The 72,089-nt window shown below is 31.9% G+C and overlaps 3 protein-coding genes across 4 annotated transcripts; 1 reads left to right on the forward strand and 2 right to left on the reverse strand.

Annotated features, from left to right (window-relative positions):
* The first annotated feature begins 10,694 nt into the window (after positions 1 to 10,694).
* On the forward strand, positions 10,695 to 21,309 carry LOC143055858 (uncharacterized). Of its 2 annotated transcripts, XM_076228910.1 has the most exons (8): positions 10,695 to 11,333; positions 12,453 to 12,716; positions 14,405 to 15,196; positions 15,736 to 15,922; positions 16,216 to 16,464; positions 16,874 to 17,045; positions 17,691 to 17,839; positions 19,726 to 21,309. In XM_076228910.1, the coding sequence occupies exons 1-8, from the start codon at positions 10,959 to 10,961 to the stop codon at positions 19,908 to 19,910; spliced, it is 2,373 nt and encodes a 790-aa protein (XP_076085025.1). In that variant the 5' UTR covers positions 10,695 to 10,958; the 3' UTR covers positions 19,911 to 21,309. The 2 variants fall into 2 exon arrangements, with proteins under 2 accessions (XP_076085025.1, XP_076085026.1); XM_076228911.1 differs by lacking the exon at positions 17,691 to 17,839.
* On the reverse strand, positions 20,729 to 24,023 carry LOC143055859 (P2X purinoceptor 7-like). Its single transcript, XM_076228912.1, has 3 exons — positions 23,716 to 24,023; positions 21,956 to 22,177; positions 20,729 to 20,898 (listed from the first exon to the last, which is right to left on the reverse strand). Exons 1-3 carry the CDS (start codon positions 23,940 to 23,942, stop codon positions 20,745 to 20,747), a joined length of 603 nt encoding a protein of 200 aa, XP_076085027.1. The 5' UTR covers positions 23,943 to 24,023; the 3' UTR covers positions 20,729 to 20,744.
* Positions 24,024 to 47,414: 23,391 nt separating this feature from the next.
* LOC143057367 (cyclic GMP-AMP synthase-like receptor 2) lies at positions 47,415 to 48,677 on the reverse strand. Its single transcript, XM_076230672.1, has one exon. It carries the CDS (start codon positions 48,675 to 48,677, stop codon positions 47,433 to 47,435), a length of 1,245 nt encoding a protein of 414 aa, XP_076086787.1. The 3' UTR covers positions 47,415 to 47,432.
* Positions 48,678 to 72,089: the final 23,412 nt, after the last annotated feature.

A 72,089-nucleotide genomic window follows, 5' to 3' on the forward strand; every position in this document is an offset into this window, starting at 1 on the left:
TTACGTCCATTATCACTGTACTATTATGCATATTTTAGGGGCCAGCTGAAGGACACCTACGGGTGCGGGAATTCTCGCTACATTGAAGACCCATTGGTTGCCTTCGGCTGTTGTTTGCTCTATGGTCGGGTGGTTGTCGCTTTGACATATTCACCATTTCCTTTCTCAATTTTATGATCTATCTGATAACAATAATCAACATAAAGTTAAGATAGATGGGATAAAACTTGATAATACTGATCTATCTGATAACAATAATCAAAATAAAGTTAAGATAGATGAGATAAACTTGATAATACTGATCTATCTGATACCAATAATCAAAATAAAGTTAAGATAGATGGGATAAAACTTGAGAATACTGATCTATCTGATAACAATAATCAACATAAAGTTAAGATAGATGGATAAAAACTTGATAATACTGATCTATCTGATAACAATTATAACAATAAAGTTAAGATATATGGGATAAAACTTGATAATTCTGATCTATCTGATAACAATAATCAAAATAAAGTTAAGATAGATGGCATAAAACTTGATAATACTGCTCTATCTGATAACAATAATCAAAATAAAGTTAAGATAGATGAGATAAACTTGATAATACTAATCTATCTGCTAACAATAATCAAAATAAAGTTAAGATAGATGGGATAAAACTTGATAATACTGATCTATCTGATACCAATAATCAAAATAAAGTTAAGATAGATGGCATAAAACTTGATAATACTGATCTATCTGATAACAATAATCAACATAAAGTTAAGATAGATGGGATAAAACTTGATAATACTGATCTATCTGATAACAATAATCAAAATAAAGTTAAGATAGACGGGATAAAACTTGATAATACTGATCTATCTGATAACAATAATCAACATAAAGTTAAGATAAATGAGATAAACTTGATAATACTGATCTATCTGATAACAATAATCAAAATAAAGTTAAGATAGATGAGATAAACTTGATAATACTGATCTATCTGATAACAATAATCAAAATAATATTAAGATAGATGGGATAAAACTTGAGAATACTGATCTATCTGATAACAATAATCAACATAAAGTTAAGATAGATGGGATAAAACTTGATAATACTGATCTATCTGATAACAATAATCAAAATAAAGTTAAGATAGATGAGATAAACTTGATAATACTGATCTATCTGATACCAATAATCAAAATAAAGTTAAGATAGATGGGATAAAACTTGAGAATACTGATCTATCTGATAACAATAATCAACATAAAGTTAAGATAGATGGATAAAAACTTGATAATACTGATCTATCTGATAACAATAATAACAATAAAGTTAAGATATATATGGGATAAAACTTGATAATACTGATCTATCTGATAACAATAATCAAAAATAAAGTTAAGATAGATGGCATAAAACTTGATAATACTGCTCTATCTGATAACAATAATCAAAATAAAGTTAAGATAGATGAGATAAACTTGATAATACTAATCTATCTGATAACAATAATCAAAATAAAGTTAAGATAGATGGGATAAAACTTGATAATACTGATCTATCTGATAACAATAATCAAAATAAAGTTAGGATAGATGAGATAAAACTTGATAATACTGATCTATCTGATAACAATAATTAAAATAAAGTTAAGATAGATGGGATAAAACTTGATAATACTGATCTATCTGATAACAAATTCTTTAACATTAGTCCTTCCTTTCATCCTTCAGATATTGTATTAATGTTTCCTTCAACACTTGAAATCCTGAATTTATCTTGTATCAACGTAGTAGGGAATCCTGAATATATCTTGTATCAACGTAGTAGGAAATCCTGAATATATCTTGTATCAACGTAGTAGGTAATCCTGTATATATCTTGTATCAACGTAGTAGGTAATCCTGAATATATCTTGTATCAACGTAGTAGGAAACCCAATCAACAGCTTACATCGAAATGCACCAAGGACTTGTAAATACTTGATTTAGCATACTCCTCATTGTTTGACTGTAAGTACACAATAAATGATCTTCAGAACGTGGTAATACTTAATATTTCACATTTCAAATGTGGAATTCTAAATAGCAACCTTCTTCGAATTCAATCTGCCGTCAATTTGGCAAAGTTCTTCACTAAGAATTGGTCTATACGATGATCACCACAGTAAATTCCTCCATGGACTCAAACGTTTACAGTATATTGACTTTTCAAGAAATGAATTTACGGACCGATTCAGAATTTCTACATTAAAAAGTCAATTAGACAGTTTATAAACTTTAATATTTGAAGAAAATTTATTCACAAATATTCCACTTCGTCTAGACGACTTTAATCGACATTGTTTCCTTAACATCAGAAACAACAAGATAGACTATTTGACAACAAGAAAATTGACGCCTTTGAAGTGCTATTTAGAAAATCAAATAGGACAGTGACAGTCTTATTAGTGGGAAATCCTCTTGTTTGTGATTATGCTTCATTATATATTGTAGAAATGCAAAAACGCCAAAAGATAATCTTAGTGATTTCAAAAGAGCGTGTGAACATTTATTGGGAATACTGTGAAGAAACTGTTGGAATTGAACACATCCTGGGATTACAAACAAGAATAATTTCAATAAACCTTTAAAACATAACCAAAACAGAAATACCGGAATGAGTTCTTCAAATGATGTTTCTGGACGCCAACGATCACATTTGCAAAACAGACACATTAAATGAGAAAATCATTTTCTGGAAATGTTTAGATCAAGCAGTGAAGCGTTAATGAAGGACAGTGTCATTATGTTTTTTTTTCAATTGATGCTATTCAACAATTTCATTTATGTTCATTGCATAATTGCACTGCAAGGCTAAACCATATGCAGTTATAGTAAAACTTGAAAAACCTGCACGGTCGAACTGTGAATATGATTACCACTATATTTATCAGAGGAATACACGGAACTGATAATATTCGATTCAGACTAGATATACTCGCAGGTATGTGCAACAATTTTACCATAGCAAAACATGTATTTTCACAAAGATGTCTAAAATGTGTAAAATTTCCTTATCGGTAAAGCGCTTGTATACAATTTAACCAGAAAATATTCATGAAATGGCATTGACAGTCAAAAAGGTGAATTTTGATATTAATAAGATGACATCACCCTGATCTCACATTACTTTCTGTTTAAAGATGTCGAGATTATATTAACCAGTTCAATAAAATTATCATTATTTTGAAAACCTTGAGTAAACTTACTATTGCTGCAATCTCCATTTGTTTTCTCAGAGAGATACTTCGGACGCAACCTATTTAAAATTTTACTTTCATTAATCAATCCTTTAATTAACAAAAAGTTACTGATTATATTTTGGAAAAATGTATCAGATAATTTTGTGAAACAGAAATGCTTGATTGGGTTTCATCATGTATATCTATAATATAGTCATTTTATATTATATAATGTTTGCAAAAGTAAGAATTCTTCTAAATAGTAAGGATGTTTTTATCCAAGGCAGAAAATCCTAGCCGTAAAAGGAACAACTTTTTTGAACTTTTGGTCCTCAATGCTCTTCAACGTATCAAATTTTAAATCTGGGGTATGTTGTTAGCTATTATTAGCGTGTTTCTTTTTCCTATATGTTCTCTAATTTATTTGTATTGTAGTCCTTCCATGTAATGCTATATCTAACATTGCCATAAACGCGGGAGGATTGGCAAGCCACAAAACCAGGTTCAACCCACCATTTTAAAACGTTCTGTCCCAAGTCAGGAAAATGGCCATCGTTATATTATATTTCGTTTCTGTGTGTGTTACATTTTATTGTTGTATTTTTGTTGTGTCGTAGGTGTCCTCTTATATTTGATGTTTTTCCCCAGTTTGAGTTAGAAAAGTTTGTAATTTTTCTCAATCGATTTATGAATTTTGAATAGCGGTAAACAGTACTTGCAACCTTAGGCGTTACTGTTTGACGTGAACTGGACTGATCGGTGAATGATCGGTGACGGATGTTTGACTGATTGATGAATGATCGGTGATCGATGACCCATACAATCCGTCAGATACGTCAAATAAGCTATGTGAGAGTTACCGTGACAACGGTCATCGATCAGTCCTTTTTTAATTTTATGCACGGATCGGACGGATACCTGTATGTTTAAAATTCGTATGTGAAACGAACTCTGGAATAGTAACATGTGACAAACGCGGACCACGACGAAGACTCCTTAGTCGATCTCTAAATGGAAGTCGTCAAACGAGGCAGTCAATTATACAAACTGTATAATTATAATATTTATTATTATGTTTGCATCTTTTTCCTTCTTATTAAATATAACGTTCAATTGGACAGCATGGCACCGATTTACACAACAGTAATACACCGGCAAAAAAACTTCAAACCTCTGCTTAAACAGATGAACAGTTTGCATTGATTGTGATAGTCTTCTTTCTAACCTTTGTTGTTGTACCTTTCTTTCTACAACTCGGACTATAACGTGGCTTTCATTTTGTATTTCTTGCCAGTAACTATAATATTATTACAATGCATAACATTAAAGCATGGTTTAAAACAATGTAGTTAAAATTCGCACAGAAATTTCAGCTTCATTCATGTACAAAGATTGCAAAGTTTTATTACATGTTTTATCATGGAAGTAATATTTATTTCATTCTACTTCCTAGGTTTTCTGCATAATACACACATGCATTTAAGACCTAGAAACATGTATATTATATTTGAGTTGCAATTACATATAATGTACAGTACCAAATGCAAGGGTTTGGTGGAATCGAAAAGATTTGAAAAATAGAGAATCATATTGGCATTTGCAGAATAATTGTCAATATTAAGAATAGGAAAAGATATATGCTATATCTCGTTATAGAAAAATAAAGAGTAGAGAATAACAGGCTCAAAAAAATTGGATCATGATGATCTTTTATGTGTAGGAATTAAACAGAAAATGGACTTTCTTATAAATTGAATTGTTATAAATTAGTTAAGTTCTGAATTAAATTTTCTTGTGGGGGGCAAGGGGCTCTTTAAAGCCCCCCCCCCCATACAATTTTATTATTTTATTGTAGAAGGGGGTATGGTATCCTATAATAACTTGCATTGCATCCACTTATTTGAACTCAAAGTTTTAATAGTAAATTCAGACAATTAATGCATTTAAATTGTAATGTGCCTATCTGTTAAGGATCAAGCTGCCTCTAATCTAGTGGTTGTTGTTGGCTGTCATATTTGCTTCTGGAAATTATTTTGTTGTAAACTAGGATTTTAGATTTATTATTTGAATTGTTTCACTATACATGTCAGGGCCTTTAACATGTTTAATAGATGACTTTAAATGTTGTATATAGTATGGGATTTTCCTATTGTTGAAGACTGTATAGTTGCCCAGCTTATATCTGCTTCATTTCAACTATGGTGGAAAGTTGTTTCATTGGTAATCATGTCACATATCCTTATTCTTATATTGATATTGCAATTAAAAAAAAATATCATTGAAGGTGTGGAAGGGGGTTGGAACACCCCCTTTTTACAATGGCTGGATCCGCCCCTGAAAGATTAGACAAAATAGACCCTAAAAATAAAGAAGAGAAAAAAAATGAGGTGCTTGAATATGAATAATAGAGATTCTTTTTGGACAAAAGTATATAGAATAGATAAAAATAACCTTTTTATATTAAAGAATAGAGAATCAAAGAACACCCATCCAAACTCTCATAATTTGATGACATTTAAAATCTGCAGTAATCCTGGTTATTTCAACAAAAACCACAAAGATGAAATTGACTATTTGTTCATAACTGGCAAGAAAAAGTAACAACATCATTTGTTTTGTAATTTAGAATTTAATCTTAAATTGTAACACTAAGTATATACATTGTAACGATTGATATCAATAATGAGATACAAAAAAAATCTGATCTTGATTTTATGCATCTACAATATATATCAGAAAAAGAAAGACAAAAAAATCTTTCTAAATCAAGTATTAATAAGCTACAGTAAATTTGAGTATTTGAAATGTAAAGTTGTTACCTCACGTTGAATTATTTAATGATTAAGTTTTAATACATATATACATGTATATTGAGTAGGCTGAATTTAAATATAGCTATTATAATGTCTAACAGAATAGTTTACCTTTAACACTCATGCTACTGAAATGAAACTTTAAAAATGAACTTGTTTCCAAAAGACAATATTTGAATATGTATTAAAATAAAACTATATAAAACCATAATTAATTAGAGCTGCCTGTATGTTTATTATAAAAAGTATACATATATGATGAAAATGTCCCCCTTATGTACATAATGATGTACCTACACTATTTATTTACAAAGTATAGATTTATGCATAAAAGAGTAAATAGGTGTCTCCAAAAATTGCAGCCTCCCTTTCTACTTCTCCAGTTTATAAGCAAAGGGTGTATACTGGGGGGGAGGGGGGCTTCAAAAATGGACAATTTGATGTTTGTCTCTGAAATATTTAAATCAATGCAGTATGAATTTATTGGAAAAAAGGACAAACATAATTTCATGTCTCTGACATCACTAACTGTGCTAAAAATACATAAAGGAAATAAATACTTTTGTCTTTCACTTTTAAAACATATAAAATAATACTTTTGATGGGTTTTGCAAACTTTGTTAGGGCATGTTCATACACGTTTTAGAATAAAACACATGAGGTTCTAAGGGTGTTTTTTTCAATTGTCGATTCTTTAAATGTTTATTTATATATATATATAAATATATGTATAAATATATGCCGTTTTTCTCTCTTCTTTATATTTTAACACCCCATTATTCTCTATTCATTTTATTTAAGCTCCTCATTATTTTCTATTCTTCATTCTTTAGCACCCCATTATTCTTTATAATTTTAGATATTTTTCCCCCGTTAACACTGTATATAATTTTGGCCATTATTATCTATTTTGTTAACCCATATAGACCATCATAAACTATTTGCAACTGATTTTTCCCTCATACTATTTTCAACAACTCAAAACAGAAAAGTCACACTTCATTTTTCACACTAAGAAAGATGTTAGAACATGCAGATATGAATTCACAGATCTGTTATCAGAGTATAGAATAATGGACATAAAATTAAAAAAAAAGAGATAACATAACAACAGATAAATATATAGGATTCCCTACTACTTTAATACAAGATATATTCAGGATTTCCTACTTCGTTGATACAAGATATATTCAGGATTCCCTACTACGTTGATACAAGATATATTCAGGATTCCAATATTCAATAATATCACAATGATTCGGTAACACATAAGAACTGATACATATCATGCATATAATCCAAAGAAACAATAAAAACTGACAGAAAATCATTTCGAAAAAAACGTCTATAAAACTTCTGAATATTAATGTTAGATTATAAAAATGTAATGATTTTTTCAAAAGTTTAAAGTTGTATTTAAACACAAAAATAACGAGCCATTCAAAACATTACAAAACAAATAGGTACCTATGAAAAACCCATATAACGCAAGTTTCTCATTGATGGCGTAAACAATAAAACAATTGTTGTACAAAAAATTAATATACTTGAAAGAAACATGGTAAAGAGATAACAACTACAATTTCTCGAGATACTTGTTCTATTTACATTTCACAAAGTTTGAGATTACGAAAAATAAACACGTAATACTTCCTGTCGATACGAGACTTGATAAAATAACGACAAATTACTTCTTTTTAACCTTTACTACACCTACATTTCAGAACGATTACAACATGTGAGAAAGAAATAGAATAGAAAAATACTGTTGATCGCATATGCATATTTTGATTGCCAATGAGACATGTTTCTACACTGTCTGTTGATTTTAACTTCGGATGTCTCAATGGTAATAACTTTAATTTTGTTTAATTCGCCAATTTGATGTTCATCTTTTCAGCAACAATGCAATCTAAAAGAGGGAAGAAAGATACCAAAGGTACAGTCAAACTCATAAATCTAAAACAAACTGACAACGCCATGGCTAAAAATGATAAAGAAAAACAGAAAAACAATAGTACACATGACACAACATAGAAAACTAAAGAATAAACAACACGCACCCCACCAAAAACTAGGGGTGATCTCAGGAGCTCCGGAAGGGTAAGCAGATCCTGCTCCACATGTGGCATACGTCGTGTTTCTTATGTGATTACAAATCTGGTAAATAGTCTAATTTGATAGGTCACATTCATGAAAGGGAAGGGGATTGTAGTTACGACGTAAGGAACGTATCCGATATCATTTGTGAAACGATTATTCCATAACGGTCAACCAACTCGTGATGGCGTCCGTAAAATTTTACGAAGGAATGATTTCAACTTCACCATTTGGAACTCTTGGTTTAATAGCTTCCTTGTGAGCAGTAACCCTCTATCAAGAAAATCATGATAGGCAATACAAGCACGGGATTATCGTATCAATTGGGAGATATATACCCCGTATGCAGGTGCTGCTGGAATGTTGCTACTTAGAAATGGAAAGTTCACAATTGGAAAGCTGAAATCATCTCTTTTGTCGTAAAGTTTTGTTTTCAACCGACCCTCATTGTCAATTTTTAGATGTAAGTCAAGATATGAAGCCGACTTAACTGTATTTGTAGTATCCTTTATCTCCAATTCGATGGGATAGATGCGTTCCCCCTAGTCACCAAATTTTGAATTGTTTAGTGAAAGAACGTCAACTTTATAGCGGAAAGTAGAGTTTAAGGATATTGCTAGCTTCTTATCTTTCTTCCTAAGAAGTTCCTGCATGAAATCAGCCTCATAATAATAAAGAAACAAGTCGGCAAGTAGAGGGGCACAGTTTGTTGCCAATGTGATGCCGACAGTCTGTTGAAAAACACGTCCTCCGAACGTTACAAATATGTTGTCAATCAAGAAATCAAGCATCTTGATAATATCGGTTTCAGAGAATTTTTTGTTTGAATCAGAGTGATTCTTTACAAAGTATGATTTATCCCTCCCTAAGACAAGATACTTGTATTTACGTCGGCCATCTTTTTTTATGAAGCAAAGTAATACCAACTCTTTCAATTTGTATTTTAGTTCGGAATGTGGAATACTTGTGTAAAGAGTAGAAAAGTCAAATGTTTTAATACTGTTACAAGATGAAAGAGATTTAGATTGTATGTACTCTAAAAGATCTTTGGAATTTTTAAGTATCCACATCTGATTCACGCCACCTCTAGAATAGGCAGTTTCACAATAACTTTGAAGCCCGTCTTTGATTGCTGATAAAATAGATGTTAATAATTTAAAAAGAGGTTTCGTGGAGCACTTGGAAGGCCCAGCAATGTACCGTTGTTTGTAAGGACACTTATGTAGTTTAGGTATCAAATACAGTGTTGAAAGATCCAGTTCTTCATCTTTGGTTGACATACCAAAGGAACAAAGAACAGAACTATGATTATCCTGGATTTCCTCTAAATTTCTACTATTTTTCGTTAAATGTCCAGTTTATTTAGCCGTCGCTGGACAGAATCCGGTAACAGGGTGTCGTATTTGACCAGAGAGAGGTGAATTGCCTCGCCCTATTTGTTGTACCGCCAAAGCAAACTCGATGAAAATTAGTGCGCACAAATACACTAGAGTACAATAATTTTATATCAAACAGATACCAAGATTTTGAAAGGCCCTTGGTGTCTATTCTGATTCAGATTCAAATCGTATGTTGTTGATATTTTTCTTTTCTTGCTAAACAATATAACACGATGCAACATATACAACAGACATTCAGAGTCACGGCATGGTCTCATTTTGGTTAAAGACCACAATCCCTACCCCCCCCACCCCCAAAAAAAAAATGAAAGAAAATGAGTTTACTATCTTTGATCTAATACAAAGGAAAAAATTGAGCGAAGCATACTGTCAAATAATAATTTTTAAACTTAAAATTATAGTGTGACAAAAACTTACCAACTGCAATGTTCATGAATTGTTTAAGGCGCATGCAGCAGGCGTATCTATGATGAGTTGATTGATAATTATAAAATCGATCCGCTCTCACTGATAATTTCGAATTGTCAGTTTCGTGAAATATCATGAAAGAAATCATAATTTTGACAAACGGTTGGCTACTTTTCAACACCTTGAACTACCATTATATTTGTTATCACTGAGTCGATTTCACTCCTGGTTAACGTTTCGTCCTAGATGGTATCACTAGCCCAGTGGTCATTTTTATAAATTTGCTTTTTAGAAAACTATGAATTTTCGAAAACTGATGATTTTCGTATTCCAGGAATAGATTACCTTGGCCGTATTTGGCACAACTTTTTTTTAGGTTTGGTTTCACAATGCTCTTCAACTTTGTACTTGTTTGTCTTAATTACTATTTTGATCTGAGCGTCACTGGTGTGACTTATAAAGACAAAAAGCGCGTCTGGCGTATTTAAAATACGAATATTGTTTCATTAAAATTTGCTGGTACCAAATTTTGGATATCATTTTAGACTGAAGCATATATATCTCCCTTATGCAAAGATCTTATTCCTGGTCTGGCTTTGGTTTCACGTAATGTCCGGTTCGGTTTACATCTTCTAATTCATCTTCTAATAATTTTTGAAAATATAAATATTATAGACTAAGTATCCCTGAAGAGACATTCATTGTCGAAATGTTTATTTGTTGTAGAATAATTGTTATCTATTAAAGATCACAGGAAGTGATTTTCCATATATTATTATTTCTTGTTATCATGTGTCCATAAGTATAAATAACAGATAAAAATCGGATTCAATCTTAAATGTTCCGTTTTATTCATAAGAAAAAAGACGATTTTATACCCATTTGAATAGCCCGCGTATTTTTTACTCTTGGATGATCTCCCTTTACCTACTACGTCATACGTGCTATCGGCGACTTTCATTTTACATTAGCAGAAGTTGAAATTATTGGAGCGTGTAATCTATATTTAGTATGGTGTATTGTGTTGCATTTAACTGCAAAACTGGGTCAGGTCAAGGAATAGGACTATTTGAGTTTCCGAAAGATGATCATAGACGTAAACAATGGACAATCAAAGTGAAACGGAAGAACTTTCAGCCATCCAACACATCCAGATTGTGCGCTAAACGTTTTAGCAATGATCAGTTTGTGGTAAATCCGCTATTTGCAGCTTCAATTGGATACAAAATGAAAAAGTTACAGTTAAAATCAGACGCAGTGCCGACGATCTTTGACTTTTCTTCCCCCAAAAAGCTACAGAACACAACACTGACAGTGTCAGCAGAAGAGAAAAAGAGAAAGCATGTTCGGCAATCAGGAGCGGTCAGGAAAAGAAAAAGAATAGAGGTATTTTTAATTTTTTCATTATCTTTTTTAATTATTTATAACTCGCAAAAAATTTCGTGTTCAAACATTTTTTTAATTTATAATGAAATTGTGAAAGGGCAGTGGCGGATCAAGAGGGGGGGGTGGGGGTTGGACCCCCCTTTTTTTGGCGATCAATGCATTTGAATAGGGACATATGGTTACCGTTTGACCCTCCCCCTTTTGTCATGGGTTGGACACCCTGCATCTTTTTAAAATGGCTGGATCCACCCCTGTCAGAAGGGGGCATATATTTATGTTTTTAAGGGTGGGTTTGGGAGTTGGGGGGCGGGGGGGGGGGGGGGGCGTGTCCCTTGGATGAAGATTTTTGTTCAGGATTTTTTTTTTTTGTAACCCTGGTTTTTTTTTACATAAATTGTCTGTCATCTTAGAAAAGTTGAGGTTCCTCATCCTGATTTGTTTTAATCTTTTTCTGTCCTTTCTTTTTAAAAATTTTATCTGAGCCCCATTCCCTGGATTATCAATTGGTACAATGTAGCTCCCTTTGTCTGTTTTTAGCATTGTGATCTATCTTATCTCATTGTATTATTACATGTACTATATCATGCAATATATATAGTTTAGTATCAATATTCATGGCTTGATGCTTAGTATAAATTTGAAGAAAAAAAAATCTGTCAGCTATATATCTGACTGACAAAAAATGTACTAATTAGTAATTAAATTATAATCATGATAATGATGCAAGGAAATTGCATGGTAAGAATGATTAAAACAATCATTAGTTAATTTGTTCCATTAACAAATAGGGTACTTTCATATGTAATGTAAGCTAAAGTCAGTCAACTATGTTATACAATGCTATACAACATGATTAATATATATACTATTTATATTATATTGCTCTGAATTATATTTCCATCTATCAGAATCATGCAGAGACAAAGGCTAAATGAATTATGAATTGCAATGATTTTAATTCATCATATAATTAAGAGGATCAGCATCTAAGTATTGTTTTTAATATATGTACATGTAAGACTATAATCTCTGCTGAAAAAAATACAGATAATAAAGCTCATATATATATATATACACTGTACATGCACTTGTATTAAAACTTGAAAATTACTGTTACAGGCATTGAATAAAATATTGGAAATTGTACATGTACAAGCATCACCAGAGGCAGACTCAGACATACATGTACAAGAATCACCAGAAGCAGACTCAGACCATTCAGACATACATGGATCAAATGAACATGATGAATGTTATGAACAAGAAAGCAAAGACAAGTGCTTTGATAAAGTGACATCTGATAAAGAGGAAGCTATCTACACAGCAGTGGCTATACCCATGGAACCTCAAAGATACAATGCATATATCCAAACAGTCCAAGTGGTAAGTTATAATATCATATGATATATATATCAGCCTGATATATCAGTCTGCATCAAATACTTTTTCATCTGCTTGTTTGTTAGCTAAATATCAAAAGTTGTCCCTATCAGACTATCAAACATTTTGAAAATTTTTACTAATATGATTCTATAAAATACTAGTCAAGGGAATAGGACTACTTGCTAATTGCTAATGGTGCAGACTGATTTATATGAATTAAATAAGATGTAGCATGATTGCAATGAGACAACTTTTCATCAAAGACAGAATAGTTAAGAATAAGTAAACTGTAAAAAGTAAGCAGCAGTCAGTGACAATTAATAATGCCTTCAAGTTTAAAGTTCAATGCTATAAAGTCTTTAAAAAATACTCAGTATACTTTAAAAGTCCAACAGTTTGCCAGTATACAATGGAGTAATATAATTTGAATGAGAAAACTAGTGCCATAATTTACATGTATATATTTACAAAACGATAAACAAAACCACATATGAACTACACCAACAGATAAGCAAAAGGATTAGGACAGGGACATAAATATTTTTCAAACGGTTCAACCTCTGTGTTTGTATCAGGCTACACTCAGCAAAGCATTTTTATTTTCATATGGGGAAAAAAAATACATTTATATATAAAGTGCATACAAAATCAACCTATAACGCTGTATATTTTAAAAAAAAAATCCCTACCCCTTCGGAATTCAATACATGTACACCTATAAATATGATAGATATTGTCCATTTTTAGCTCACCTGGCCTAAAGGGCCTGTCACGGAATAGAAGTTCCTTCATAATATAAGTTCCAAATGGAAAAACTATTCTGGAATATTATTTCCACAGGAATAAATATTACAGTAGATGTTCCTAAGCTTTTCTCATCACTTGGCGTCCATTGTCGTCGTTAACTTTTACAAAAATCTTCTCCTCTGAAACTACTGGGCCAAATTTAACCAAACTTGGCCACAATCATCATTGGGGTATTTTGTTTTGAATATTGTGTCCAGTGACCCGGTCAACCATCCAAGATGGCCGCCATGGCTAAAAATAGAACATAGGGGTAAAATGCAGTTTTTGGCTTATAACTCAAAAACAAAAGCATTTAGAGCAAATATGACATGGTTTAAATTGTTATTCAGGTCAAGATCTTAATTTTTCTAATGAATTGGACAACCTGTTGTTAGGTTGCTGCCCTTGAATTGGTAATTTTAAGGAAATTTTGCTGTTTTTGGTCAATATCTTGAATATTATTATAGATAGAGATAAACTGTAAACAGCAATAATGTTCAGCTGAGTAAGATTCACAAATAAGTCAATATGACCAAAATGGTCAATTGACCTCCTTAGGAGTTATTGCCCTTTTTAGTCAATTTTTAACAATTTTCATAAAATTGGTAAATTTTCACTTTCATTTTCCACTGAATGACTGAAACTAACTGGACCAAGTTCATTATAGATACAGATAATTGTAAGCAGCAAGAATGTTTAGTTAAGTAAGATCTACAAACACATCAATATCACCAAAACACAATTTTGTCGTGAATCCATCTGTGTCCTTTGTTTAATATTCACATAGACCAAGGTGAGCAACACAGGCTCTTTAGAGCCTCTAGTTTTATTTAAAAATGTAGGTTTTTAAATTTTAATATGTATGTAAGTTTTTTTTCTAAGATATATATATATTCTTTTAGGAAAAGAACCACTTTAGCTGTCAGACTGACATGAGGTGTGTGCATACTACTGATGCAGCTGTACAGACAGACACAGTGCAACCATCTAGAGCACTTAGATATAGCCAGACTCCTGAAATGACAGACGAAGATCATGACACATGCAGCAATGAGAGTGACGAAGACTGGGTTCCTTATGAAGAAGAAGGTTTTAGTGATGAGGAGATGGACATAAATGAAGATATATTAATAAATGAAGAGCATGATAAAAATGAGGAGCCGCACACAAATCCACCTTTTAAGAAAAGAAAGTTCATGGTATTTGAGAGTAATCTTAAAGAACTGTTACAATCAGTGTGTCTACACTGTGTGTCAACTAAGGAAATAGATACTTTCAATGTTATAGGAACTGCTGTGACTGTTAATTTGAAATGCAAATGTCCTGAAATTACAAGATGGAACAGTCAGCCTTTTTCAGGAACTATGCCACTTGGAAACTTAATTCTGGCTGGAGCAGTACTATTTTCAGGAGGGAGCATATCCAAAATATTAACATTTTTCAGACATGCTTCAGTATGTTGTTTCTCTGAAAGAACATTTTCATCCCTACAGAATGCCTACCTGCTGCCAACAATCACAGATATATGGCAATGTAAACAGCTAGACCTTATAACTGAAATTCAAAACAACGGCTCTCCAGTTAAGATTGGTGGTGATGCAAGGTGTTGTACCCCAGGGCATACTGCAAAGTATGGGTCTTACAGCATTATGGATCTTGAACGTAGCAAAATCATAGATATGCAGTTGGTTCAGGTACATTTTTGTCTTAAAATTTACTACTAATTGTTTATTAAACATTCAGATGAATTAAATATAAAAAGGAGATGTGGTATGATTTCCAATGAGACAACTGTCCATTAGAGACCAAAATGACACAGACATTAACCAGTGATCATTGACAATGATTGAAGTTTCATCATATATCATGTATATATATATAGTCATTAAATATACTTTTAATATGGGTCAGTGACATTTTTTGGTACAATATTGTTTAAATATTTCTTAATTGAAATTTCATGTATTTAAACAATACATGCAGTACAATTTAGTAAATGTATGATTAATGTATAACAATGTAAATACACTCATGACATTGTAGTTGTAAATGTTAGTACGTGTATATTCACATGATTGAATTAAAATACATATATATATATGTATTGTTCAGTACCATTAGATGCCAATTTCAAAAATCAATATCTAGTCAGGGTAGTCATTAAAGATGTTCTTAAACACATATGTCATAAATAAACCAGTAATAATACTGCTGATCTTTTTTTTTTTTATAGAGCAATGAGGTTCCTAACTCTTACCATATGGAGTTGGAGGGTCTTAAACGTTGCCTTGCCTATTTAGATGGAAATGACATTCAAGTTCTGAATTTTGTCACAGACAGACATCCTTCCATAAAAAAATATATGAGATTGGAACGAGAAAATGTCCATCACATGTTTGATGTCTGGCATGTTGCTAAAGGTAAAAATGTCTTTATAAATTCATTACAATTCAACATTTCTTACTAAAAAGGAATTTGGAGGTAAAAAATTATTTGTATTCCTTGTTGTTGTTAGTTTATTTTTTGAAAAACTATATGCTGCAATGTATAAAAATAAGAAGATGTGGTATGATTGCCCATTAAACAACTCCTCAAAATTTAATAGAACATAATCACAGAAATTAACAACTTTAGCTCACTGAACAGCCTTCAATCATGAGCAAAGCTATACCATACTAGTTTATTTACACTCAGGTTATTGTTTGAATTTCAGGTGTTTTTAAGAAATTAGATGCACTGGGAAAAAGGAAGACAAAGGGCTTTGATGTCATAGGGAGATGGGCCAAGTCCATAAGCAACCACATTTACTGGTGTGCTGCAAGCAGCCAGGGTGATGGGGAAATGGTAACACAGAAGTGGTCGTCCATCCTAAACCATATTACAAACATCCATGAGGGGCATGGCCCGAAATTCCCAGCATGTCTTCACGACACACTTGATGACAGAGAATGGATAAAAAAAGGTAAAGTACAAATGACAATTGAATGTAAAAATTTAATATTTCCCTACCTACTTTTCTTCTCATGCTTGAAACTTTAACTTGATATTTGGTGTATATTTATCATTTTTATCATGACTAATTACACATTAATTTTGATTTATGTTTTGCCCAGATGAGCTGAGTTATGGTCATTGGATCTAGAGCATAAACACAAATAATCAGTGTTCTTCCTTTTTTATGTCATGTTTAAAGTCCAAGATTGGTATATAGTGTTATCATGACGAGTTACAGATCAAGTTCAAATTTTGTACAGGTCTGTGTAATGATTTTGTACAGAGTTACGGTCCCTGGACTTTTAAAATCACTCAAATAATTAAAAATAAAAATATTGCTTATACTTGTTCTGTATATTTTATATTTGAATTTTTAGATAGTAAAGTGTATCAAGCAATTGAAAAGATTGCACAGGAAAGAACCTTAATGAAGGATATTGGGAAACTGTCTCCTGCAGAACAGACATCAAGTTTGGAGTCCTACCACAGAGTTGTGTGTTTCTTTGCACCAAAGTCTGTGCATTTCATGCATGCACAAATGGAGGCAAGGTAATAATAAAAGTCATTCTTAAAGTACTAGTAATAATCATATTTACTCCAGTTAATCTTAACTCTACATATTTAAAATTGAGTACCCCTAGTGACCTGTATCTGAGCTAGGTGAACAGATATTTGTACAGAAAAGATCTTCAATTTTTTTCAAAGGCCAAGAAATAAATACAATACAGTTATCTTTGTTCCTATGTCACTTATTACCCGTAATTAAATTAAATTCCCAATAATAAATAGGTTGGCTATAAAAAAAAACATTTATAATGAAAAGGTCTGCAAATCTTGCCTTTTCTTTGGTAATAATATCTAATTTTAAACATGAAGTCATAGTATATTCCCTATGTTAAACATAAATAACATACCTATTTATACTTATCTTATGCCTCTAATTGGCATTAATTATGACAAAAAGATTTTGATGTACAAAATGTGACTTTCTTGTTTATTTTTATTATAAATTACAAAGTCATGAAAAGTCAGAAATCAAAATTCTGGCTTTCTTCTTTACAAACTGGTAGAACACGGAATCTAACCCTTCATAGTATTTGTCAATGTCCAATGAAAATTATTGCTATATAGTCAAATTGCAATAAAATGTACATGTATAGGACACATGGTAATCATATAATTTTTTTTCTCCAGAATCTACTTGGCAGCAATGCATTTTAATGAAAATTCTTCAAGACCTCAAGCAGTGACATCAACTGGGACAGCACAATTTAGAGTTTCCTATCCAAAGGCTCGTAAAGGTGAAGGTGTGGCAAAGGAAGTTAAGGTTAATGCAACGTATGGTAAATATATTTTTAACTTTTTAAAATACATCTTGACATCTATTACAGGCATGATTTTTATACAACTGTCAAAAATTATTTTTTGTTTGTATACATGCATTGGGTTCCACTTTATTATTGTCTGGCATCAGGGTTGTCCAAAGACACTTTTTTTTTCTGGATAATCACTTTAGTTTTAAAAGTGAATGGATCTTTATGACATTTAAACACAAGGTTTGAAACCACAAAAGGAAGGTTGGGATTGATTTTGGGGGACTATGGTCCTAGCAGTTTTGGAATTAGGTTCCAAAAAGAATACTTTTCTTATACTTATAAGTTGCTTATTTCTTTACCAATTTCAAGGGGATTTTATTCCGGATTTCTTGTGTTCTTTCATTTTGGGAATTTGGGCCTGTTTTAAATTGGTCAAAAAGAGGTCCAAAATTTAACTTTCTTTGATTTCATCAAAAAATGAATTGTTGGGGTTCTTTGTTATGCCAAATTTAACTGATTTTTTGGAGGGGGAGGGGGTGCAGTTTTCAAATTGGTCTACATAAAGGTTCAAAGGGTCAAAAATTATATTAAGTGTGATTTCAACAAAGATAAATTATATGGGGTTCTCTAGTTTGCTGAATTAAACCATGTATTTAGATATATGATTTTTGGTCCCTTTTAAAAGTTTCAGGTCAAAATGGTCCCAAATTAAACATTTATTATTTCATCAATTTTGTGGTTTTTTGATATGCTGACTTGTAATGTGTAATGTACATGTATATTTAGACTTGTAATTTTGGGTCCCATTTTCAAATTAGTGTACAATAAGGTTCAAAGTGTCCAAGATGAAGCTTATTGTGATTTCAACAAAATTGAAATATGGGGTTCTTTGGTTTTCTGAATCTAACCTATAGTAACCATGTATTTTGATTTTTGGGCCCCTTTATCAAATTAGTCCCCTTTGAGGTCAAAACGGTCAAAAATCAAACTGTTTTGAATTCAATCTGAAATTAAATTATTGGGTTTCTTTGATATGCCGAATCCAACTGAATATTTAGAATTGTAATTATGGGTCTTGTTTTCAAATTAGTCTGCAAAATGTTGAGAGAGTTCAAAATTTAACAAATATTGGATTGATAGGGTTCTTTGGTTTTCGGGCCATGTTATATCAAATTGGTCAACATTGAGGTCAAATAGGTGCAAAAAAATATTTTTTGGAATTCTTGGACATTTTTTATATTCTGAATCTAACACTGTATTTAGAGTTTGGATATTGGACCATAATGGGTAAATTTAAAGTTAAATAATGAATTTGACCATATTCATTCTTGTCAGAAACCTGTGCTGTGTCAAAAATGTAATCTCAATCTAAATTTAGAGCTGTATCAGGCTTAAATGTTGTGTCCATACCCACCCCAACTGTTCAAAAGTTTCACCTTTGTGGTCATATCAAGCTGCATCCTGCAGAGCATTTTATTTTCATTAGTTTGTTATTGACTTTGAATTCAATTGTTATTTGCAATTGATGTTGTGTAATATGTTAATTATTTTGTACAAAGTACATAAATTAAGTAATTAGTTTTCTCTTCTGAATTGTATTTTCTTTGACATCATGGGGCATAGCCGACTAGCTGTTATGGGCCTTGCTCCTTGTTTAAGTCTTTATTGATCTGAGGTTGCTTATCTCTGCGTCATGTTGGTCTCTTGAGGAGAGTAGTCTCATTTAGCAATCATACCACATCCTCCTTTTGATATATATGTAAAAATAATTTCATCACTAACTTTTTTCTATGTATTTCTACTTGTTGAAATATAAAAAAAGTCTTGTTTTCTTTCAAGTGCAAATTTGTTGATACCTGTTCCTGAAGAATAATTTGTAGACTTTGTAGATAAACATTTTATTATTTTTTCAGGTTATGTTCAAGAACTATTCCAGGATCTGCTGTTCAGAAGGGAGCGTCTAAAGAGCTACAGTGAAGCAATTGCAGAAAGACGACGTGACGATAAAGTCCGACCTCCTCCTTTATCACACAGTAAACCTCATCCCCCCAAGGCAGACATTGTTGATAACCACAAATCAAGATTTAATTTGGAATAAACACTAATTCATTTATTTATCATGTATATAAAATTAAAAATGGAAATGGGGAATGTGTCAGAGAGACAACAATATATATTTCAACTTATTAATATTGAACTGACAAACTTCTAAACTTACTGAGCACAGGATAAAAATACTTTGAAAAATTCATTAAACTATTTCAAAATATAAATTTGTAAAATTTTTCTGAAAATTTAAAAAACAAACAAGTCTTTAGTCTTAGATGCATGATTTTTTTATTAGTTGTTTGTGGCTTTGAACTAGCCATCAGATAACTGTGAGTACTCTCAGATCTGTTCATTTTGTCTTTTTGTGTAGGGATGTATAAGTACCGGGCCACGTCCACTGGTATTTTTGGCCTATCTGATGAGTTAAGCCTTTTTCAACTGATTTTTATAGTTCGTTCTTATGCTGTACTGTTATACCACTGTCCCAGGTTAGGGGAGGGTTGGGATCCTGCTATCATGTTCAACCCCACCACATTATTTATGTATGTGCCTGTCCCAAGTCAGAAGCCTGTAAATCAGTGGTTCTCGATTGTTTATGTATTACATATTTGTTTTTCGTTCATTTTTTTACATAAATAAGGCCATTAGTTTTCTCGTTTGAATTGTTTTACATTGTCTTATCAATGCGGTATGGGCTTTGCTCATTGTTGAAGGCTGTACGGTTACCTATTGTTGTTAATCTTTGTGTCATTTTGGTCTTTTGTCTATAGTTGTCTCATTGGCAATAATACCACATCTTATTTTTTATAAGTTAAATTTGAATTAAATGACAACAGAATAATATAATAATTTTAACAAATTCCTACACAAAGTGTTTATATTTTTATTTTGGATATTTGAATCCACAGTATTCCTGGGATGGAAAAGCACCTCTAATGGCGGTAACAACACATGATGGCAAAATCCTTCTGTTTTTCTTTCCCAGTTTGTGCCAAACCCATCTTACAAACCTTCTGTAAGCCAAGTATCTATAAGTCCTAAAATGAAACAAGTTTTAATGAGAATTATTGGAATTTCCCCCAACTCACTAAATTTTGTAATGTCCTAATTAGGGGTATCTTGTACTTTTGGTCTGTGCATCTGTCTTGCTTTTGGTAAATTTTCTTGGTCAAGGTAGTTTTTAAGAAATCAATCAACTTGAACCCAAGTACACATGTTCTTTATAATTATGATATGATCTTTATAACTTTACTTTCAAATTAGAGTTTAACATTTTGACCACAATTTTTTGTCACTAAACATAGAAATAGTAGTGCAATAGGGGCATTCATATGTACATGTACATGTACAATATATGAACACATTATTGTTCATTATGTAAATTGTATACTTAATCATTGTGGGGGGTTCTAAACCATGTTTAATAAAGTACTTTGTATATTTTATTACTTGTGAAATTGTTTTTACAATGTTGTATATATGAAAAAATCAGATTTTGTATAACTGCCAATGAGACAACTCCCTAGCAAAAGCCGCAAGCATTCACAACTTGTACAAGTCAGAAATTATACATGTAGGTTCTGGTACAGCTGAGCCTTTAATGTAGATCATTGACTCGCATGCATTGTGATAACAAAGGGACCAGTTATATACCCACATTTAAAATACTTCAAACAGGAAAAATCAACAGCTCGATTTATCTTTTTATATGATGTACCAAAATCAGAAATAAAATGAAATACAACAACAAGCAAAAAACCCATAAATTTCAATATCTTGACTTGGGATAGGTACATTTGTACCTACAGGAAGATTACTGTATAAAGGGCCAGAATTGATATTATTTACATGGTCTAAATATTGCTATTAAACGTCAATATAAATATATTGTCTCATTCTTTTAATTGAGCGAATCTAGAGAACCAACAGCCCCTTGCAGACTTGCCTTTGAAAATATAATCCATGTATTTGGTCTTGTTGATTTTTGTTAATAAATCATCTTAAGAAAAATTCAAAGAATCATGAATTTGATTATGTAAATGCCAAAACTTATTCATCATTTTGTGACTTTAGTTGTATTTGAAAATATCTTACTCATGAATCATGGCATTGTCCTCTAACGGTCCATTATCCTGAACATATTCATAATATGTTGTCTCTAAAACGTACTGGTTCAGACAGTTTACTTGAAATCCTTCATGCTCTGTAATACATTTCAAGTCAGCTTCCTCTACTTTACTGTCCACAACATTAGTATTCCGGCAACATTTGCACTCTCTCCTTGTTGGCATTGCTGAACATCTGCTACAGGAACACCTATAAGAACCAAATACAACAATTATGTTAATGGCTGTTCTGGAAAAAGGTAAACAAAGGCAAAATAAGGGTACAAGAACCTGATTAAGTATTTGTCAGGGACTCAGGGTAAAAAAAGAGCCTGTTGTCAAAGTGGTCTCAATGACTTATTAGCTACAGGGAGAAAAATATATTACCAACAAGAAGAAACATTAACCAAAAGGAAGTATGTTAACAATACAAAAAGAAATTTATTGATAAAAAAAATCCTTATAAATTCTAATGGGTCCATATATAGAAAAGAAATAAAAAATGAAAAAAATAAGGGGCTGGGTCCCCTCTTTTCTATGAAAAAAAAAATGGTTGCTTATTTAGGGAATCACTGTTCAAAACATGACCGAAGCAGGTCCAACCTTATGAAAATTTCTGGATCCGCCACTGATGACGACACTAGCTCCTTTTTTTAATCCATTCACTTGTGTTTTCACTATGATCATGACCACCGTTTATAATAGTGGAGCTGATATAGGTACTAACCATGCAAGCAGGGATGATTGATTTTGAACTGACATAGTAATGAAAATCTTTGTTTTGTTTTTATGAACATATGAACATTCAGTGTACATACACCATGTACACAACATCTGAAATTCTTGCTCCAAAATAATTTTCTCATCGATTTTTTCCTATTTATAAGACAACTTTTATATTCTAATAAGAACAATTACCTTGTAAAATAAATGGGCAAATAGTTGTGAATGTCAACACCAACTTTCAATTTTGATACAATTGTCGAGACATTTATGTGTTTTACCTGAAAGAAAGCTATTACAGGGCTATACTCATTACACATGCAGAGTGGCCTTCTATCAGAAAAAGAGTTGTAATGAATATAGAGTTATATCTGATGAGACGAGTGCCAACTTCTTTGACAAGTACATGTATTTGCACATGTTTTTAGTAAACATTCTTGTTTTGGGAAAATTATGAGCAATCTCGCCTGCTTATAATTAAATACTGTGTGTGTGAGCAAGATTATATATTTTTGTATGTCATGTGCATGCTTTTACAATGGAAATTGTAAAGTTATGATGAATTCTTAATAGTATGAACACCCATGGCCATGGGACAAGATACATGAATGTTATTTTAAAAGGCCGTACGGTGACCTATAATTGTTAATGTTTGTGTGATTTTGGTCTTTTGTGGATAGTTGTCTCATTGGCAATCATACCACATCTTCTTTTTTATATTATTTCCGCCTACATGTACATCACTTTACATTTCTATATATGTACTAATACAAGCTGGTCTGTAAGCCTTATTTGCGTTCTTGTAAAAAAAACCAAAAGAAAGTAAGTAAGAAAAAAACTTTATTTTGATTTAACATATAGACATACTATAGCATAAGTTAAAATGACTTTTAGCCGCATTTGTTTACGAAGAGAAAACAACAACAATACCCCCCCCCTTTTTTTTACCCCGACTCCGTTTTAACATTGCAGTATGCATTTTTTTAAATTATTTTCAGAACTGAATAAAAATAAGGGCTGATTTACCATAAGCTAATGTCATCCACTTCTGTTTCTAATCCCGGCAATGGCATATCGTCGTCCGATGCATCCAACTTGCTATCACTGTCAGTGTCACTGTCAGGGTCACTTTCCGACTCGGAAATAACTCTTCCCGGGAGAACTGTTGGTTCATACTGATACGGATGCACAGACGAACCTTTTATTCCTAATTCTGGTAACTCGTCAACATCACTTGCTCCAGAACTAGACATACTTAACAATTTTTTATATCAGTTGTATACTACGCATGGTGATCAGCTGTAAACAAAGCTATGGCACGTATGACGTAGACAAAAGATTCAATTCAAGGGAAGTAAGTCATGAACACACCCGATACTGACAGAACTTTCGGAGGGGGTTTTATGGATATAAATACGGATTTTGACAATAATTCTGATTTTTTTCGAATAAAACAAATAAGAAGTTTATATCTAATAAATAAAAACAAAATTTAAAAATCGTTTCCTGTGATCTTTAATGTCATTTAGAGATTTTTTTGTTTCAACCGAGGTGATCTATTTTACAAAGTACATGTACGATTTATTCTTCTCTTAGACAAAAAATATTTATCTACATTTTATATATTCATTAGATTTTTGAAAAATCCCAAATTTTGACAGGCATATCATCAACATTTCAACACTTCAAAATTTGCTAACATTCAGGCGAATGCTCATTAACTAAAGTAACCAAAAATACAACACTTCGAAGAAAATTTAAAACGGAAAGTCCTTAACCAAATGACAAAATCAAAACATCAAAGGAATAGATAACAAATGTCATATTCCAGATTTGGTACAGGTATTTTCTTATGTAGAAAAGGGTGGATTAAGCCTTGTTTTATAGCTATCGAAACATCTCACTTGAATGACAGTAGCAAACAATTCAATCATGTTGATAATTATATGTAAACAAAATGAATAGGTAAAAAGATACAAATGGGGGTACAGCAGTCAACATTGTGTTATAATCTGAAAAATTATGAAAACAAATAAATCTATTAACAATATAAAACAGAAATGGGATATTGACAGAGTACATAAGTAAACACATAAGACAAAAATAATTAGGAATTTAACATAGCTCATTAACCACTCTAAGGTAGTTTTATTTATTTTAATGAATAGCACTCGGCGAATTGTTATGAACTACTGTCCATGTTAAAACAGTTGTATAGAATTAAAGTTTTATTTGAAACAACGACAAGATCTTATTATAACCTTATTCGCCCCGTGTGTACAAAATTTTCTTATGTACCTTAGTTTTAGTTTTCACTTTGTTTGATGTACCTTGGTTTTTAATGTAAATTACAAAGCAGTGAGTAGGTGTTAAGGACACGCGTACGTTAGATGGAAACAAAAGAACGTATAACGGGAAATCTGTTACAAACCAAAACCCTATAACAGACTGAGAAGATGGCAGGGATCTACTAATGCGGCGTAAAGCAACCAACAATCAATCAATCAAATTGTTATAAACTGCCTTTTGATGTGCATATTTGAACAGTTGATGACAAATGAGAATATTTAAATTTTGAATTATTAGATTTCTCCCGCCTTACAAGCAATATATCAACTTCACCTGCATATGGGATATATATTTCCCAACTTATCCTGTAGTCAAGAGCTTGCATCTCTTACTTAGGTTTTGTAACGTCACCAGTGTCTGCACAGAAAGTTGACACACCAGGGGTTTGTCAAAGAACAATGAAGAACGTATCGTCCTTTTTGTATAAAAGTTCATCGAAAGGTACCAATGCTTTGTTGATACATATTCTCTATCAACTTCACAAATAATACACGATGGTCTTGGAGAATAGATTCTGTGTACTGACGCTGTTTATCATCTTAATGACGTGTTACCGTATTCGTTTATTTGTCTTTATGAATATTACTTTTACTGTTTTGTCTGTTTTTGGTGATATCCATTTGGTGTGGCTCTGTACTTATATATTCGGTAACACATAAGAACTGATACATATAATCATTTCGAAAAAAACTTCGATAAAACTGCTGAATATAACTGTTAGATTATAAAAATGTCATGTTTTTTTTCAAAAGTTTAAAGTTGTATTTAAACACAAATATAATGAGCCATACACAACATTACAAAACAAATAGGTACCTTTGACATACCCATATACCTATGACATACCCATATAACTCAAGTTTCTTAATGATGAAGTAAACAATAAAACAACCGTTGTACAAACAAATAATACACTTAAAACAAACAAGGTAAGGAGATAACAATTACAATTTCCCGAGCTACTTGTTCTATTTACAGTTCACAAAGTTTGAGATTACGCAAAATAAACACGTCATACTTCCTGTCGATACGAGACTTGCTAAAATAACGACAACTTACTTCTTTTTAACCTTTACTACACCTACAGTTCAGTATGATTACAACAGGTGAGAAAAAAAATACAATGAAAAAAATACTATTGATCGCATATGAATATTTTTATTGCCAATGAGACATGTTTCTACAATGTTTGTTGATTTTAACTTCGGATGTCTGAATGGTAATACGCATTACTTTAATTTTGTTTAATTCGCCAATTTGATGTTCATATTTTCAGCAACAATGCAATCTAAATTTCTACTATCTTTCGTTAAATATACAGTTTATTTAGCCGTCGCTGGACAGGATCAAGTAACAGGGTGTCGTATCTGACCAGAGACAAGCGGAAGCTGGTGAATTGACTCGCCCTATTTGTTGTACCGCCAAAACAAACATGATGCAAATTAGTGCGCACAAATACACTAGAGTACAATAATTAGTGCGTACAAATACACTAGTCGAGTGCAATAATTAGTGCGCACAAATACACTAGGGTACAATAACTAGTGCGAACAAATACACTAGAGTACAATAGTTAGTGCGCACAAATACACTAGAGTACAATAATTAGTGCGCACAAATACACTAGGGTACAATAACTAGTGCGCACAAATACACTAGAGTACAATAGTTAGTGCGCACAAATACACTAGAGTACAATAATTAGTGCGCACACATACACTAAAGTACAATAATTAGTGCGCACAGATACACTAGAGTACAATAATTTCATATCAAATAGATACCAAGATTTTGAAAGGCCCTAGGTGTCTATGATGATTCAGATTCAAATCGTATCTTGTTGATATTTTTGTTTTCTGGATAAACAATATAACACAATGCAACATATGCAACAGACATTCAAAGTCACGGCATGGTCTCATTTTGGTAAAAGACCACCATCCCTAACCCCCAAAAAAGAAGTTAAAGGAAATGAGTTTACTATCTTTGATCGAATAAAAAGGACAAAATTGAGCGAAGCATAGTGTCAAATAATAATTTGTAAACTTAAAATTATAGTGTGACAAAAACTTACCAACTGCAATGTTCATGAATTGTTTTAGGCGCATAGAGCAGGCGTATCTATGATGAGTTGATTGATAATCATAAAACGATCCGCTCTCACTGATAATTTCAAATGTCATTCTCATGAAATATTATGAAAGAAATCACAATTTTGACAAACGGTTGGCTACTTTTCAACACCTTTGGAATGAACAACCACTATTTTTGTTATCCCGGAGTCTATTCCACTCCTGTCGGACGTTTCGTCCTAGATGGTATCACCAGCCCAGTAGTCATTTTTATAAATTTCCTGTTTACAAAACTATGAATTTTCGAAAATTAGGATTTTCGTATTCTAGGAATAGATTATCTTAGCCATTTTTGGCACAACTTCTTTGAGGTTTGGGTTCACAATGCTCTTCAACTTTGTACTTGTTTGGCTTTATAAATATTTTGATCTGATCGTCACTGGTGTGACTTATAAAGACAAAACGCGCGTCTGACGTATTAAAAATACGGATATTGTTTAATTGAAATTTGCTCGTACAAAATTGTTGATATTATTTTAGACTGAAACATATATCTCCTTTATACAAAGTTCTTATTCCTGGTCTGGCTTTGCACGTAATGTCCGGTTCGGTTTATAAGCTCTTCATTTTCTAATAAGTTTTGAAAATCTAAATAAAATAGACTCGAGGATCACTGAAGAGACATTCATAGTCGAAATGTGCATTTGCAGTAGAATATTTGTTATCTATTAATAAATGTCATTTAGAGATTTTTTTTGTTTCAAACGAGGTGATGAATTTTACACAGTACATGTGCGATTAATTATACATTTTTATCTACATTTTATATATTCATTAGATTTTTTTGAAAAATCCCAAATGTTGACATATCATCAACATTTCAACACTTCAAAATAGGCTAAAATTCAGGCAAATGCTCAAAAACTTTAATAACAAAAATACAAAACTTCGACGAAAATTTAAAACGGAAAGTCCCTAACCAAATGACAAAATCAAAACATCAAAGGAATAGATAGCAAATGTCATATTCCTGATTTGGTACAGGTATTGGATCAAGCTTAGTTATATAGCTATCGAAACCTCTCACTTGTATGACAGTTGCAAAAAAATCGATCATATTGATAACGATGTGTCACCAAAACAAACAGAACTTACATGTACAAAATGTAAACAAATGGGGTACAACAGTCAATAATGTGTAATAATATTATAATCACTATGAAAACATATAAATATATCAACAAAATAATGGGTCGGATGTATAAAACCCGGTCTGTTAATTGGTCTGTTAAGAGTTATGAATGACAATAAAAATATAATTTTATTTCTATATGGGGTGTTATCGGATCAAATGGGTAGGCTCAAGACGAGCAGCTAAAATATACGGAAACAACACATGAGCAATGAAACATAAAATATACGATAGCAACACATGAACAATTAACAATTTAGACAATGGAAATTAAAAATTGATAAAAATGGTTTCAAAAAGTGTTATATTAAAGTAATATTAATTTCATCCAAGAATGGTAGCATATATCGTATGGATTCTGTTTACATAATGAATGACACCAATTCGTCATCTTCATTGGTAACCAGTATATAAATCAGAGAAAAACGTCGTAATGTAACTAAACATCAGTAAGTAAAATATATTGGGATGCTAAAATATAAAGAATAGAGAAAGAATAATATACATTTATCATATACTTAGCATTGATATGATAGCTTTTGCATATGTGTAATGAGCGGAAGTACACCAGCCATAATTTCCCACCCGGGCTAATAACCCATATCAGGTGCATCTCGTGCACTAAACCCATATTAGTGCCTCTCGTGCAAGTTACTTCCGGTGTTTCCGGAATCGGTTGTTTACTTTTCCATTGTGACGTCAGACATTTTTTATGACGACGTCAAAATTTACGGGAACTTTTGTGGGGATAGTTTAGTACTTGCTAACAAATGCCATTGACAATTATGAATCATTTTATAGTACAACAAACATGGAGTAATAATGATCATAAAACACTTCCAAATTTTCAATGTTTCAAAATGCCTCTATAGGAAATGTTAACATACATATATATGGAGGTAGTGATGCTGTTGTTGGACAATTATAGTCATAAACAAGAACAGGTCCAGCAGTAAGTTCAAGCATGAACTTAAAATTAGTGTCCTATCGTTATTCAGAAGTTCAAGCATGAACTCAGATCTTCCGATTGATATGATTCTCAAGCTTGGGAATTAATCAATCACTGTGACAGCAACCGAGACGGCTAAACGCCAAATGATGTTTATTTTATTGTATGTATATCATGTAGTATGTAGCTTAGTTTATTATATCTTAATAAATATATATTCTATGTTTTGTTGTGTATAAAGGGTTATTTATATAGGTTCACCTAAATAAATTGGTTTTATACACACAAAACTAATTTTTCATGCATGAAGAGTAAAGTCATATAGCACGTGACCTCTGCCATTATCAATTTGCAATGGAGTAGTGTGGTCGATTCTATATAGACTAACCACCACCTTCCCCACCACCACCATTGTTTCATTATATTTAAAAATTTATTATGTACTATTAAATTGCTGTCTCGGTATATAATATCGTTTAGGTCAGCATATTTTCGTTATTATTAACTCAATTTCCCCAAATTTGATGCAGAGTTATTGATGTATAAGTTGCTTGTCACAGTTAATGGGACTTATAGCAGTAATTTGGTTAAATTTTAAATAGACCAGACACGTGCTAGAAGTTTCCGACCACTAACTAACAACAGATCCCTGTTCTAAGTCAGTCCTGACGTCAGTCCATGCATGGACTTCTATCACTGACGTTTTTGATCTACATGCTTGTAGTCATAAAGCAGTAAGTTCAAGCATGAACTTAAAGTTAGTGTCCTGTCGTTATTCAGAAGTTCAAGCATGTCGAACTCAGATCTTCCGATTGATATGATTCTCAAGCTTGGGAATTAATCAATCACTGTGACAGCAACCGAGACGGCTAAATGCCAAATGATGTTTATTTTATTGTATGTATATCATGTAGTATGTAGCTTAGTTTATTATATCTTAATAAATATATATTCTTTGTTTTGTTGTGTATAAAATTTGGTTTTAAAAAATATATGATAAACAGAATAATACATGGCAAAATCCGTATCACACGCCGTATCACCCTCGACCAATATCATCCCTCGGGCCTAAAGGCCCTTGTGCTGATATTGGTATCTTGGGATGATATGGCATATGATACGGATATTGCCATGTATTATTCTCTATATATTGACCTGAAAGAAGTATATTGACTGAGGACGAAGTCCTAGGTCGAAATACTTCTTTGGGTCGATATATCCTGTATTGATCTCATACATAGGCTATAATTGTTATATTATTAAATTTCCAACCATATTTGCATCAAAATCGTCATTTGATTTTGTTTGAATTTTATAGATACAGTATCATATTGTCTCCTATACATTAACGACATATACATAAACCGTGCAATATGCTTTTTACTGTGCAATATGCATTTTGCTATCCGCCGTTTGTGATCACCTTCGAAAATATAGTTTAACATGTGACTATCCCTGAACGAATCAAATAAGTTAAAATATACGAATTAATAATACTGAGTAAGATAAATAAAATGTAGAGAAAAGTGACATAACAATTTAAAGAATACAGAAATAAACACCACCCCCAATCCGGGCCCTCATGGCATACACGAGAATCTGGATGGAGACGCAGAATATAGAATAGTAGATAAGGACAGTAGAGATTGATGCATTGCTAAAAACGAGAGAAAAGATAATAATTGTTTAAGAATACAGACATGAAACACCCCTGGGTGTTAAAACAGTAACGGATTGCGATGTACTCATATTGGTGACGAATGCTGGAAGTTTACATGCGGACAATTGCAGTTCCCTCTGCACTTATGTAGAAAGGAACTAAACGGAATAAAATGAATTAAAACTTAAGTTAACAAAATGTAGCTGCATTCACTCCTTTCCATTTACTTCTTTAGAATGATTTGAAAACAACATATGATTAAGTAATAGAAGAAAAGAACCAATTAGATGATGCTGACGAATTAGGGGTTAACGTCCAGTGACAAATATCATGTGCATATGAGAACGACAACACGTTATGTGTACCCCTTTGATGTATTAGAAAGACACTTTCAGTCGGATTTGAGAACGTGCTACTTTGAACAGATTCAAAAAATAAGGCTGATTGAAAACGTTAATATTAAATTCATGCATATTCCAGCGGCCAATCCATATCATGCTATATTGAAGTGACACACCCTTCAATAAAATGCAAAGACAGTCATAATAAAAATGCTCTCACTAGAACGATACTGTTGCACCGTATTGTCATTTTTTTTTTTACTCAAGAAGATCTCATTCTTTACTTTTCAAATGGGAAAATATAAATGTAGCAAAACTATTGACGTTGCTAAATAACTCTTAACTGACACAATTTCATTTGTCCAATCCATTAACAGACTTTATTCCCATAATTTTCACTAAAACGTGGTATAATTCACGTTATATTACAAATATGAAATATTTACTAATGTCAATTTATTTTTTTAGAACCAAAGTACTTTTTTGTGTCCTTTAAATGATATCTAAAATTGTTTGTTTCGCCTTTTTTTTTAATTGCTATGCGTATAAGCATAAATTATACATACTTGCGCGACGCCTTTTAGTTTTACTGAAAACTGCGCAGACTATGAAATGCTTTTACGGGTGGAAAATATTCTATGATAGATATCATTTTGTCAGACACTTTTCTTTTTTTGATTTGGTTCTTATAATATGCCAAAAATCTGTATATTTAGTAGAGTTTAACAGACGTATAACCAACCCGATTAACAGACCAATCGCCCATATAGTCACATACTCAATACAGATTAAGCGACCAATCTCTCGGTTAGCCGAGTGTCGGCCGTGTAATAGGTACGTTTAATTATATGGAAACGATAGAACGGGAAAATCTGATTCAGACTACAGGCCAAGAAGATGGCAGGTAAACAATTTATGTTTAAATAAACATAATGTGATCAAATAGATATAAAATGCGATCTATGTTAATAATATTTGAATGGTTTATGACAAACAAGACGATTTTAATTTTGAAATTATCATTTTCCCCCGCTTTATTAGCAATATATCAACTTCATCTGCATATGGGATATATATTTTCCAACTTATCCTGTAGTCAAGAGCTTGCATCTCTTACTTAGGTTTTGTAACGTCACCAGTGTCTTCGTAGAAAGTTGACACACCAGGGTTTTTTTTAAAGAACGTATCGTCCTTTTTGTATAAAAGTTCATCGAAAGGTACCAATGCTTTGTTGATACATATTCTCTATCAACTCCACAAATAATACACGATGGTCTTGAAGTATGGATTATGTGTACTGACGCTGTTTACCATCTTAATAACGTGTTACCGTATTAGTTTATTTGTCTTTATGAATATTACTTTTACTGTTTCGTCTGTTTTTGATGATATTCATTTGGTGTGGCTCTGTACTTATACATCCCTTCACAATTTTTTTTTATTTCTGAAAGCTTCTTGTAAAGCCTCTTTTCTCAAATTTTATTTTCTTAAACATTTTAAAGAATATTTTAAAACCTTTTTACGCATGTTTTATTTGAAAGATCGATCTCACAGATTTCTTTTTTTTCCACTAAAACGTTTTTTTTTTAATTCATGACCTACGCAAATTAAACTAGGTCAATTTTGCATGATTTGAAACTTGAATGAAACAGCAATAACGAAAATTATTCACTGTATATAACGTTGATGAAATACATGCAATTTAACGAACGAAGATGAAATATTTAAGCTCGTTTTGATGCGTTTACAAATGACAATAAAAGTAATTTCTACCCCGATTTACAATTTTCAGTCAAGGCAAAAACGACTTATACAAGATCGGATAGAAAGAGCAAAGCAGAAAGTAGTACATTTTTAAAACAAAATCGTCCTAAAGAATAATGATCATTTTTTTTAAATGTGCAGAATAATTTCAAATGAAAGTATGTGACATGTTACCATTAAAAAATACTTTTTAACTTAATTTATTCTATAAAAACATTGATTGAAATCTAAAAAATCATGGCTTATATTTCCGGTTTCTCATATCTGAAGAACCTGTTTTGGTACAACCAAAATACATTTCGCTCTTATACATTAATGCATTTAGATGTATATTAATTTTTGTCAGTACAATAGTAAAGTGGCTGTCATTTCATTTAAATTTTTACAACGTTCTTCTGCAAATTCCATATAAAGCATAACAAATTAATCCCTATTGTTATGTAGAACAATCTGGGTTGACAGACTTGCTCAAATCTAAATACTCAAACAATCATCAAATTTAAAAAGAAAACAAGGCAGAATACGATCTTAATATATTGCATTAATTATAAACTTTATTCAAGGTTTGATAAATTAAAGGTAAAATGTGGTATAGATACATGTAATAAGAATGCTATAAAAGAAAGAGAGATATTATTTATCTTCGTTTAAAATATGTTCTTTCGACAAAACAGTGAACAACGATAAATTGAAGGTGTAAAACATAAAATCACATAAATACTGAAGCATCACCTGAGATTCCTGTTTTTGATATGCTCGGTTGGTCAGTGTTTTTGCATTTATTTGTGTTGCCATTGTGTTTATTTTATAATTATGAGTTTCAATACGTTATAAAATGGTTACGAACTAATCGGGTTCTTTCTGCCTTTCCGGTTTCGCAACAGACTTGCAGTATTTAATTCAAGACAGTATGACACATAATGAACAACATTGACGATCAGAAGTCGAACGTGTTTTTAGTATTACGGAAGGCATCAATGATCCAAGTTTTAAAAATTCTTCATTTTGCTTCGGTACTACAAATGGCTTTTTCAAACAACTCGGCACTAAAGAGTATTGTTACTAACCTGTATTAAAGTATGCAGAGGAAGTGATTCAATTTAATAATAATTGCATATTCATATATAAATCTTATTATGAGTTTGACTGTCCCTTTTGGAATGTTTGGTATCTTTCGTCCCTCTTTTATTGCTAAAACATATTTGGTTATCGTCAGATAGTATTACTCATATAAAACAGTATATACACATTAAGATTTTCCTTGTATTGAAAAGAACACCAGTACAGAAATCTGAAGCTGATAATAATGATAAGGAATGTTTTACATGTTCTATTTTGTGTTCATCATTCATATTCATTCGTTAGGCTTATATTTAAGGAATAACAGAACAGTAGTTGAAGAGTTGCCACCATCAATTGTCGATTTGCAGATGGCGACAATTCAGCTACAGTACTGTTATTCCGATTCTAATGCATAACAAAAAGAAATAATAAATTAGAGCTTGAAAAAATGTATACATCTGACAAACAAAATAATTCCGCAAAACATTATGAATGATTTTGGCGCCAAGACTTCATAGCTAAACGTGACGTCATGCAAATGAAAACTTACAAACTGGAGGTTATCACGTTACCTCTACGGTTCAAATTCGGTTAAATCACATTAACACGGCTATTTTGAGGTAGGTGTTGTTTTATTTTCCATAATATTGTAGTAATCGAACAGCTGAATTTTTCAATCAATTCAAAATGGTTGTTCCCTCCTTAGTGACGCCTGGTCAACTGTCGATTCGACGGCAACGTTTAGCCAATGAAACCAATTGTTACATAAAAAATGCATTAGAATTTATGTTTTACTCTATAACACATTATAATGAGACTTAATGCGTGCATTTGAACACAACAGTAGCACATTTAAAGCTAAATCTGCTTTCCTGTCCGGAGTTTACCCCTAATTTTGATGGGGTTCATTTTGCTTAGACTTAATACTTCTATGTTGTGTCTTGTGTAGTATTATTTGTTTGTTTGTCTTTTGTTTAAGTCTTTGTGGAGTCATTTTTTTTTCGGTCCATAAGTTTGAATGACCCCCTGGTAACTTTTGCCCCTCCTTTCACATAGGAATAATACTGCCTTAAAATCAATAGTAGTTTTTTTTTTGTTTTTTTCAATTTTGCCATGTGATTATGGACTTTCCGATTATATTTTCCTTATTTATGTGATTTTACTTTTTCCTTAAGAATAGTATTATTAATTCAAAAACTAGTTATTGTATATTTCAAATACTTTAAAATAACTGACAATTATGACTTAAACTGTTGCTATTTGTTACTGCTTTTACTCATGGACCCCCGTTTTTATTTTGTAAGGATGCTCATCTGACCCATATACAATTTGTTTTTTTAATTCTAAACCTATTTTGATAGAAGGGAGTGCCAATATTTTTAAGAAGGAAATGGACTATGATAGATAATTGTATATTGAACTTTTGAAGATTTGTGGCGTTGAATACACGACAAGAAATTATCAAACGTGTAAGTTTCAGTTTTTTGCACATTTTTATGTGAAACATAAGATATAAAATTGTTTAATTTGTGGACCAAATTTAAGGCTTCATTTACCCTAATTCTGTATGATTAAGTAAAATATTATTGATAATGGAAAGGGGGAATATGTCAAAGAGACAATAACCCGACCAAAAATCAGAAAACATCCGAAGTCCACCAATGGGTCTTGAACACAGCGAAAAAAATTCTGCACCTTGAGGCGGGATTTAGCTGCCTTCTAAATAAAAAAAAAATCTACTTCAGTGAAAATGGACGTCATACTAGACTCCAAACATAAATAAACTATAACTAAAGAACATACAAGAGATAGAGGATCCTGACTTTGGACAGGCGCAATAACGCGGCGGGATTAAACATGTTTTGTAAGATCTTAACTCCCTATTCCTCTTGTCAATTTATAATAATCATACACACAACAATACGCACAGTATAACTCAGTTTTAAGGGAGATCGAGTCCGTTGTCAGAAAAGGTAACAAAAGAAGCTAAGCAAATTGATAATAATACATAAATCAACAAAAACTACTAGCAGTTACTGAAATGCCAGCTGCATATTTCAAGTATTCAATTTAAAGAAATACGTTTTTCGTTATTGTGCAATCAATCTTCACTTTTGTCAATATCAAGTATGTGTCTTCAGAAGTGATTGGACATGTAAAGTCAGATTTGAGTACCGAGTACCAAGTCCGTTTTGCTTCATCGTTTTTACTATTTTATGCTTTGAAGACTGTATTTGCTGTAATTGTTTTTTTGTCAATTTTCATATGAGGTTGTCAAGTGACATAAATTTCAACGTGTTGAAGGCGGTCACTGAAAAAAGTAGAAAGTTTTTAGTTTTTCCGTTCTTCGATATTAACATCCTTTATGTTGTATTATACATATTTTGTGTCGATTGTTACATGGGGTTTTTATTTTCTCCCTTTTTGATATGTGTCACTATTAATGTTGTGTTCAACATGTTTATTTTTGCATATATTAATCTATAAAAATCATTAAACTGCCCGGACCTGTACCAGTTTGAGCTTTTGTTAAATGTTTTTCTTCATTGAAGTGACATTTTTAAATCTTAAATCTTTGCAAACTTAGTAATATTTAAATATTTAAATATTTTAACTGAGCATCTTAGACGAGACATTTATAGTCGAAATGCACATATTGTCATCGTTTGTCTTATTTTAGAGAATATTTACGAAGTGATGTTTTAAAAAGTTCCATTTATCCTTCCCAGAAACATTATGTGTGCACCTATTTTTGACATTATCACTTACATATCTTGTCATGTTATCAATGGTTTGACAAAATAATTAATGATCTATTCTAATTTACCTACTTTCTTCTCTAAACTGTAATTACTTATAAGGAACCTATCTAGAATCAATACAAGGCAGATGTGTAAATCCAACTCTAAATGTATTTATTCACATTCTTAGGTAGGTTTTACCTTAGATGTATTTGGCACAACAACTTTTTGGAATTTCAGATCCTCAATGCTCTTCGACTTTGTACTTGTTTGGCTTTATTCTGATTTTTTTTCTATTCTGATATGAGCGTCACTGATGAGTCTTATGTAGACGAAACGCGCGTCTTGCGTACTAAATTCATCTTCGCTAGCCAAGGGTTACGATCAAGTCCCGCTCTCTTCACCCTTGGCAGATTGAGCCAACATTTGTGATATCGATGTTGCGCCATCTATCGGAAGATTAAAGTCACGCCCATTCCGAATACATTATTCTTGACCAATGGTAGCACTTGAACTCTTCAATTTGGAGGTAAAAACATGGTAGCGTCTAGATTCTACCCACTTGGTAAAGTCGGAAACGAAAATATACGTCAACATTCATGCATTTGTGCATGAAATATACACAGGAACTTCTATTAGTTGATTAAAAACATTCAAGTTGTCACTAAATATAGTCGTATGATTAGTGATGTAAAGACTTGTTGCATCAGGGAAGGCAGCAGAAACAAATGGCACAAAATTAGAAGCAATAATTTGTTGATAAATTACTGAGTCCATGATTCCAGTGAATATACACACATCTGTTCTCCCTCTGTACGACATTCCACCCCAAACATGAACCTGTAAGAATGACACAAATTAAGAACTAGTTACATGTATTTTTATCGAGAACATGTTTAATGTGATGAATACATGTACTCTCATAAGTCAAGTTCATTTAAATAGTTAAACACTCATGTCATGCATGATCATGATGATATATATTTACAGTACTAAAAAAAATATGAAACATTATTTTTCATTTTCATTATACATGTACACTAGAACACACCCGCAAAATTGAAGGCATTGAGAGCTTGGTTAAAAGTATGTAAACTGTTAAATGGAGAATTTCAGTAAAAGATTTCATATCTGGAAAATTTCAGAAAAAAGTAAAATCACAAAAATACTGAACTCAGAGGAAAATCAATTCGGAAAGTCCATAATCACATGGCAAAATCAAATAACAAAACGCATCAAAAACGAATGGACAAGAACTGTCATATTCCTGACTTGGTACAGGCATTTTCAAATGTAGAAAATGGTGGATTGAACCTGGTTTTATAGCTAGCTAAACCTCTCACTTGTATGACAGTCGCATCAAATTCCATTATATAGTCACCGAACAAAACAAACAGACATAATAGGTAAAAATGTCAAAAATAGGGGTACAGCAGTCAACATTGTGTTATCATCTTAATCACTATAAAAACAACAAATGTAACGAAGAAGCACAAAAAGGCATACATCAAATTAACATCCTCATTTTGATTATATTATACGATTATATTTGTCTATGTAAAATGCACCCATCAAGGAAGGAGGGTATGGGTACTGGTGTAAAATTGCGCGTTTGAAATTCGCACATGTAGACATGAAATAATTTTGTCGTTCAAAGTATGACGGGATGCACAAATACAGTCACGCAAAATAGATATAACAAACACTGACTTAACAGTTAAAGTAATAATAATAAATAAAGTAATAGTGTGGTTCAAAGTATGACGTGATACATAAGTACAGAGTCACGTAAAATGAATATCACAAAAAAAGTTGGTTTACAGTAAAAGTAATATTAATGAATAAAATAATTCAGAAAAAATATCAAAATCTATAGGTATATGTACTTGGAAACAGTTTTACTCCGCTCCCTTGTTTCTAAAGTCTGTTAAAATCATTATTTTTTGCGTTTCCGTATACTATGAACATCTCAATGTTAAAACCGTTGGTCATTTCCGACTTAAAAGAATACAATTATACTTATATTAGAATCAGAGACATCCACCCGTACTTCTTTAGCTTGTACTTAATCATTTGTTAATTATATATAATGAAGATATGTAATTAGCTTAGCTAGTCATCATTATGATGTCTTGAAAGGCTTTTTAACATGTTAAACAGGTTTAATTTCTGGTACATGTTGCAATAATGCTAATTCTGCACAATATGAGAACAATACGAGAAAAAAATGTTAAGTGCAAACTCTGATATTTTAAAACTACAACACAAGAACAATGACAGAGGAGGATCTAGGGGGCCTATCGTAAGAAAAATTAGGTTGATTTATACATGTACATGTAGATATTGGGAATCGCAAAAGCCTGACTGGAGCCCCCCTTTTAGGTCAGGCAGTGGGCCCCACCACTTATGTCATTCAGCATCCCCCTTTATGAGAAGTTCTAGATCCACCAGTTAATGTACACGCATGTAAATAAATACCTTGTAAGAGTGCTTCGGCTTCTGCTTTCTTGCTGGCAGCTGAGACAAATCAGAGTCTGGCCTATAAAAGAACATTCTTCCGTTTGAAGTCAGCTCCACTGTACTTTGATCCACGAAGATTACATTTAAAAATTTCTCCTTTATGGAAAGCACTTCCATGGCATAATGCAGTCTCTTTTCTTTGTTTACATGCGATATCAGCTGACAATATTTTACTCTTTTAGCTGTCCATCCTAATTTTCTGCGGATCAACGACACATACCCCTAACTAATCTTTGTCGAAAATGTTTTTCTTAGTTTGTCGGCGATTGCATATGCAGTTAGTTCATTGTCTTTTTTAGCCACTGATCAATAGCCTTGATGTGCAAATCGGAATTACCGCGCACTCTCTGTCTTGGTGGATCATGAATGCTCTTGGATTTTTTAAACCTGTTTAAAAATCGCCACACTGATTGTCTTGATGTTTTAACATCGTACTTCTCCTCTAACAAACGTGCAATTTTTAGTGCTGAAAACTTTGGAGCATACTTTAAAATAAGTTGTCGTGCTGCTGTAGAGAGACGATTCGAACTTTTGCGTTGCGCCATCTTGAATACAATCACAAACGAAATTATGATTCCGTAATTTGCAAGAGTTCAACATGTGACGTAGAAGAGTTCAATCTGCCAGAGAGGTCAATCCGTCCGATCCGTCCGATCCGTCCGATCAGTCAAGGATTTTCACTAAATATCTGACTGATCGGTGACGTGAGTTTGACGCGAACTTGACTGGTCGGTGACGGATTGATGACCGCTGACTGATCGCTAAAATAGTAACGCCTAAGGTTGCAAGTACTGTACTACTGTTGCCTTTAAGTGTGCTCAGTTTTTGTTTCACAAAATACAAAACATATGCGTCTGTTTATATATCATATATAGGTTAACACATTGCATGCAATATATGTTCAAGAGAATATGTGAAGCTAAACGCGTTTCTTTGTATTTAACCCATTCAAATACTACTTCCTTATATCCATATCTAACTTGTAAATCATTACTTGATTACTCAGGTAAAAAAGTACAACATTGTACAAAGAAGTCTAAATATAGGTTAAAATGAATGCCACCATTTTTATACACGCATAAATGGAATTTCTTCCATTTTAAGGGCTTAACTTTTCTGTATAAGCAAAATGTATCTACATTATCTTTCAATATATCGCAATTGTTTCTGTCCAGTTGGATATAATAAAAGATATAAATATATAATTTACCACCAGAATAGCATTTTATTGTTTTAAATTAAAATTTCCATAGCCCTCCTTGATTTTTTTGCCTAGACGCACATAAACAGTGGAGCCATTTCTGAGGAGCCAAACATTTCTGAAATTAAACTTTTTTTCTAAACCTGATTTTTGGGTTTTTGAGACTGTAAAAAATAATTGGTGAAGAAAAAATCATGAGATGGTGCACTTCTTTTTCTGCTACGACCCTTTGAAAGTAAACATTTTTGATAATTTCCCCATTTTTCATCATCAAATTTTTTTAGGGGCTGTTATCGTGAAAAAAATCACAGTTCCACAATTAAACATTTTGTCATACTCTCAAAAAAGATGATGTGGACCAATCTGAATAAATTCAACTTAAACAAAATATAGATTGGTGTTAATATAAGAAAGTGTTATCATATTTTGATGCTTTTTCGTGTCAAACTAACCATGTTGCCAATTTTGTAAATTTGTGATTTTTCTCAGTTTAAAGAACAAAATGCATATTATTTTAACTTCTTTGTTATAAATAATTGAAAAAATACATATCTAAGAAATTTGAAAAGTAAAAGTTATATGGGATGTACATGTTTCTTGTAAAATCACTTTTCTCAAAATTTTGGCTAAAATGACTGACTAGATTAGATAAAATATGATTTCTTGGTCTAATAGTGATTTCAGAATCTGTAATGAAAATTGCACAAGTTTTGCAGCCTTTGGTCCAACATTTCGAGATGCGACAGTGTTGTACTGTGTCATCAAAAACCAAAATGTCTTCAAGGAGAACTGAACATGGCTGTATATGTGTAATATTGCTATTGTCACTAGGACGATGATCTGAATGAGTCATGTTAGCGATATTTGTCATGTCTGGTGATGAGGGGACACCTGCCATATCAGACGCCACCTTTTCTATGGTGACGTCTGTTTCGGACCTTTTTATACTGGGCGACGTCCGAGCCAGTTTCCTGTTTGATCTTCGTAAATTTGTAGTTTTGCTACTGGGCGGACGATGTCCTCGGGACAAAATGTGGTAATAAAAGAGGGACGAAAGATACAAAAGGGATAGTCAAACTCATAAATCTAAAACAAACTGACAACGCCAAGGCTAAAAATGAAAAAAGAAAAACAGACAAACAATAGTATACATGACACAACATAGAAAACTAAAGAATAAACAACACGAACCCCACCAAAAACTAGGGGTGATCTCAAGTGCTTCAGAAAGGTAAGCAGATCCTGCTCCACATATGGCACCCGTCGTGTTGTTTATGTGATAACAAAGGCGGGAAATAGTCTAAATCGGATTTGTAACCTGCTGAAACGTCGCATAAAACAAGATATAAGATTATCAGGCATCCATACAGCTAGTGGTAGTTCTTCAGATATCCAGAAAATAATTGTTTTCAGGAAAAAAGAACATAGTAAATCATAACATTCAGAAAAAATTTCTATAACATCTTTTAAAATAATTTTTAAGAGAGAATACAAGAGTAATTGAATGTGATTAAATGTATTAATTAGAAATTTCTCAGCCACTGAAACAGATATTCGCCATTCTTAACCTTGTTTAGGCGAGCCGTTAACTTCATTGAAGCTAGGATTTTGAGGGCTTTAGTCACTTTTGCGCGCTATGAAAATCAACCAAGGATATATATTACTAGCCACATCTTTGACTTTGTCAGATTTTAAAGGACTTAGGCAGTCAGTATTGTATGATTTGATTGTATTGACCCAGTGGCGGATCCAGATTTTCATAAGTGGGGACCCACATTATTGCCTAAGAGGGGGGCCCGCTCCAGTCACGTTTCAGTGATTCCTTATTTAAGAGGGTCTGGATTGGGGGGCTGTTATCTGTTAACATTTAATTGTCACCTTTTTTTTTCCTCTAATTTCTAAAAAATAAGCCCTTTTTTCTCTAATCTTCAAAAAATACGACCACTCATTTCTCTAATCTATATCTTTTAAGGGCATAATTTTTTAATCATTTAACCCAATCAAAACCCTCATATAAGCAATCAATTTTTTTTCCCAAAAAGGGGGGATGTTCCCCCTTAATCCGCCTCTGTGGCCCTTATTATGAAAGATTCTGACATGCGATGTGGAAATATAGTTCACAATTTCTCTTCAGTTTGTTCCAGAGGACATTCCTGATCAACAAAAGTTGGATTCAAGGAATAACAACAGAAATTAACTTGCAATGATTATATCACTGCATAATCCGTATTCTTATAAAACGTTTAAATCGATATTTGAAAATCATTTCTAATAAGTTGGAACTGTATACAATCCTTTTTGGAACGAGTATAACGACTGAAATGAGGTAATAAACAAATCGAAAACAGATCACATTTACTATTTTTGGTTTTAAAAAGAAACAAGAACAGGAAGTGACACGTGGTTGATAAAATCGAAACGAGTCCGGATTTATCAGGAAATTATCATTGTTCGGTTTAAGTTCTTTTAGTAAGAGATATATCTTTGTATCTCTCGTTTAATTAATTTTAATCAGGGTCTATAAATAGTCATAAATACTTTCACGCATGCGTTGCACTCAGTACAGGAAATACCTGTTTAACTCGTGAAGACTTCTCTAAAAACGTTTGAATAAATTTCTATATTTTAAATGGAAATTGTCGAAAGTTTTTGATGGCAATTTATATCAATTATGACACAAATGCATTCGAATAAAGACTCTAGGACAAACGAACTTCGAATTGTGATCGTTTGAGAAATATTGAAATTCAAATACGAACTGTCCCGGGTAACAATTTCGATCAAATGACGAAACTATAGTGTACTCCTGGTTGTTGAATTTCCAACTGATTGATTTTCCTGGAATAATAATTATGATGATCAATTATGAGGTTTATTAATAATTAACGGATTAGTGACCCATCTGATGGCGATAACCGGATTGGTTGTAATCACAGCTTGTAACACCTGTTAAAGATGTTAATTACCTGGGGCCATAAACTTGTCAAAAACATGAAGACAGGTAAATTGATTTTTTTTTAATTCGAAATTATTTTTACACTTTTAAAATTTTAGTGATGAAATTTATTTGAAATACATGAGTTATGTGATCGTGTTATCTAATATACTGAAGGAAATATCTACGTTTTACAATGCAGAGAGCAGGCAAATCAAAATTTCTTTTGTCGTCAGTTATACACGGTCTATGAATTGTCATGCGCATATCATTTACAAACAAGAATATTTTTTTTGTATATAATGCATTCGAACAATCGTGTTTATCATTATCGTCTTCACATCATTATAAAAGTCTCTTTGCGGCAGAATTGTCAATTCATCCGAGGATATTTCCAAACAAGGTCTTTGAATTGTCATGCGCATATCATTTCCAAACAAGAATATATATTTTTTAATATAATGCACTCGAAAATTATGGTCCGTGTAACACTTATCAATTCAAAGTTTTAAAAAGTTTTGAAATTTTAGATTTTTGGAATTTTGATCAAAGTTTTAAAATATCAAAATTTCAAATTGTGTAAAAGTTTTGAAATTTTGAAATTTTAACCAAATTATTAAAATATTAAAATTCTAAATATCGTTTTTAAATTTAATAGTTTAGAAATTTGATCAAACTTTTAAAATACTAAACCTAACGTGCAATTTTGATTATTTCACTTTTTGAATGTTTGTTTTTTTAAACTTTTGATTAAAATATCAAAAATAGAAAAGGGGCAAAAAGAGGGGTACCTGTAAACTGGGAAACGAAATAAAAGTGAAACGAAACGAAACAGAATGAAATGAAAACATGCTGATACATAAAAGTTAATGTATAGAATAAAACCACAGGTACGGACAGTTCTATGAGGTGAAAAATAGGATGACAAAATAAATATTTCTCAAAAGAAGATAATTCATTTTGAACCAAGACACACGGCTCTGATAATGACCATTTTACATGATGATTTACCCAGCACCCATATTTTAGGAGTAACAGTAAAAACTGATTAACTCGCAGTAGGTCAAATAGTATGGTTAGGCTGAGTATATATGTGTTTTCTGCTGGACTTTAAGCAATAAAATGGTTCAATACACGTTGTATTATCTCATTTGATTTCAACTTTTTCTTTTTTTCTCTACTATTTCTTACTTTCTGCAATCATGTCGGTAGATGAATAAATCTTTAATGATCATCTTTAACGTTTTAATCAGCAACAATTTCCTTCCTTTATTAATTATAAAAAAGAAGATGTGGTATGATTGCCAATGAGACAACTATCCACAAAAGGCCAACATGACACAGACATTAACAACTATAGGTCACCGTACGGCCTTCAACAATGAGCAAAGCCCATACCGCATAGTCAGCTATAAATTGTTGACCTTAGATATTCAGCTTTGAGCGTTCCTGATTCAGAAAAGCGCTTCGGTCGTAACTTTTAACGTTTTGTTTTCATTTTTTTTATCGTTTGCATGACGATCGTATATTGTATCAATAATTTCAGTTCTAAGTATTTGTACGGTAGGAAATCTGAATTCATGGTGTCCCAATGAACGTTACATGGTATCTGGAATGTGGGAGGTTTTCGATATCTTATTACGCCGAAATGAAGAGTAAAATCAATTATCGGTAGCCTGGAGTCAGGAAATTTTTATAAGGTTTCTACATAAACTCTTCATAGATAGTTACCCGGGTGTAATTTTTTTATTTGCGCCTGACGCGCGTTTCGTCTACAAAAGACTAATCAAAGACACTCGAATCAAATTAAGTTTAAAAAAAGCCAATAAAACCAAATTGAATTAAAAAGGTAAAAAATAAAAAAAAAATAAGAAACGTTAACTTACAACTTATCGTTCTGGTTTTGTAAAAGCTGAACACATTCATCATATTTATCATAAACGTATACCATACACATTATTTCCAGGCTTCACATTAATGTAAAAGTTGCCGCTGTACATTATGCCCCCATCTATCCACTTGTAGGCGTCGGCATTTTGAAAATTAAAAAAATATTTTGAATATTTTATATTAGCGATAAATGGTAATCTTATTTGCGAATCTGATAGATAAATATTGTCACTAAGGTGACACTTTTTTTTTTAAATTTTATTTTACTTGGATACATTCCCGAGGGGCTTCAATAATGGAACATAAAAATATTTTGAACCCCAGTTTGATAGGGGAAAATCTGTGCAAGCAGAGGACAAAACAAATATCATCTGTATCCAGATTCCCCCCATACCTTAAAGTGTTAAATTTTGAACAAAATAATTTGATCAATAACGATAAAAAAAACCTTCATAAATGAAATTTTAAGAGCTTAGCGCGATTTTTTTACTTCAATAAAACAACTTTTGGAGTTAAATGGGAGCTCCCTTAGATAACGTTTGGACTGATGCTTGTAAAAAGTATATGCATGTATCATATACGTGGCTCCATTGGGGGCTCTAAATCAACCTCTGTTTTTTTAAAATGGCACATAAAAGGAAAAGGTTTTTTTTTTGGTATCAAGAGATATCATTTTTCCGTATTTGTTATTTATGCATGTTTAAGTTACGAACGATAATGAACTTGAATCAAAGTAAAAGAACACAGGTACGTCCAATCAGAATGGGACGTGTAAAGAGAGTGCCACGCTGTCAGCTGCATGATGGATTTTTCCATTTTTGGCCATACACCAATGTTGCTCTCGAAAAACCAGTACATTGTAAAATGCTGAATTTCAAGTAAAGCATTCACCTACAGAACACTGAAAACTGAATATTTGAAAGTGAAGTATATATAAGAACCGAATCAATTGAAGAGGTGTTTCGCCAAAATGAAGTTAATATGATGTACAATGGTTGTCGTCTGTTGATGTAGTTCATACGTGTTTCTCGTTTTCATATAGATAAGACCGTTGGTTTTCCCGTTTGAATGATTAACACTAGTAATTTCTGGGGCACTTTATAGCTTGCTGTTCGGTGTGAGCCAACGCTCCGTGTTGAAGGCTTTACCTTAACCTATAATGGTTTACTTATATAAATTGTTATTTGGATGTCGAGTGTCTCATTGGCACGCATACCACATCTTCCTTTATCTATTAAACATACCAAAATACATCTATAAGGGCTACTTTGCCCGAGCCAGCTGAATCCTGAGTTTCTTTGAAATTTGTATGTAAAGAACCTATTTTGAATTATCGATTTTTGGTTGTCAGTGACAAATATGTCATGAATGATAGCAATAAATACACCAGGGAGGATTTGTGTTTGTTATTCATTTGATGAAGACATTATCTTTCAATTAGTTTAATTGAGGTCTGGAGCTGGCTTTATATATATATGGCAGTCCTTTGTTAATTTATTAACATTGTCATTTTGATTACTTTCTTATGTTTCCTATTCTGACATAGGACTTGGATTTCTTTTAAAGTGTGTTTAATTAACTGTGTGAATGTTAGTTCATTCTACATTTTCTAGAGGTAGAGGTGGGGGGGTTGTGATCTCACGAAATATGTGCATTTGTGGGCCTGCATCTGTCCCAATTCAGGAGCCTCTGGCCTTTTTGATGCCGGTTTAAATAGGTGCCGTGTGTATATGTTTCCCTCTTTTCGCCCCTTTTCTATTTTTGATATTTTAATCAAAAATTTAAAATATCACTTTCAAAAAGTGAAATAATCAAAATTGCACGTTAGGTTTAGTATTTTAAAAGTTTGATCAAATTTTTAAACTATCAAATTTAAAAACGATATTTAGAATTTTGATATTTTGATTATTTGGTTAAACTTTCTTAATTTCAAAACTTTTACGCAATTTGAAATTTTGATATTTTAAAACTTTGATCAAAATTCCAAAAATCTAAAATTTCAAAACGTTTTAAAACTTTGAATTGATAAGTGTTACACGGACCAATTATGTGTTCATCTTCACAATATTACAAAAGTCTCATTGCGGCAGAATTGTTCGATTCATCCGGGTAGATTTCCAAAGACTGTAAGAAAGCTTGTCGTGCGGATTCCTTGTCGCCAAATAATTGTAAAGCAATTCCCAATAAAATGTAGGCCTCCGCTGTAATCCTCACATTTGCCATCAAATATCTTTCTCCTATAACAATTTTTAAATCTTGAATAGAATCCTGACAATGTCTAACATCATTGAGGTGATAATGACAAAGAACACTAAGGAAATAAGCATACGCTGTGGATGGAATATAATATTCGTTATTACATCCCTCCATTAAAAGTTCTTCTGGTGTTAACGTTGAATTATCTGTTAATTGTATAATATCTACGAATAGTATTTTCAGAAGACAAGCCACACTCGTCTTGTTGAATGACAGCAGTTTAAGTGACTGGTAATGGATATGTGACAGAGTCAATTCCAAAAACAGTTTATCGGAAGTACATTTCGATATAGAATACCTAATGATGTGTAAAGCTTTCCTGTATTGCTTTGTTTTGTAAAAAAATGAAGCCACCATAAGCCATCCAGAAACAGCGTCATGATAAACATTCGTTAGAAGAGTACTTAAACAGGATTTGTACTGTTTGTATTGGTATTTATTATTGATAATTGCACCATCAAGTGGTAAACTCTGAGCTTGTTTACTGCACCTCTGTGATATGTAGTATGCATACAAGTGTTTTAATGAAAATTTATGACACCATATGTTGTGTAATAATCCTGCGTCGAATACATGTATATCTAACTCAGAATAAAATTTGAAGTCACCATTAGCAAAACGCAAAGTTCTGGATTGAACTATTTTCTTAACGTCATTTACATATAATGTAAATGGTTCAATTGGAAAATTCCACATCGATACAGCAAAGTTAGATATTTGATCTGAAAATAAAATGAATCGCCAACCATAGCTGTGTAACGTGTTTAATTTGTTTAAAAGTACATCACGAGCACGGCCCTCTATGTTGTTCTCGAACATGTTGTTTTCTGGAATGAAGTAATGTGAACAAACCGAATGCTCAACACAATAGACTAACCTGCTGAAACATCGCATAAAACAAGTTATAAGATTATCAGGTGTCCATACAGATGATGGTTGTTCTTCAGATATCCAGAAAATAGTTGTTTTAAGGAAATATGAACAGAGTAAATCTTTACATTCAGAATCGTTTGCTATATCATCTTTCAAAATTATTTTTAAGAGAGCATAGCACATTAATTGGGTGTGAGTAAATGTATTAATTAGACGTTTTTCAGTCACTGAAAAAGATACTCGCCATTCTAGATCTTCTTTTGGTGATCCGTGAACTCCGATCGGTACAAAAAGTACTCCGTGTTTTATAATACTCTGTCTGACGTTATGACTCGGCCATGAGCTACTTGATCTTGTCATCCAATTTACAGCAGAAGATATCCACGTTTTACCATGTAAACAATAGGCAGAATCAAAACCTCCATTTCTGTCAGATATACACGGTCCATGAATTTGGTTGCCTGGTTTCAATAACAATAACATTTGTCCCTTACATAATGCACTAGAAAAATAACTTTTACCATAATGTTCTTCACATAATTGAAAAAGACCAAACGGATCTCTGCTATAGTCTAGTCTTAATAAAGTATAACCAGGCTTTACATCGTCTGTATCCATGGACAAATAAATTCTACGTGTATCAAAGTCAGGTTGTACATTCTCAATAACCTCAACTGATTTGCTCACAAACATAATATCAAAATCACTTCCTCGCATGTCAAGTCCTTCTCCAATGCTTCCACTTGTTATTACTGTTTCCTTCTTGTTATTCGACAAATTGTCTCTCATCATGTTCATTAATCTGATTGTTTTAACATGCTTTTCCGTGCCTACGATATTTTGACATAAATAGCGGTAAAGAGCTTGTGATATGTTTGGTGTTATAATATCTGTAATTAGAAAATTAAAACAAACATGGTAAGAACATAATTTTGTTCAAGGTATATATTATCAAAAACTGTTCATTTATGATGCCTTCACTAGTTTTATTGACAGTTTAGTTCTCCACAGTATAAACAATTGTTTGTTTAGAACGTTAAACTTAAATCAAACGAGATTTGAATATTCAGATGATGTGTTATATTACACTTATTAGTTAAGTAAAGTTAAAAATAATTGAAATTGATCAGGGAAAAGCTCTTAAATACATAAGAGGGCTTATAAATTGACATTAATTAATTAGAGACATGACTTAAACGGAATGTTTGAAAATTTATTTATTCTTTCGTACAGTAAAAAACGTTTTTGATTCTTGCTTTTCTCTTATATTAATTGTACCATTCTTTTTTTTTCAAAACTCCTATAAAAGTATTTATGACCCTTTTATTTTTCATACTTAAATATAAAAAAGAAGATGTGGTATGATTGCCAATGAAACAACTGTCCATAACAGACCAAAATGACACAGACATTAACAACTATAGGTCAACGTACGGCCTTCAACTATGGGACAGGCACATACATAAATAATGTGGCGGGATTAAACATGTAAGCGGGATCCCAAACCCTTCCCTAACCTGGGAACTTTGTATATAGATGCCTCATGTTACAAAGTTTCTGTCAGTAACATGTCCAATGTCCTTGACCTCATTTCAATGGTTCAGTGACTTCTTGAAAAAAAGTAAACCTGGAACAGTGGTAGAACAGTATAATATAAGAACGAACTATACAAATCTGTTGAAAAAGGCTTAACTCATCAGATGGACAAAAATACAAGTGAACGTGTGAGGATACTTATACATTCCGACACAAAAAGACACAATGAACAGATCTGAGAGTACTGGCAGTTATCTGACAGCTAGTTCAAAGCCGCTAACAACTCATGAAAAACAATGCATCTAAGACTAAACTATTAATCCGTACACATCCAAAATCCAATGGATTCAATGTAAAGACAACCAGAGAAAAACATGACCTTGTGCAATGCCAAGTTACAGGTATCGACAGATTGTAGATCCATGAATATTTAAATGTATATAACATACAAGTAAAATTTAGTTAGCTTTTAATTTACTGATAACACAATCAATATTTACACCAATAAACAAACAATAGTCAATGATCTTATTACAGTGTTGAACATGTTGAATAGGTAACCTTTTAGAATTCAATAAGTGTATTTAAACAGTTAAAGGATTGACAAGTTTACATGGATCATTTCTAAATTTTACGGTCACGGTTAACAACTCTTCCGTAAAAATGAGGATGTGCTATCCCGTTTAAAACAAGTACAGATACAACCAAACTTCAAAACCAAATCTTTATATCTATGGAAAAATTTAGTAAAGGTTTTAAGTAATTTATGGTAACGATATCCCTGGTTTAATAATTTACCAGTGAAACATAGATTGCGTTCGTTAAAATCAAAAACAACACAACAGACATAACAATGGAACAGTATGACTAAAACATTTTGCTGGCATCAATTTAGAGTGGTAGCATGTGCCCTTTTTATTCAAAATATTGAATCGTAAACAAATTTCAGTAGTTTTCCTACCTTACACTGACTCGTATAATAAAATTATTTGTCCGCAACAACCAAAACTGACCTTTATTAGCACTTTATTATGTAAATCTATATAGCCACATGGTAAATGAGTTTTATTTTCATGTAAGGATAGATTTTATAATACAAAAATTACAAATATTTGAATATAATATTATAAATAATAAAAAAATTAAAAAAAATTGAATATAATGACCAAACATGTTTTTTTGCACCAATGTAGTGTGCCAGCTTGTCCTCTTTTTATTCAAAATATTGTATTGTAAACAAATTTCAATAGTTTTCATACCTCAGACTGACTCAAATAATAAAATTATTTGTCCCAAGGAACCAAAAACTGAAACTGATTTGTGTAATTTAGTGACATTAATATTTCGAATAAAAATAGTTTTTGAATTGTTCTGATTGGAAACACACAAACGTAAGTCCCTGGTAAAATATTAAGACTAAAAGTCGTTTTTATAAAAAAAATAAATGTACAAATGAACTTGAAGTTTATTTCTAAATTTACACATTCAGTTAACGCGAAAAGTAAACGTGAGTTTCAAGTGCACGTAAGAATACATTTGTAAAATCTGTAATAAACGCCCGTTTACTCTTAAGTGCACGTATTTTTTTCGAAGAAGAATTCTGATATAATAAAAAAACACATTTACTACGGACTAAACGGACACAGAGTAAACGCCCGTTTACGCGGATAGACATTAGACATTTCCATTTTGATCTCGTCAACGTAATTATAATAAACGCGCGTTTACTAGTAAACGGGAAATTTGAAGATAACTAATGAAACAGGTGCACGCGGCGTTAACTTGCGTTTACTTTATGTAATGATCGGTCTACACCCAGCTGTATGTCCCCTTGTCCAAGTATATTGTCATTTAGACCAAGAGGATACGCTGTTTGAAGTCGTTTAATCCAAGACAGTTTTATAATTTTAGGGGAATCTTCAAATTGTTTATGCGACTGCCTTTGTTGTTTCTGGACGTCTCAAGCGGTTGAAATCTAATGAATTTAATATTGTGGTTGTGTTTACCTAAATGATGATAAATTATAGTTTTGAATTTCTTAGGTTTTCGGAAGCGGTGTAGATGTTCCTTTGGTTGTTTAAAAAACTCCCGTCCTGTTTTTCCTACATATTGTATACCACACTTTGGCTTTGTTCATGTAACCAGATAAATAAGGTCTTGGGTTTTTTATGTTATGTCACAGGAAAAGGAAAGCGAAAAAGCTCTCCCGTTCACTGTTGATCGTATAGTATTACCAGAACAGAGTAATTTAGAACAGGTTTGTCATTTTCTGGCATTGCACGGAAATATTTGTGGATATCCACGTGCATTTTCACTTAATAATCTGACTGCAGCAGCATTGCCACCTTTAACACAATTATAAAAACTGCTAAATTAAGATGAGGAATTTCGATTGACGGCGGTTGAATTAATATTTGGAATAAGGTTTTTAATATTTGGAATAAGGTTTTCTTTAAGGTCGTGCAAAATTGACCTACCTTGATTGAATTTTTTTTATAATATTTTGTTTTAAAGTAATCTCTACCTGAATAGCTAAGTTGGAAAGATTTTTTTTACAAAACCAAATATCTGGGGCTTTTTTGAATATAAAAGTCAACAAAAGAAACGATACACGATTTTTTTTTCAAATCAAAGATGAAGTTTTCCTTTTATAGGACCAATATTGAAGGTAGAACTATTTAATGACCATGTCAATACAAATCTGTTTAACACATTTTTTTTTTGCTTTCATGACGTCACTTGACAAAATTTTCATAAAACGACAATTTTAAAAACAGAAGTTCCAACTAATGATGCCATTCTCTCATTTAAAGGTAAAGACAATGTTTGCCATCTATTCTTTTTTCAAAAATCATACAGTTTCTTCGTTTATTTGTTAGGCAAAGTTCGGCACAACGAGAAATCGTTAAAATGCATACATCATCAAATGATTTACCATAGACAGTATGAGTAAAGTGAAATTCAAAAAACGGTAACAATCTTAAAAATAATCCGATTGGTTCCAAATTTACAGTGTGTTGTTTCCATATCAACAGCATTGATTTGAGGCATTTTGAAAAATCATTTAGTACTAAGAAAATTGTGTGTATAATTTTCACCCTATGATCATTTACACGGAATTTAGTTACTTTTCGACAGGTTTTAATGTTCATTATCGTATGGGCATACATTGCAAATGAAAGCTTTTTAAAATGGTGTATCCCAATTTGTTTCATGTTTTATACTTTTTGATCAATTTTATTTCAAAGTCGTGTATCGTTTCTTTTATTGATTAGTATAGTTTAAATATTGCATAAAACACTTGTGTTTCCTTGTTTATAAAACTGTGTCAAACATTGTTTGCCACTCTGTCAAAATATTTACAGATTGAAGCAAAGAACTAAACCTTATTATGTAATGCTATTATACAACCAAACATCGTGAATTATAGTTAATCAGGGATCTCCATGACCTGTTTAACGATGGCGCCCCGCCATCGTTCAAATGCCTTGCGCCATCGTCAAATGACTTGCGCCATCGTTAAATTGTCTTGCGTCATCGTTAAATTGTCTTCCGCCATCGTTCAAAACTTCATCGTTTTTTGCAGCCCGACGCCATTTTTTTATCAATTATAATCAAATGCATGTAATTGCATAACCCTTAGGCTTTTATGTTATAATCCAATACAGTTCGCCTGAGGGATATCCGGATTAAGATCGCTAATCACTTGTACCTGAGCTTGTACAGGTAGATCAACAAACCACACAGGAGAATACTATCGGAGGATAGACGATCCAATTGTCGAATTAATCAACTAAGTTTTAGCAAATGATTATGATAATTCATCATAATTTAGATTAAATAAAAACATTAATAATCCAGTTACAAAGAAAACAGTTTAACAAGTCGAACACGTGCTTTATTTTGACTTACGCAATCAGCATCCCCCTTTTTTAAGAAGTACAAAATAAGACGCAAAACAGTAAATATTATTTCATTCCAAATAACTTGAATACTGTTGTAACGATAATTTAGAATTACTTTAAAAGTTTAAAAGTATAAACTTAAATATTTCCTGTAAAGAAATATCGTATCGTAATTCCGAATTCATTTCGTATATTACAATCAAATTGATACATCCGCGTTTCCGGTTTCTATTTAGATTCGAAAGATGCATGTTGCACAGCATCAATTTGACAGATAAAGTCATTAAAAACGTTTTCATTTGTGAATGTTTGCTTTACAAATCTCTTTAACCTTTTACATAACCCGTACGAATCGTTTTGTTGTTGCTGCAAATCAGCCATATACCGGTAATGGGTTCTGAATTTGACAACTGTCCAGGAAAAATAAGCTCCACATCAATGATCATTTGATTTTTAACCCCCATAACAATTACCACAAAATACAAGAAATCTACATGGGGACCTTCATGACAGCTTTTGGTCATTCTCGACGAAAGGGGGACCATGAAGACTTGGCATTTGAATGGTTAAAAACGGCAATAAATGAAAATATTGATACTTCAAATTTTTTAATGAAAATTCAAATAAATATAATTTAAATAAGCAATGATTTAGCATGTTCACCATTCCTTTATAAAGGGATAAAATACTTCCGATCGCGCTACACTGTACATCGTAGACACGGTTTGTAATGTGAAAGTTCCTCAATCGTTCAATTTTCATCCATGGAGATCCCTGGTTAATATATCTCAAAATAGCCGAACCTGTAAATTTTTTTGTTTACAATATAAATAAGTCATTTGTAAGCTATGGTGATGTAATTTCCTTAAAATAATATTTTCTATGTGAACACAGAATAGTATAAAATAAAATGAGTTTATATATCTCAACTTGTACGATTCGCTCGTGTATGCAACAATGTTTTAGATTTTAACGAGAGAAATTTATGTATTACTGAAAAATTATTACACCAGGATTCTCGATATCACAAACTAGTCAAAACAGTAACTAAATTTTATCATCGGTAAAAGGACATTATTCGTAAATATAGCTCAACATGCAGACTTCTTTTACGTTCAGGTATTTCACATCCAATATTTTATGGAAATATTCTTTATAAAACACAAAAATGTCAGTATTCTCCCCAGAAGCTTACAAAAACTTTAAAAAGTAAAATCACAAAAATACTGAACTCAGAGGAAAATCAATTCGGAAAGTCCATAATCACATGGCAAAATCAAATAACAAAACGCATCAAAAACGAATGGACAAGAACTGTCATATTCCTGACTTGGTACAGGCATTTTCAAATGTAGAAAATGGTGGATTGAACCTGGTTTTATAGCTAGCTAAACCTCTCACTTGTATGACAGTCGCATCAAATTCCATTATATAGTCACCGATAAATAGACTTATTAAGAAGGGATATAGTTACGATACTGTTGTCAGGTCATTAAAGAATGCATATTTTGGCGTTAATATTGATTCACTTATAGGGTCTTTGCATCGGAACTAAACACAGTTATATAAAAACCAGTTTTTGGCATGACACGGGTTATGTTCTTCTCATATATGCAATGATGGTATAATACTAAACCCCTCACGGGAAGGATTGTGCCTGTTATGCATGTGATGAAGACATAATCTTTCAATCATTTTAATTGAAGTCTGGAGCTGGTATGTCAGTTAACTGTTAGTAATCTGATGTTACTTATGTATTATTGTCATTTTGTTTATTTTCTTTTGTTACATCTTCTGATATCAGACTCGGACTTCTCTTGAACTGAATTTTAATGTGCGTATTGTTATGCGTTTACTTTTCTGAATTGGCTAGAGGTATGGGGGAGGGTTGAGATCTCATAAACATGTGTAACCCCGCCGCATGTTTGCGTCTGTCCCTTGTCAGGAGCCTCTGCCCTTTGTTAGTCTTGTATTTTTTTAATTTTAGTTTCTTGTGTACAATTTGGAGTTAAGTATGGCGTTCATTATCTCTTAACTAGTATATATATCTGTTTAGGGGCCAGCTGAAGGACGCCTCCGGGTGCGATAATTTCTCGCTACATTTAAGACCTGTTGGTGACCTTCTGCTGTTGTCTTCTTTATGGTCGAGTTGTTGTCTCTTTGATACATTCCCCATTTCCATTCTCAATTTTATTGTTTGTAAAGAAATTGACAGTTTTCAAAATTGCAGATTTAGTCAAAATCATAGACCTTATTGTATAATGCTACCTTTCAACCCAATAAAAAAAAAATTCGCAAGTAGCCCTTGCAAGAACTGTATAGACAGTCAAGGTCGTTGAAAATTTCCTTCATCGTTTTCTATCTCAAAATAACCTGTTAATCTATGATTTTTTGTTTTCAATATAAATAAGTCCTTTTTCAGCTATGTTGATGCGATGTCATTAAAATTGCATTTTCTATGTGAAAACAGAATAATTTAAAATAGATCTTTGCTCGTACTCATTTAACAAATTGAAGGATATACAAATTAAGGTTGTTGCTTACCTACAGTCTCGTAAGCCTACAGTTTACTGACGTACTAAAATTACCCACTACGCAATATACTTTTAACTTTGTAATTCGGTTATAAATGGCAAGAAACATTGCAATTGGGGAATTTTTCGAACTACCTCAAGATAAAAACAGAACAATTGACACGAACACTTCCAGAACTTGGTTAATCTCAGAGTAAGTAGAACATATTACACCAGTTGCAATTGGTATGTTGAAAATTTTTAGTTCGGGGATAAGTCTTATCAGCTGATATCACAATCAAAGAAAGATAAAATTGAGAATGGAAATGACTGGTTGTGATAATGATGTATTCTAGATTGTTTATGTGTATAAATTTATTCGTGGTTTTGTGTAAAAGATAATATGATTTTTTATTATATGAAACAAATTTAAATTGTTTACCTTTCATCCTCTTAGTCTGTTATATACATTTGGGGCTGAACCGTGAACTTTCGTAATATATGCTTTCGTTTCCAATTTTAAAAACATGTACATGAACATACAACACGACAAGATTTACATTTAAAAAAAAGCAGTTGGTTACTATTATATCACATTATAAATAAGATTGTCTATGCTTATTAAAGTTAAATCGTTTACCTGCCATCCTCTCAGCTTGTTATAGGATTTGATATAAAATATGTTTTCCCGTAATATCAACTTTCGTTTTCATTTGAATTCCACGTAGATATAGCACCTACGCAATACTTTGTAATTTGAATTTAAAAACCCAGGTATAGCAATATGGCGAAAAAGACAACTAAGATATAATAAACAAAAATTGTATAAACACGGGAAAAATTAGATATTAGTGTGTTTGTTTATCTTCATATTAAACTTTAATATATATATGTTTTACATAGACAGCAGACCGTTACTTCATTTTCATGTTTAAATTTGTTGATATAAATTAAAGTTAGATTGTTTACCTGCCATCCTTTCAGACTGTTATCAGATTTTATATGAAATGTGTATTTCCGTTATACCAACTGTCGTTTCCATTTAACTTAAACCAACTGATTACACCTGTATGTAGACAAAACTATTTTGTAATTTGCATTTAAAAAACTCAGGTACATTACACATTGTGACAAACTAACATATCAATAAAAAATGTGTACACACTGGGTGAATTAGGTTGTAGATAGATCTTGTTTACAGATCTGGTTAATAGATCGGGTTTGTGTCGTTGTTTTCCTCTTATAGTTGGTGTGTTTCACTCAGTTCTAGTTTGTAACGCGGATTTGTTTTTCTCAATCGATTTATGAACTTCGGGCAGCGGTATACTACTGTTTTTTATTTATGTTACTGTTGATATTTAAGTTATGCAATATTTTGTAACATAGGCAGCAGTTCATAATTTTTAATAGTATATTAAAGATTGAAATGCCTTAAAAGTACCAGGATTATAAATTAGTACGCCAGACGGGCGTTTCGTCTACATAAGACTCATCAGTGACGCTCAGTGAAGCCAAACAAATACAAAGTTGAAGAGCATTAAACACCTACACGGTCGTAATCTTATCACATATTCATCAAAGGAATATTCGAAACTATATTCTTTTGTAAGGCTTTCGACTGTGTTCTATTGGACAACTAGTGTTATAGATCAGACTCATATAGATGCTAGTTATACTTGTAACTCACAGGTCTCTAAAGATTTAAGCTCTACTACTCTAGTCTGTGATTGTGATGGTTGTTTTCAGTCCGTTTGTCGCATGTCAAAATTAATTCATTCATTTTATTAGAATTATTGTAACATATATCTCTGTCTGTAAAAGAGATAAAAAAAAATATTTTTCAAAGGCAAAAATGTAAATAACATCATGAAAATAAAGAAGTAAAAAGACCCCCCTTTAAAAAATGTTGCTCATGTAAGTAAAAACCCAGTGATGATTAAAAAACCCAGTGATGATTAAAAAAATTAATTTGAATCTATTTTATCTATTTCATCATATAATTAGGTATTAATTAAGCAACTGACGACATCATATGGATGTATTGTTATATGTAGTGGGGATTTACATTCAGTTTGGACGCAGTAGTGCGAAACTTCCTGTTTTTATTGTAAACCTTTTGTTTAACAATTAAACAATTGAAATATTGGTAACAATAGCTCTATAGCACAATGAACTTAAGGTATAAGTTTTACAGATCTATATTTAAATGTTTACATATTGCCTGACTGGCTTCATTTGAAATGATAAAAAAAACGATCAAAAGATATTTAATGACACTGTGTTTTATTCATCTCGTGGTGATATATTCAGGATCAGATTAAATTTTAAAGATCTGCACAATAATTGTACCAAAATGTTGACAATTCTATTGTTTATTCTTTCTTTGTGTAAATTGTACTTTTTCGTTAATTTATTCTGGACATTGTAATATTTCATTAAACATAAAGGGAATGAGATGTGATTGTAGTTCGAGGAATCTAACATTTATACCAACAGAATGTCAACGAAATACATCAGAGTTATATCTGGCTAGCAATGACCTTGGCCTTTTAGGTAAGGAAACATTTACTAGATATACACAACTAAGCTTTCTAGATACAAGTGACAGTAATATACCAACAATCGACCAATCAGCTTTCAATAATTTGACACAATTAAAAAACCTGAAATTTTTAAATAATCCATTGAAAAAATTTCAAAGTAACGTTCTTGCACCATTAACTGAGCTAAGAGTTCTTTCCATTTCATATTTTTTGCTGTCAACGTATCCAAGAGAGTCCTGGTCTGATGTTTGCAGAATTACAGCATTGGTTTGTGATGATGGCCCATCAAATGGAACATTTTCTGAGATATTTTCTGCCATCAAAAATCTAAACTACTTCGAAGTTGATTATCAGAGTGTTGTTATACATAACTTTACATTTCAATCATTCAAAAGGACGCCATTAAAGCAATTAAATATCAATGGTCATTTACGAGTGATAGAAATCGATGCTTTTGCACCGTTAGAATTACTTTCTAGTCTTATTATTCCAAATCAAAATTTTCTTAAATTATCAAAAACATTACCAGTTTTGCACGTGTTTCAATATCGACAAATGAATGAATTAGATTTGAGCAATAATTTCAAAAATTATGGTGAATATGTTATTTCGGCTGATCTATTTGCATATATCGGTAACATTTGCGTAAAAAGATTATCTTTGGGTTGGAATGGCATTAGGAGGATAGATGCTGTAGCCTTTCAGAAAATGAAATACAAACATTGTCTTGAGACTTTAAACTTGAATAACAATGACTTTGACTATCATCAGGGTCTTATTGTTTTATATTTCAATTTCTTTACTAATATTAAAAGAATAGACATTTCTTCGATCAATAGTAGATCCATTGAAAACATTCGAGAACAAAACAGTAATGGCACAAGAATGCTGGATCACAGAGCTATATTCAATACTCGATCAGATTGGTCTATCAGATTACCTTCTACACTCGAATTTCTAAATGCATCATTTATAATCGGACGAAATAATGTGATAAACAGTATAACCATCAAGGGTATTACAAGATTGAAGATCATTGATTTTACATACTCATCACTTGACGACTGCAATTACACAGTGAATGGAATTCAGAACGTATTAATACTTAATGTTTCACATTTTAAATGTAGTCTTTTAAATCCAAACCTTCTACAATCTGCCGTCAATTTGGAACAGTTGATAATGGAAAGCTCTTCACTAAGTATTGGCCTAAAATGTGATCACCACAGTAAATTCCTCCATAGACTCAAACGTTTACAGTATATAGACTTTTCAAGAAATGCATTTGAAGACCGATTCAGAATTTAAACATTTAAAAGTCAATTAGACAGTGTGCAATCTTTGATACTTGAAGGAAACTTATTTACAAGTGTTCCCTTAAATTTAGAAGACTTCAACCGTCTAAATTTCCTTAACATCAGAAATAACAAGATAGCCTACTTGATAACTAAAGAAATTAACGCCATTGAAGTGCTATTCCGAAAATCAAATAGAACAATGACAGTCTTATTAGAAGGAAACCCTCTTGTTTGTACTTGTGCTTCATTAGATTTTGTAGAATGGTTATTTACTACTAAAGTGAAACTTGACAGCAATGGTAGTTATTCGTGTGTCGGAAACGATGGAAATATTACAACAACAAATGCTGTCTACAATCACTTGCGAATTTTCAGAATAAGATGTATAACGACAGTATGGGTTATTTTTTCAGTAACATTGTTCGGTGTGCTTCTTTTATTCATTCTAGTTGGATATCGTTACAAATTGCACCTACAATACTTTTGTTTATTTATCGGAATGGCCAATCCACTTTTCCTGAAGTCAAAAGAAGAAAAACTTGAATATGATGCATTTGTAGCTTATTGCGATGGGGACTATGAATGGGTATATGGACCTTTGCGCATATTTCTCGAAAATATAACCAAAACAGAAATACCGCAATGTGTTCATCAAATGATGTCATTGGACGCCAACGATCATATTCGCAAAACAGATACATTAAATGAAAATAACATTTTCTGGAAATGTTTAGATCAAACAATGAAACGTTAATGAAGGACAGTGTCGTTATGGCTTTTTCAATTGATGCTATTCAACAATTGTTGTTTCATTGTACAAATGCATTGTCAGTCTAAAGCGTATGCAAATAAAGTAAACATTAAAAACCTACACGGTTGTACTATAGATATGATGACCACTATATTAACGAAAGGAATAAAAGAAACCAATGACATTAAAATACGACTAGATGTGCTTACAGGTATGAGCAACAATTTTACCTTAACAGAAATGTATTTAAAAATCTTATTACAGACGATCATATGACTGTGTAAAATATCATTATCGGTAAACGCTTATATATATATATATACATGTATTTTTATAAAAAAAAACTATAAAATTGAAATAGCGTTTTAGGTCAAATACATGAGTTTGACATTTTATGAGGTGACATCCCACAAGAGTTTATGAACAAATTATCGAGATTATTTAACCTGTTTATTCAAATTAGCACAAAAGTCATAATTTTGAAATAGTTATCAAAGGTACCAGGATTATAATTTAGTATGCCAGACGCGCATTTCGTCTACATAAGACTCATCAGTGACGCACATATCAAAATATTTATAAAGCCAAACAAGTACAAAGTTGAAGAGCACTGAGGATCCAAAATTCCAAAAAGTCGTGCCAAATACGGGTAAGGTAATCTATGCCATGGATAAGAAAATCCTTAGTTTTTCGAAAAATTCAAAGTTTTGTATACAAGAAATTTATAAAAATGACCACATCCTTGAAAACACTTACTATTTGTTCAATACAAAAGACCATTTCATTGCTCTAATCTTATGTCTTTTTTTTATGAATTTGGTGTTTATGGTGCAGATAACTCCAGAAAAGTGCTTCGGCCGAAACCCATTTTTGAAGTTTTACTTTCATTTATACAAATTCTAGATTACAAGTTACCACCGGTTGTTATTAAAAAAGCAATGTCACATCATTTTGTCAAACAGACATGCTTGATTGTATGCTAATTATGTGTTTGAAACAACCCATATCTGTTTATTTAAAGTTTTAATATTTTTATATTCTAACAGGACGAAGCTATATTGCATACAATACAAGGTCAGGAAATTATGTGAAGTAAAACGATGGTCTTTGTTTTCTTCCCATTTAAATACAATTAGAAGTAAAGGTTAAAATGAATGACACCATTTTAATACACGCATAAAAGGAAATCCTTCCGTTATAAGAGCTCCTATTTTCATCTTTTCTGTATTACAAAAACGTATCTGAAATGTCTTATTTTAACAGTATAATTGTTTTTGTGCAGTGCGATAGATACAAAATCTCGAAAGAACGACTCGAATATCATTTTGTTTATTTAAACCAATATTCTTCCATAGCCAAAGGTTGTTATTTCATACTTATAGATACTGACTAAAATTATATCATATGCTATAGAAAAATAAAAAACCTGACAATCTTTTGTAAAACACCACAAAAAGTCTTTCTGTTCATATATAGCATGTATAGGCCCTCCAAAGTCTTCTAACTCGCATGTTGAAAATTGTTGGAAACCTTAACAAAAAGTTTCGTCATTCAAAATTGTTGCATTTCAACTGAGTCAACCACTTAAGATTTTAAGTGTCCTCGGTTGCATCTCACCTTTCAGTTATTGCTCTGTAATATGAATTTCGATTTTTCTTGTTCTCGTCAATAAATGTACGAAATAGTCCTAAGAACAAGACAAGTTATCAGCATGGGTTGGTCTTAGTACTAAATACATGACGAACACGGTAAAAAAGACGTTACATTCTTATTTTAACAATAAAAGAGTATGATTGTTAGTAAAATTTCTTAATACTGTCATAGACTAAGTTCATGTTAGTAAGTAAAGATGCCCGTACACTCCCGAGCAAAGGGGTAAATAATACAGAAGATGAAAAAAAGCAATATACAAAATGTATAAGAATATTTTATGTTACATATAAATTGTATTTGATTTATCTCTCCTCTTTCTCTCTCTCTCTCTCTCTCTCTCTCTCTCTCTCTCTCTCTCTGTCTCTCTCTCTGTGTGACTTACTCACATACAACACTAATACTTTCACTCATCTGTTTTTTTACAATATGTATCATGACTTACTTTTTAATAGAATTTTTTTTAAAGAAATAAATTTGCTCATAGTTTATTTATTATTTCTTTTCTCTTAACTAAACATAGATAAAATGAAAAAAAAACCACTTATATAAATAATTCGTAATTATGATTAGCAGATTATATAATAAACTTTCATGTTTGCAACCAAGAAACACATTCTCTTTGTTGAGATCAAAGTTTACTAAAAAAGTTTCACAATATTGGAAAAAGACTGCCACAATTGAAATGTTATTGGGCATTCAAAAACAGAAGTTCAATGGTTTCTTCTCCAAGTTTACAAAATGTACATAACCTTGTATTTTTTAATTTAATTTTAAACAAAAGGTATTAGTTGCTATACTCCTATGCAAAAAATTATAATTTAAAGGTTCTTAAATAAGCATCTCTACAACACTTTTTTGTTTTCATGAAATATTCTGACCATTCTGTAGTATCAATAAGTAACAGTTCTTCCCATTTCAAAAATTTGATTGTTGGAAGTTGAATAACTGCATCTACTCAGTTTACATATACTTACAAACCTGATCGTGCATTTGTCATTGATATTCAACGCAAAATAATTATTTAAGATACTTGGGACGATCCCATTTTAAATAGGATTTCTTTTGTTTACTTATTGTACCTCGAACTTATTAACCCGGTGTAGGTCTTTAAGTTGCAGGTTCCATTTACTAAAAGTTAATCGTGCATGACTAATTAGACACGCCGTCTTAAATTTAAGGGGTCCACAATAGGAAAGGAAAAAAAAATACCATCAAAGTGCTTTTGGTTAATTTTAAAATATCCTCGGTCAATAATCAGACGGTATTTGAGTGGAAACACAAACCTGTCCGAAACAGGGAAATGCTGGCTGCAATAGGAATTTATTTACAAAGTTTGTCCATATTTCATTAAATTTAAGTGGGCTTTATTGATCGTAAATTCATGTCGTTTTGTTTTTGGCGTGAGTCTTCCGTGGAGAAAAAAGGGGGGTGGGCTAATAGCTTAACTTATAATTTTGATCATGTTTCAACTTTATTCTAGTACAGCATACGTTTTACCTCTAGCAAACTCTATATATTAGTTATGTGTCAATCATTTGCTTCAGGTCGATCCACTTTGCATCTTGTCGTGAATATGCGTGATATATTTGCCACTGGACATTACCGGAGCAACTAATATATCATTAGTTTTCAGTTGATAATTGTCTAAAAAACGTTTTCCATTTTTTGTGTATTTAATTTTTATTTCTATTTGATTTTTTAAGCGTACATTTTAGAATTTCTTTCGACATTTTTCTCTTTGAATTTATTTTGTTGTTAAAATTTAGTAACCGGCGTAGTCCACATCAGGAGTTACATTGTATCCAGCCAAACAAGGAGGAGGGGATCAGAACAGAAAAAAATCTCCCTTGAGTACATACAATAACTCATATATTGAAACGTAAAACAACGGCAGTCTCGTATACACAGGCAAAATTTGCTCACGTGAATTTCACACGAATTTCACATGAAATTCACGTGAAAAATTTCATGTGAGATTCACCTCAAACGAGCTTATACATGAAACTCACGTGAAAATTTTCATGTGAATTTCACGTGAATTGAGATTCACATGATTCTCACGTGAAAAATTTCACATAAATTTCACCTGAACTTTTCCAAAAAAAAAAAATTGGAATTTTTAATGATTTTACTTTAGTATGAAAATTTAGATTTTGTTTGAATTACTTTATTTCAAAAATTCATGTGAATTTCACGTGAACAAAATTCATGTGATTTTCATGTGAAATTCACGTGAGACTCACATGAGATTAATGTGAAACTAACATAAACTGATTTCACGTGAGTGTCACGTATAAGCAAGTTTGAGGTGAAATTCATGTGAATTTCACGTGAGATTCACATGAATTTAAATTCACGTGAAATTCATGTGAATACAATTTGCCTGTGTAGGTGGCAAAATTTGCTGTGTCAATTGTTTATATATATATATATATATATGGTAGAGTTGTCTTTGTCATTTAAAGATTTTTTTTACGTATAATTGACCTTGCAAAAGGTGCAAAAGATGTTTTAACATCACCCATGCGACTTTTTTTTAAAGATCCAGGTGACCTTTGTTGTTTTTTTTTTAGAAATTTCAATCGTAGATCGTATTTCCCCCTCAACGATTTATTCAGGTGGTTCTTAAACGTATAGATAGCGCGAAACTCTCACTACACCAGGCATCGAATAAACGACATTTTTATTTCGACCAAACATGGCTGCATATTTTATACATCCGAACAGCTAAACGGCCGCATTCAATTTTAGCAAAGATATACTGTCGGAAGGGAGAAATCCAGAGATGTCAATATTTCTATTGCCAATCAATCCTTTGGTTTTGAAAATGCATATAAAGTTATACATCAATACGACAGCAACCCAACGACACGCATAAATATCAACATTAAGAGTCTACATACAGACTTTTGTAATAGCAAGAAGAATATATATGCTATACAAAACAAAAAGCCCAAAACCGCAACATGACTAAATAATACGGAGTTGAGTTTTAAGACAAGTGTTTGGTTGAAAAGTTTCCCATGCCCCTTTTTAATTTCGATCCTTAGTCTAAATAACTATCGAGATGACTAATAAAACAACCTACGGTCACATAACACGATATAAACATAAATATAACTAGATATATGGACCTAATGCAAATGGATATTTCTATGTCATTGTGATTTCAATTTTGAGGTTAAAAGGATGTACATTTTCGATTTTACCTGTATTAGAACGGTTTTTAGTTGATCGAATCAGACACATCAAATTATTTACCTCTGTTTCACTTTCAATGAATGCTGACATTATTTTCCTTTATATATCATAACAATCATTAGTCATGTATAATCCATCTCTAGCTAAAGGGTTAAATTAAAGTTCAATTGGATACGAATTCAAAGAGGTCTTATTATTCTCTTGCAAGTGAATAATTCATCATCGATGTTTTTCTAGCTTATTTTGACAAAATATAAGCATTCTGACTGCTAATAGCGAATTGTATTTATTTCAGTTTAATAAATGATTGAACAAAAGTGTGTATGTATCTCGTAACTTGTGTCCCCAGAACAATGCACTATCATTATATATATACACGTATAAAAACAGTAATGGCTATTTAAAAATATCACTTTAGATTTTCCAAATGATATTTGGTGGAAGTGTTAAGTATGTTATCTTGAATCTAATAAGAGGACACAAGCAGTTACATTTTTAAATAAAAGAAATTTTACTATTTCAAACCTTTATTTCAATTTGTTCGAATTATTTTACCTGTTAAAATAGGTAATTTTATACAAAATAGATTTTGGTATAAGGAAGTGGTATTTAAAATGAAAGAAAAACGTTATCGTTTAAAAACATGAAACTTTACTATTGCATGCAACGTTGTCACATCCTGTTAGAATACACCTTATCGCTCTTCCGGCTGACCCGTCCGCTTGAACTTTTGACGTCAACAACAATCACTTTTCCATTGTGGCGTCAGACATTTTGTTTTATGACGTCAAAATTTTACGGGAACCTGTGTGATTTCCAGCAATGGCGGACAAATAGCGATAAGGTGTATATATAATTTTAATTGAACAAAATACACATGGTTTGTATGCGTCACGGTACAAGGAACTTATATCAAACACATATTGTACAAAATAATTTCACATTTTTCAATGACAGTCACTCGATTTTTGTTTATTTTTTTCGTTGGGTACTTCAATATTGGTGATTGATGCTCTGAGTTTTGGTACTTCCTATTTTCTTTTTTCGTTGGGTACTTGGATGTTAGTGTTTGATGCGTTGAATTTTGGTACTTCCTCTTTTCCTTTTTCGTTGGGTACTTGGATGTTGGTGATTGATGCGTTGAATCTCCTTTTTCGTGTGAAGACTTTGATAAATACAGTTATCGTTCCAAATAGATGTAAAATTTTAACTCTACATGATTTAAAAAATATTCGACAATTATTTTTCTTAGAGGGTTAGTGTTCCCCATTTAACAAAAACATTATGATAAATGTAATATATTGATGTCTTTCTCTTTTTTTTTATACTAATACAAAGCCAACTAATTTAGATATCTCAGCATATATATAAATTAAAAAAGTATGAATTCAAAAATTATTTAATATCGTAATTTAATCATCTATCATTTATAAATGACAAAGTTGTCCTCACTAACGTTTCATGACTAGATCCAAAGTTTTCCAGAAAATGTTATTTTCATTTAATGTGTCTGTTTTACGAATGTGGTCATTGGCGTCCAGTGACACCATTTGCATTACACCTTGCGGTATTTCTGATTTGGTAATACTCTCCAAGCTTATAACAATTATTTTTGCTTGTAACCCAATAAAATGCTCAATTCCAACAGTAGCTTCATAGCTCGCCCATTCATTGTTCACAAACTCATTTGAAATAATTAAGATCATCTTTTTACATTTTGAAATGGAATTACTTATGGCAAGTCTATTTTGACCAGGCCGTACATCCCAATCTCCTCTGTCTGACAAAAGAAGTTTATAATTGCGTCTCTCTTCTAGAAATGAACGCAGCGGTCCATACACCCATTTATAGTCGCCTTCGCTATAAGCTATATATGCATCTTATTCAAGTGTTTCTTCTTTTGAATTCTGGAAAAGTGGATTGGCCATTCCGATAAATAAACAAAAGTATTGTAGGTGCAATTTGTAGCGATATCCAAGTAGGATAAATAATAGAAGTACACCGAATAATGTTGCAGAAAAAATTAACCATACTGTCGTAATACATCTTATTCTCATAATTTGCAATTGATTGTAGACAACATTTGTTGTAATATTTCCATCGTTACCGACACACGAATAACTACCAGTGCTGTCAAGTTTCACTTTAGTAGTAAATAACCAGTCTACAAAATATAATGAAGCAGAAGTACAAACAAGAGGGTTGCCCTCTAATAAGACTGTCATTGTTCTATTTGATTTTTCAAATAGCACTTCAATCGAGTCAGTTTCTTTATTTGTTAAATACGTTATTTTGTTGTTTCTGATTTTAAGGAAACTAAGAATGTTCAAGTCTTCTAGATTTAATGGAATACTTGTGAAAAAATTTCCTTCAAGTATCAAACATTGTAAACTGTCTAATTGACTTTTAAATGTTGAAGTTCTGAATTGGTCTTCGAATGCATTTCTTGAAAAGTTTATATACTGCAAATGTTTCAGTCCGTCAAGGAATTTACCTTGGTGATCCTCTTTAAGACTAACACTTAGTGAAGAACTTTGCATTATTAACTGTTCCAAATTGACGGCAGATTTCAGAAGGTTGGGTTTTAAAAGTCTGCATTTGAAATGTGAAACATTAAGTATTACCACATTCTGAAGTCCATTAAATGTGTAGTTGCAGTCCGCAAATGATGTGTATGTAAAATCAATGATTTTCAATCGTGTGATACCCTTGCATGTTATACTGTTGATCATGCCAAAATCATGGCCAATTATCAAGGAGGCGTTTAAGAATTCGAGAGAAGAAGGAAGTCTTATTGAGTAATCTTTTTGCTTATCAGTTTTAAGACCATGGTCTCTCGTTCGTCTAGAACTATCACTCTTTTGTTTTTTGAACATTTTGTATAAAGTTACCACTAATTAAAGACATGTCTATTCTCTTGATATTGATAAAGAAATTGAAATATAAAAAGATATATTCCTGGTGAAAATCAAATTTATTCTTACTTAAGTCTAAAGTCTCAAGACAGTTTCTGTATTTCATTTTCTGGAAGGCGGATGCATCTATAAGCCTGATATCGTTGTCTCTTAAAGATAATCTTTTTACGCATATGTTACCGATATATGCAAATAGATCAGCAGAAATAACGTATTCGCCGTAACTTTTGAAATTATCGCTCAAATTGAATTCATTCATCTGTCGATTTTCAAACACACGTAAAGCTTGTAAAGTATTTGATAGTTTCGAGAATCTTTGACCTAGCGTACTAAGACTAGAAAGTACTTATAACGGTGCAAAAGTATCGATTTCTATTTCTCGTATACCGCCATTGATACATAAATACTTTAATGGCGTCCTTTTAAATGAATCAAATGTATAGTTATGTATAACATAACCTTCATAATCGCAATGGAAATAATGAAGATTTTTCATGACAGAAAATATCTCCGCGAATGATCCATTTGACGGTCCACCATAAGTAAACACCTTTGTTAAATTTAAAACATCCGACCACGCCTCTCTTGGATACGTTGACAACAAGTTATGTGATATATGAAGTACTTGTAGGTCAACTAGTGGTGCAAATATATCCCCTTGAAACGTTTTCATTGGATTATCGAATAAATTGAGTTCGGTTAAATGTGTCAATTGTTAAAAGCTGATTTATCTATTGCACTTATGTTACAGCTGCTCATATCCAGAGATCTAAGCTGTGTATATCTAGTAAACGTTTCCGTAACTATACTGTTAAAGTTATTTTCCATCAGAAGTAAATCTGTTGTATTTCTTGGACATTCTGCCGGTATGAATGTTACATTCATTGAACTACAGTCACATCTTATGTCATTCACACGTATTGTAATATCACAATGTCTAGAATAAGCAAACGAAAGAATACATTTAACACAAAGAAAGAATAAACGTTGTGTTAACAGCATTTTTCAAATCAATTGTAAATCTTTAACTTTTTATATCCCTATTTTCGAGTACGTGACCACAGTATTAAGCAATATTCTCCTTTCGTCAAACTTTTAAATATCTAAATTTATATAAAGCATTTTGAAATCGGGCCAGTCAAGCAATTATCAGAATAATCAAATATATATATAACGGTAAACTTCACATCTTAAGTTTATTGTTGCTATGTTACCAAGGTTATAATTGTTTGACGAAGGTAAACAGGAAGTGCGTGTGATAACATGAAAAAGAAATTCCTACTGCCTGATACATCTTTCGTCGGTTTAGTTAATATGGCACGTGACACAGTGCAATATCCTACTACCTGACACAATTATTCTAATTATAACGTCGGTTTCTTTGACATATTTAAAAGTAATTACAGTATCATTAAACGAATTTTAAAAGAAATCACTAACACAGTGCAACACCCCTCTACCTGACCACACTATTCTTATTATAACGTCGGTTTTTTAAATATATTTAAAAGTAATTTTACATATAATAAAACGGAATTTAAAAAAAATAATTCACATGGTGCATTCAAAAATGAATTTATATATATATATATATGTGTGTAAGCCTAACTATCAAGAAAAGAAAGGATTCGGTTTTTGATGAGGAATCTTACGACAGAAGCAACATGGTCATCGTAACAAGATGCATTATCTGCCTCTATCTGTCTTCAAGATGTTTATTTAAAGAAATTATCATTTTTTTTTATAAAAAATACCCCAAGAAACAATTTCTTCTCTACTTTCTTGATCACAGATCTGTTAGATCAGAAATAAACTGAAATCAATTCAATTAATCATAACACGTGTTCACGGAAGTATGGTTCAAACTTTCTTCATGTATAAAAATGCGACGATTTTCCTTTTTCAAGCTTCATTTGATGATTATTCATGATACAAAATTGGAAGCAATAAAGTTTATATTCTAAGTTATGATTGTCGTTTTCAGAAAATGTATTCATAATCATCAATAAAAACTGACAATATCATGAATAAATCCCCGAAAAGGACAACTTTAGGCAGAATAAAATGAACTCAAGTTATAGCAGATGCTTCGGAAATGTAAACATTATACTCTCCTGATGACAAACTCGTTTTAAATTTCATTCAAAGATGTCACATTTGAGAAAAATGTAAGTCATCAAGATTTAGGTGGGTATTATGATTTCAGGTTAAAAGTCTTAAACTACGTATCTGTTAAAACCTCTGACTATAACAAATGAATGATGTTTTTCAAAATGATGTATAGCAAAAAGTCAAAAACTAGCGGGATCTACTTAATATAATGTAAAAGATTTTTTGTCAATTTATTCTTATAAAATAGAGGCAGAGGATATTAAAACTATATTCGTTACTAAATGTTTTTTTTTTATTTATTCTGTGTATAAGTATCCTGAAACGTCTTGTCCTTGTTTTCGTAAGATGTATTTCTGCTCTGTTACGTCGATCTGATGATCTTTTTAAATGATTTTTTTATAATTTGTTCAAGCTTATATATATTTGTCACAAGTTAAGTGTAGGTAATTAAATGTTAATTACTTGTTGCTGCATATCATATTTGCTTTTTGTTTATCATTTTTTACATAAATCAGGTCATTAAATTTCTAGTTTAAATTGTTTACATTTGTCACGGCGAGAATATTATCCCACTTCTTTTTTTATATCATAAGTCGAAAATAAATTGACAACGACATGATTAAAAAAAACAAATAAACAACAACAGTTCACAAAACACAACAAAGATAACCAAAGACTGAACAACACGAACCTCATATTTATCTGGTGCTTATCTAAGGGGCTCCTAAAGGGTTTGAAAATTACACCATAAGTTGCTTCTATTGTATTTATCACATCAGTACAAATCTGGTGATCATTCTAATTCGATACGTCACGTTGCAGGACATGAGGACAAGAATGTGGTTATAAGAATTAGAACATATCCGTGAATTTGCAGTACAAACCAGAAGAAGATATTTAAATTTTTGTTTCATTGTGTTAAAGGATAAACTTTGGGTTACTTTTCTGCTTAAAAACTGTGTATATAATATCTCAACCTTGATCTATGATATTTGTTAAAGAGATAACTCAAATGGCAATTAGCTTGATACTTGTATAGAGTACAGAGTGTTGAACTCCGAGTGAAATTCAAGAAAGGAAAGTCCCCAATCAAATTAAAACAAACTTACACGTCAAGTAAACAACAACAACAACTTCCTTTAACATTAAAAAACCTGTAATCTGTAAC

This window comes from Mytilus galloprovincialis, chromosome 13 (assembly GCF_965363235.1).
Source record: "Mytilus galloprovincialis chromosome 13, xbMytGall1.hap1.1, whole genome shotgun sequence".
In the NCBI taxonomy this organism is placed as follows: Eukaryota; Metazoa; Mollusca; class Bivalvia; order Mytilida; family Mytilidae; genus Mytilus; species Mytilus galloprovincialis.

What these genes read in the sequence shown, in the direction of transcription:
- LOC143057367 (XM_076230672.1), bottom strand. Translation starts at nt 48,677, where the DNA reads ATGTGCTATGCTCTCTTAAAAATAATTTTGAAAGATGATATAGCAAAC.
- LOC143055858 (XM_076228910.1), top strand. Translation starts at nt 10,959, where the DNA reads ATGGTGTATTGTGTTGCATTTAACTGCAAAACTGGGTCAGGTCAAGGA. An exon ending in CATGCACAAATGGAGGCAAG is followed by an intron (nt 17,046 to 17,690) that starts GTAATAATAAAA and finishes TTTTTTCTCCAG; the next exon opens with AATCTACTTGGCAGCAATGC. An exon ending in TAAGGTTAATGCAACGTATG is followed by an intron (nt 17,840 to 19,725) that starts GTAAATATATTT and finishes TTATTTTTTCAG; the next exon opens with GTTATGTTCAAGAACTATTC.
- LOC143055859 (XM_076228912.1), bottom strand. Translation starts at nt 23,942, where the DNA reads ATGTCTAGTTCTGGAGCAAGTGATGTTGACGAGTTACCAGAATTAGGA. An exon ending in GTGGATGACATTAGCTTATG is followed by an intron (nt 22,178 to 23,715) that starts GTAAATCAGCCC and finishes TGGTTCTTATAG; the next exon opens with GTGTTCCTGTAGCAGATGTT. An exon ending in GACAATGCCATGATTCATGA is followed by an intron (nt 20,899 to 21,955) that starts GTAAGATATTTT and finishes GTTTCATTTTAG; the next exon opens with GACTTATAGATACTTGGCTT.